We start from the raw sequence: 72,089 nt of genomic DNA on the forward strand, positions 1-72,089 counted from the left end.
GCGGTAAGTTACCATAATTTACCGAAAATTTGCGGCATTTGACCGTAAAGTGCAGATTTACTGCAAAATTACGGCATTTTACCGTAAAGTATTTTACTTTTACGGTAAAAATGCCACAATCTGCGGTAAGTTCCCGTAATTTGCCGAAAATTACCGTAAATCTGTGGCAATCTTGCGGTCTTTGACCGTAAATGTGCATATTTACTGCAAAACTATGGCATTTTACTGTAGAGTATTTTACTGTTACGTAAATTGCCACGAACTGCGGTAAGTTACCATAATTTACCGAAAATTGCCGTAAATCTGCGGTATTTGACCATAAATGTGCAGATCTACTGCATTTTACGGTAAAGTATTTTACTGTTACGGTAAAAATGCCAAAAACTGCGATAAGTTACCATAATTTACCGAAAATTTGCGGAATTTGGCCGTAAACGTGCAGATTTACTGCAAAATTACGGCATTTTACCGTAAATTTGTCTTTCTTACGGTAAAAATGCCACAAACTGCAGAAAGTTACCTTAATTTACCGAAAATTACGGTAAATCTGCGGCAATCTTGTGGTATTTGACCGTAGGCGTGCAGATTTACTGTAAAATTACGATATTTTACTGCTAAGTATTTTGCTATTGCGGTAAAAATGCCACAAACTGCGAGAAGCTACCGTAATTTGCCGAAAAATACCGTAAATTGCGGTAGTTTACTGTAATTTGGATCCGCTAGGGTTACAATCAACCAATAATTTCTCCCCGACCCCCACTTCTCGACCCATTAACCAATCCTAGAGCCCCGCCCCACTTAACCAAATTCTCAGCCATCTTAATGATCTCTTATTTGTATTTTTCTAGATGAAGTACGCACTGGAACTTACCGTCAGCTATTCCATCCCGAGCAATTAATAACCGGTAAAGAAGACGCGGCCAACAATTACGCTCGCGGGCATTACACAATTGGAAAGGAAATAGTTGATCTCGTGTTAGACAGAATCCGCAAATTAGCTGACCAATGTACCGGTTTACAAGGATTTTTAATATTCCACTCCTTTGGCGGCGGTACCGGTTCTGGTTTCACGTCCTTATTAATGGAACGTCTTTCAGTCGATTATGGTAAAAAATCAAAACTTGAATTCGCAATTTATCCAGCGCCTCAAGTATCGACTGCCGTTGTCGAACCATATAATTCAATTCTGACAACCCATACAACATTAGAACATTCCGATTGCGCATTTATGGTTGACAACGAGGCTATTTATGACATTTGCCGACGTAATTTGGACATAGAACGCCCGACTTACACTAATTTGAATCGTCTTATTGGGCAGATCGTGTCCTCAATTACGGCATCATTGCGTTTTGACGGAGCATTGAACGTCGATTTGACTGAATTCCAAACAAATTTAGTACCGTACCCGCGTATTCATTTCCCATTGGTCACTTACGCGCCGGTTATTTCTGCAGAGAAGGCCTACCATGAGCAATTGTCGGTCGCTGAAATAACAAACGCCTGCTTTGAACCCGCAAACCAGATGGTAAAATGCGACCCAAGACGCGGTAAATACATGGCCTGTTGTATGTTGTATCGTGGCGACGTTGTACCTAAGGACGTAAATGCTGCCATTGCGACAATTAAAACAAAGCGGACGATCCAATTCGTCGATTGGTGTCCCACTGGATTTAAGGTTGGCATCAACTACCAGCCGCCGACGGTGGTACCTGGCGGCGATTTGGCCAAAGTGCAACGCGCGGTCTGCATGTTGTCCAACACGACGGCCATTGCTGAGGCATGGGCGCGACTTGACCACAAATTCGATCTTATGTACGCAAAGAGGGCTTTCGTTCACTGGTACGTCGGCGAGGGTATGGAAGAAGGAGAATTTTCAGAAGCAAGAGAAGATTTGGCGGCTTTAGAAAAAGATTACGAAGAAGTTGGCACTGATTCTGTTGAAGGTGAAGCTGAGGGCGCTGAAGAATATTAAATTTATGAAAATTTTTTTTTATTTATTTGTTATTATTATTTTGAGGCTTGATCATTTTTGTTAACTTGATGCGAACTTCATTTTTTATCGCTTTAAATAAAAGCATTTAAAAATTTTATATATTTATTTATATGAATATTAATATCACGAGCAGTTAAAAATGGCGCCGCGAGAGCGGATAATTTTTAACTGCAAGTTCGTGGTTCGAATCCCACTGTAGGCATTTTTTTTTTTTTAAATTAAAATGTCGGGGATAAAAATTATTTTTAATCGCATCAATAAAACAGAACTAAAATGCACTAAAAAAATTTATATGACTTTGAACTTTTGTACGATTTCTGAATGCAATAAAAAATTTATCAAAAAAAAAGAATAAATAAATATGAATTAAAACCAATATCCTCATGCGTTTTTTTATTTATTTTAACTTGCAAACAACACACTTGCACATATTATTAATAAATTAATAAATTCAATTATTTAATACTATAAAAATTATATATATATGTATATATATTATATATATTAAATATATACATACTTTGAAAGACATTGTGAAATTTTAATGACAAATTGCCCGAAAATGTACGCAATAGTGACATATATATATATACATATATTTGTATGTAAATATATATGTATATATATTTTTGAAATTTGAAAACTAAAGGCATTACTTAATTCAAAAGACAATTTACATGGATTGTATTGCTATATACACACTTTAATAACGAAAAACAAACATTACAATAATTAACTAAAATTAATATATAATTTAATAATTAATAATTAATAATATTATAAATATAATATGCATATATCAATCGTTAAATCCTATAAATTATTTTCTCTTCCTCACATTTTTTTATTTATCTTTTAATGAATAAGTTAATTAATGGCGATTAATCAATGCCATTAATCAGTTATTAATAGATAAGTAATTAATCAATTTTTTATTTTAAATCTCGCGGCATTTCGTTTTGAACCCTGTGATTATTTAAATAATAAACGATCGCCGCGATTTGAATTCATTTATTTATTTATTTATTCATTAATTAATTAATTACTTTGTTTTAATTAATGGGTTAATAGGTTAGGTAAGGAAAGATATGAAGAAGAAAAAATGCATGATTATAATTACAATAATTAATCTATACGATTGTTTTTTTGTATTATTTCCTTACAATGATAATCATAATTAATTAATTAATTAATTATTATTAATAATAATATAATTAAATATTATATAGTGCAATATCTAAAAAAATTTGTCTTTTTTTATGCATCTTACAGTAGTCAAATACACTTTACTCAAAAATTTACAATATTATTTTTATTATTGCCCTTACAAACTTATCGAGCGTTAATTAGTATTTTATTAATTAATTATTTATTTTAAAATAAATACGTGAATTATTTAATTATAAATAATAAGTATTTTTTTAATTCAAACAAAAGTTTAGTTTTAAATTTTTGTTTGTTCCCGCGCTTAGTGATCGGGTACTCCCGTATTTTTAACACGTACTGTAATTCTATTGGTTAACGTGTACGCATTATTTTTTTTCGATTAATTGCTTTAACAAATTATTAAATAATAAAAATATATATAAATGTATGATTATATACAATCAAAACGATTAATAATTAAGTAGATAAAAATATTAATGATAATTTTAAAAACTAATAGTAATGACTAATTAAAAATTGAACTCTAGGTTATGTTTTAATAAAAAAAAAAAAAAAAAAAAAAACTGGAGCGAATTATTAGCGGGCTGTTTATGTATTATTACTAATTATTAAAAGCTCGATTTAATCTACTAATTTTAATTTTTATATATTTATATATTTATAGATGTATACATTTGTATATATTTATATAATTAAACTTTTCATTTTACAGTCCCTCTTTTTTTTATTGTTTGTATTTAAGACTAAAAAATTTATCAGTTTCGCTCATATTTATAATAACAATAATGATAATAATAATAATAATAATAATAATAATAATAATAATAATAATAATAAACACAAAATAAATATAAATTTTAAATAGAATTAAAAAAAAATTAATGTCTTTAAATAATTTTGAGCAAATAAAAAAAAAAATAAACAATGTTTATTTTTTACTAATAATAAATTAACATTAATTAAAAATATGAAAAATAATTAAAAATTAGCCAACAACTATAATAATAATTTATTATTATCATTAAAAAATAAAATTTCATTATTTTTATCTTGTCCTCTTGTTCATTTTTTTAAAATTATTATTATTATTATTAATTGCATATATTAATTGCAAATATAAAATATATATGAGTAGTTCGAGGATATTGGACCCCGATTTTTCATATTAATCAGATCTTTATATTACGTTTGTGTATTAACGTTAACGTTAATTATTAATTTATAAATAAATCAAATTCTATATTTATCACAATATATATATATACTTTTTTTATTAATTCAAACATTTATTAAACTTGATTTTTAGAAATACTCTGGTTTGTTCACTGAAACAATACCGTTTATTTTATAAACAATAATTTGAATACGCTAACAGTTTTCGAAACAAAATTAAGAGGACAGATAAATTTTTTGTTTATAATTATTTTGTATAAGCGATTATAATTGTTTGTGTTTTAATAAACAAAGAATTACTATAATTAATAAACTTCAACAATTTGTATCAAAACAATAATTACAAATGCTTAATTTAAATTAACCTCGCAAACAAAACAAAATAATAAATAACCTAAAGTTTGCCTCCAATTAATTAATATCAGCAATTATAGTTCTAATTACTTTCATAACAAAATTAACAAAATATTCCTTTAAGAAATAAAATAATCAACACTTTGTTCTAAAACAAACATAACAAATGCATAATTTCGATTAACCTCAATAATTTAATTAAAAACAATAAACGAGAGCAAACTTTTCGGCCCTTAATTAATTAACACAAATTTTGTTAATTGATATGTCAATAATTTAATTTAAAACTATAAGATATGTGTGTGTGTTTGTGTCTTAATGTCGTGTATGATAATTTAAGATTTCTCTTTTTTTTTTCTTTTTGTTAATTAATTAATCAATTAATTATTTATCGAATACAATTTTTAAATATGAGATAAAGCACTCGTTCAGCCAAATAATCACGTTTACAATTGCAAGCTTTTAATTTATTTATTTATTTAGATTTCTTACTATTTAACAGTAATTACTTTTATTTAATAAAGCTGTTTTTTTTTATTAATCATAAATATTTATTTATTTTTTTACTGTTATAATTGTTATTTAAATATTTTGTTAATATATTTATTTATTAGTAATGATTTCCGCTTAATTACGATACAATTGCAAATAAAATCTCACTTTACGATTCTATTAATTAATTTATTAATTAAATTTATTTAACGATTTTATTATTTTAAAATCATTCATACGTATAATTAAATGATTTTTAGTTCATTAACGCTTTAATACATTGCTAGCTTTTTACCTTTTATCATTCTCGCATTTATATTTTTTTGTTATCAATTAATCATTCAAGTGATTAATCAATTTTTTTTTTTTTTTTTTTTTTTTTTTTTTTACATAAATATTGCGTTTACGAGACAATTTTACAAAAAATTATTTTACCCTGGAATAATGTACTTTATTTATTTAAATTTAAACTGCGACAATATTATTTGAGTTAATGCGTCGCGTGACACGAGATTTATAAATTAATTAATTCAATTAATTAATTAGTCAAATTTTAGTACTTTTATTTTCATTTAAAATTTCAAGTTTTTTTTTTAAGTCAATTAATTTAATTTTTAATTGTAGCTGGTTAATATTCTGTGTAAATTCGTTAATTATTTTTTTTTTAATCGAATTTCTCATGGGAGGATTTAATTAAAATTTAATTAACCCTGTATTTTAAAGGCATTAAAAATAATTTTGCTAATTGCAATTATTATGACAATTAATAATGAAGGACAAGTATGAGATTAATCAAAAAATTTTAACCTATTAATCATTTTTTAACTAATTAATTAAGGAAACTTTTATAGGTTAAAATCAACATACAGTTGAATTTTTTTAAATTGACGAAAAATCGAGAATATTGATTGGTTTAAAAGCAATTATGAATAATATGATATATGAATCCTCAAATAATCGGCTTAAAGTCTTTAGGCAAGTCCAGGTGTTGATTATCGCGAGCTTACAGTGGACTGCCCGAAACAAAAACTTTTGTTTAGCCGCGAAATTCTATTTGAATTTAAATCTGTGACAATGTTATCTTTGCGCGACAGCAATTATTATTAGACAATAGCCAAAGAATTGAGTGCCCACTCGTATTTCAAAAAGTCTCCGCCCAATAGAAAGGAATAAAAAAAAATTTCAAAATTTTTTCCTTCTCTTTTTCTATTCATTCATAGCTTCGAAATTAGGTCAGACTGATAAAATTCACGAGCGATTAAGCACGAATTTCTTTTATCCAAATCATTGCGAATACTCTTTTAATTCGTAAAAAAATTTGCTTTGGCACACAGGTTGGCACATTTTATTGAGCCTACAATTTTATGCATATTTAAAAACTACCGTTTTTTTTTTAATTTCCTCCCTATGAGATTTCGTTAATATTTAACTTATTCCACTTTTGGCACTAAATCCACATTATTTTGTAAATATATATGCATATATATATATATATATGAATATGAATGTATATATACATATATATAGTTTTTCTGTTCTTAAGCGATGCTATATATTTAAATATATTTAAAAAAAGTAAATAGCGCGAACCCGCATAAAATTTAAAAATTTTTATTGAAAAATTATAAAATTACGAATTAATAAATTTTTTTTTCGAATTTTACAGTCGCGCGACGCTACCCAATATCCTATAAAAACTAAGTTTATTTCTTAGCTGATTGCCTTGCATTACAATATAAGTTGTGAAACTGACAAGGTCATTGTAAAAGAAATCAGAGTAATTAATAACTTTTTTTTTTAATTTTAACACAGCCATAAATTAAGTTTATTAATAGAAATTTTTTTAATAAATTAAAATCAGCTGTTAAAATTATTGAGTTAATTAATGAGGTTCATTATTAACCTTTGCTGTGTTAACCACAAAAATTTCATACATTAATCGGTTAATGGAAATTTATTAATAAATGATTAATTTTTTTTTCTAATTAATCAACGGAAATTAACGGGTAAGATTTTTTTTTAAACATATAGTGAGTATTAACTTTTAATTATGATTATTAATGAAAATGACGTTGATTAATTGATTAATTAGTTAATTAATTAATTAAAATAATTAAGACCTTGACAGAATCGCACGCAGTAAGGATAAGGCCCCTGCACTAAATTACTCTACGCCACGACAAATCCATTAATTTTTTTTTATTAATCGAGACGCCAAAATAATGAATTCAATAATGAAAATTAATTCTGATTTAAGACACCGGAAAAAATAAATTTCGAGTGGAATTGCAGTAATTAAAAAATTCTGATTAATCAAATAATTAATTAATGATCTGAAAATTAATTTTAATTAACGAAAAAAAATTTAGTGCCACGTTTCTGACGTCTGTAGAGATTGAAAATAAAAATTACAATTATTATTTATATAATTATTTAATTTTCGGCACATCTTGAATACATTAATCGCGATTAATTTAAATCGTGGCACACGCGAAGCGTACAATTACATCGTTAATTCATTAACTCATTAATTATTTTTATTTATTTATTTTCTGTATATAATATTTATAAGTATTATATTTATTATTTAATTAATTAATTATTAATTAATTACAATTTATAATGATAACATACGGCGGCTTACAATCAGCCTGAATTATTTAAACGACACACGATCGACGACGCGTGGAATTAATTACTTTTGTTAATCTATCGTATATTGTTAATTAATTAATTATTTTTTAAAATTTATTCCTTACTTAAGTCCTTTATCTTTTTCTTTCATTCCTATTTCATTTACTAAAGATACTGTTTTAGTTACGTAATTAAAATTTGACGTTAATTAATAAAAATTAAAATTGCTTATATTTTTTAATTAATATGTTTTTTTACGAGATATGTTAATATTAAAAATTGGCCATCAATTATTTTTTGAATTAATGAGTTTGCTGTCTAATTAAAATAAATTTGATTGCCAATTATGTAATTTTATTATTAGTTTTAATAAATTCGTGATGTCCTTTCGTTAATTAATGAAATTTAAAATGATAATAATAATTAATTAAGTCGCGGATAAATCGCGTATGCGCTCTACCTTAATATTAATTATTAAAAAGCCCTGTGATGTGTATCTTTCATTCGTAATAATTTTAAATTGGTTTAAATTGCCCCTTAACTACTTACTAATAAACCGATACCGATTCTAATCACAGCAATATTTATTGTTGATACACAATCATTTCTCACTAAATTCATTCTCCTTAACAACAAAAATTTATATTTTAATTTTTTTTTGGGAAGGGCTTATATATTTTTTTATTAAATATCAATTAATTCAAATTATTAACTAATCTTTTTTTTTTAATTAAATTTTACTGTCTAATTGCCTACAATTAATATTATTATTAACCAATTAAATTTTTAAATATCAATTAATTAAAAAAAAACAATAATTTTGTATGGAATTAGTAGTAAAAATATTTTATATTAATTTGAAATTATTAACGTAATTAATGAAAATTTAATTAGCGAATTTTGGAAAAGAAAACAGAATTTTAGGTTAATTGTATTTTAATTTTGAAAATAAATTGTAGGCAGAACAGTAATAATTAATTTGTCGGAGGTTATGTGATGATAACATTCATTAGATGCCGCCATATTGTTAACCAATGGCAGAAAAAATAGTAAATAACCTTTTCCGAAGTGATATTTAATAAAATTTTATTGTTTTTATGGTAGAGGCTGCATTTCTATAGATTTGATTGCAATACAAACGAATGTTAAATAAATTACTGAAGTAATAATTTTAAAAATGAGTTTTTTCTACCGAAAAAACGGAAGATGTAGGATTTTAAATAATTTTTTTGGTTAATTAAAAATTAATAGGAAGAATTTCGTGTAAATTTTTTTAAAATCATTCGCCTCAGCTTCAATTTTATTTTCAATTTTAATTAAAATTCGCACTAAAAATTATTCTAATTAACGATTTTTCAATTTATTAAACACTAATTAAAATTTATCAACAATAAATAAATAAATAAACAATAAATAATTTAATTTAATTTTTCGTAAAAAAAAATTTATAAATAGAAGTATGAAAAAACAAACAATTATTTACAATTAATTTAATTAACGAAATTAATTTTAAGCCTCAATAAAATCACAGATTAATTATTTTATTTATTAATTACTTTTGAAACCGAGGCGATTTATTTTTATAAGGAAGCTCTGATAATACTTTTGAATAAATAATTTTGGTATTGGCACGATTTCAATATAATTTTCAAAATTAATTAATTATAAATTAAATTTTGTAATTAATGTAAGAGAATATATATAGATATAGTATTTAGATATGTATTTCTATGTCTGCATTGAAAGCTACTCGGATATGGATTAGCAATAATAATAGTAAATATAAATACTTTATATATAAATGTATATATATAAAAAAAAAGACTTAATTGCTTATCAAGAATATCAGTCGTATTTAAATATGCAATAATAATAATAATTAAAACGATCAATGATAAATAAATTTATCAAAGATTTAAGGAGAATGAAGTTTAAAATCGGAGGGGGGATTTAAGTTTAAAATTTTCCTCGCTTACTTTTTCTTAGTCAAGTCTCCTAATGAGAGAACGCACTTTGAACTTTTACCTCTCGTATAGCGCTAATTATTTTTACTAATTTTTAATTATTATTTTTTTCTTTTATTGTATAATAAATATATTTATATATTTGTATGTATATATTTATATTGATATTTTAATATTTCACTTATTTGTTTTCTTTTATATTTTATTTAAAATTTATTTATTTTCATTAAACCAAAATTTGAGAAAAATAAATAATTAATTTTTGAAAAGTATTGCAATTAATTAATTAATTGTTATTTAAGTTAATCTCTATTAACTCGGAACTTCCCTTTAATCGTATGGTATACATTTGTATGTGTGTATATATTTATATATACATTAATCATGTACACGTAAGAGCGCATGCGTGAGTTTACTTTTGAGAGAGGGGGCATCCGTTAACTGAATAGTTACAAGAAATTTCCAATTAACCGTCCGAGTTAATATCATTCGACTGTAGATTTTACTTAATTTGTATAAAAAAAAAAAAAAAAAAAAAAAAATGATTATTCTCCGGTATGAATTTTTACGAGTTCAAAATTATGACTATTACATTAATTAACTTTTATTAACAGTACGATTAATTATTTATTAAGCTCGTTATTATTATCATTTTCCGGAGAAAATAAAACGAAAATAGCTTGATATTTTTTTTTTATACATGAGTCCTTATATTAATTTCAAATTAATTTAATTAATTAATCATCAATTTCTAATCATTTCTATCATAATTATTATTAATTAATTAATAAATATCCGCCCCTCCTATATAATTTAATGAATAAATAATTTTGAATGATGTCTGCATGCAAAAGCTACGCATCTACATTAATAACCACCCAGATACCATGTAATTAATTATATTAATTACATTAATATAAGCACACCATTAATTTAATTTGTTTATTTAATTATTATCAACTATACCCATTAATAAATATTTCTTTTTTATTCAATTAATTAATTATCATTATTATTAATATTTCATATTCTTTTATATATATATATTTTTTTTTTATTTTCTACGTAAATCGTTTTAACGAGACGCGTGAACGAGAGTAATTATCAAATTAATTAACAGAAAATAACAATAATAATAAATAATTTATTAATTATTTTATAATTACGAGGATAAAATAGTCTAGTGTTATTTAAAAAGCGTCAATTACACCGATAACACATTTTATATGTATCATTTAATATTTATTAATAATTAATTAATTAATTAATATATTATTAATCATAATGTTATCGGTTAACCCTGTCTGTCCGAATTATTATTTTTTTTTCTAATTCTCATTTTTTATTTTATTTTAATAACAATAAAATATAAATCCCCAATTTAATTAAATAATAATATTAATAATAATAATAAACTTTATATATTACTCGTGTAAAAAAAATTACTACTCATATGAAATTCAGATCTAAATTTTCATCACGAATCTAAATCGCGATATTACTCATCATTAATTTTCCTCAACAATTTTACCCCCCCCCCCCCCCCCTCATGTCACATCTGTAATAAACCGAAAGATCTTATGGTCCGAGCAAGAAATTGTCTAGTTAAGTCTGCAAACAAACGGAATTTTTTCCTACTACTTGACTATAATGAAGTCTATGAATTTGCACTAACGCGCATGCGCAATGACTTAATTGTAGAAAAATGGTGGGAGAAAAGATCATTCTTTTACGGACTTAACTATACTTTTGGTTTTTACTCCCACTTTAGATGTTATATAGACTAATTCTCCCACTTTTCTCTGCGCATGCGCAGATTAGAAGTCTCTGGTAGTGGGAGAGACTTCGCGTTCATTCTCTCTCAGGGAGAAGTTCATACAACACCTACAGACCCTATTTATTTAAACTGTATCGTTACTACTTCATACCTTATTATCGAAATTAGTTTTATAATCGATACTGACTTGCCATAGATAAGCCTACAAAAAATTAGTTTTTCTCCCATTACTTTGCTATAGTCACGTCCATGAATATGCACTAATGCGCATGCGCAGTAATGACTTAACTGTAGAAAAATTACGGGAGAAAAGATCTTTTTTTTTACGGACTTTTTACTTTAATAGACAGAAAGAAATTTGACTAAACGCATCGTGGTCAAAATTAGGTTAAGTTTTCCTAAAAATCATTCCGTCCATTTCAAATACGTAATAAATGGATACGGATTTACTATACGAAATGTTGGAGTAAATTAATGATAAAAGTCATGTTTGCATCATGATCTGAGTTTCGTAATGAACTTAAGACCTAAATTAATTATGAACAAATTTTTTTTTTACGGGTAATTATAATAATTAATAATTATTATTAACGTTCACTCGTCTCTTAATATCCAGTCGACCGGATTCGCAGACAATATAGAAAATACTAACGTCCGGTTTAATATTTTTTTTTTAATTATTATTTTTAATCCCGCATTTGTATTCCCATTTAATTAATTAATATATTTTTAGTCTTCCCCATTTTTTATTAATTATTAATTAATTATTTTATTTATTTATTTTTTTTTAAATATAAAAATGAAAACTAACGTATCTTTGGCTTGTTCCCTTTACCAATCGGCAGTTTGTTAACTGCGATGTCCATATTATTTATTATTATTATTATTTTTAATTAATTAATCATTAATTAATATTTTATGTATTTTGTTCACCCTAATAATCGTGATCCTCCATCTTTGTTTTAAATTAACCATTTAATAGTTTCCTGTACAATTTTTCGGCGCCTTCATTTTACTACGATATTTTAAATTCAAATTTTTTTTTGTGTCGTGTTGGATTGTTTTAGTGTTTAATTAGTTTATAATAATTAAGCAATCGGTTACTTAATTATCGACTATGTCTTGATTGTTTCATTTTTTTCTATTTGTTTCTTTTTCCACGCGTGGTTATATATATGTATTTTTTTTTTTTTTTTTATATATATTTTTTTTTCTTGAGAAACGTATAGTACGATACGAACAATAAAATACTTTAAATGTAATTAAATTACATTTATTTAATGAATTGGTGACTTGACGATGTGATTCGGTGCAATGTAGTGATATGCGGGAATAGCCATTCCTGCAGTCTCCATTGATATCCTGTAACAAAATATATATTTATTAAAAATTAATTAATTTAAAAATTTTAATTTTTATAAAATCACAAAAAAAGAAAATTATCTACAAGTCACGAGGTTGAATTTTATTTTTTTCTTAAATTATCTTCAATTTTTTTTCCTTTTAAAGTTTTCTATTAAAAAAAAAAAAAAAAAAAAAAAAATCAAATTTTTTTAGAATAAAAAAAATTAAAGAAATTTTTCCAATTGAAAAGAAAAAAAAACTTTTGAATTTTCTTCTACAAAATTTGAAAAAAAAAAAAAAAAAAAAAAAAATCTACATAACGAAGTTGACTTATTTTTTAAAAATCATCTCCAATTTTTTTTAATCAAAAAATAGGGAATTAAAAAATTGAAGAAAATCTTTCAATTAAAAAGAAAAAAAAAATTCATTTAAATTTTCTTTAAAAAAATGATAATTTTAAAAAATGATTAATCGACTCTTGTTCAAAGTAAAAACTTATGTGAACATATATAAAAGGTATTAAAAGGAAATAATTAATATGAAGGAAGGTAAGAGTCGATATAATTAAAATATTAAAATGCAAACAATGTTTGTATATGTATATTGTTTATCACAATGTAGAGAAGGTATGAATCGTATAATAAAACGGTTAAAAGGACAAGTAGATTAAAAGGACTACAGAGGAGTGGATGGTGCTTACCGAAGATATGGGCAGGAGCCTGGGTCATAGTTGGTTGAAATTGAATGTATTGAATTCAATTGACACATCCTCTCTTTTTCTCTCAATACAAAATAAATATTTCTCTCTCTTATTTCTTTCTCTATACACTGAATTTCTCTCGCTCGCTCACTTAAAAAAATTCTTGCAAAAAAAAAAAAAAAAAAAAAAAAAAAAAAAAAAAATAGTAAACACTGTTTTTTAAATTTATCATTATCAAATTAATTAGCACTCTATCATTTTGTTTACGTCCTTACAGCCTTGTACAATGGACTATAAATACAAAAACAAAATAATATACTTATGTTTTAATTGATAATTAATATTAACTATTACGTAGAGCTGAAAATAATTTATTTACTATTCGCTTAATTACTAACAATTTTTAATTCATTCTTTCATTTTCTCATTTATGCAGTCCAGAAGCTGAGCTCAATTATATGCTGTCATATATTTACAAATTTTTATAATAAAAATTTCAAATTTCGTTTATTGAAATAAAAATTTTATTTAAAATTTTGCGCGGGAAAATAAAAAATTTTTCCTATGGCGCCCAAGCCGGGAATCGAACCCAGACTCACTTGGTATCGCGCAAGTGTTTTTTGAGCTGTGCTACGGAGCTTTTATTAATCTCTACTAAAATTATATATTTTTTTAATTCATTGTCACACTCAATTAATTTGGTTAATTTTTAACAATTAATTAATTCGATGAATTAATAAGCAATAAAAATTATGATTTTTTTTTTTTTTAATTAAGTGTCAAATTTAAATCAGCTTGAGGACTAGCTCATATAAAATTCTTGTCAAAATTAAATTAAAAATTGTTAGTTAATTTTAAAAGGTAAACTAAAATGAAATATTTAAAAAAATCAAAATAATAATAAATGATAATATTTTTTTAAATATTTTATTATTTTGTATTAAACACGCCTAGCTTTATTCAACAAAGTGATACAATTTAGCCAAGTGCTTGCTAAGCACACAATGCGATACCATCTTTTACCTAAATTACCTCATTTACTTATCAATTCTTACAATTAATTATTATTATTATTTTACTCCATAGTTATAATCATAATAATATAAAGAATCAATTAATGATAAGGAAAAAAAAATTAATCAATGTCTTAATCGACTTAATGCTAAGACTGATGTACATTACAATTATTATAATTATTAATTAAAATCTAAGGTCTCATTAAATTGGGTAAAAATTTCATCTTTTATTTAAACTCTTTCCATAAATTACCATCCTCACTTACTTATTTTATTTTATTTTAACTTTCTAATCACTTTCGCGTACAATAACATCAAACTGTAGTAAAACCCAGACTACGATAAATTTAAAATAAAAATCCTATAAAAAGATTTAAAAGTTTATTCGACGGTCCCTGGTTTATTTAAACCGTTTTCAGAACAACTACTAACTAAGATTGAGCACGCAATTTATTTATATTAATATTATTATTATTTTTAATTTAGTATTCAATCGAGATTTTTATTTTAAACACTTTACATTTTTTATAAACAATTATTTTTTTTAAAATTCATCTCGATTAAATTATCTACGGACTAAATTTAAAGTGGAAATTTTCGTAATCGGTGATTGTTACAATTACGTGCCAAACAAATAAAAGTATGGACAAAAAAAAATAATTACTATTAATTTAATTGAAAATGCGCTTAGACTAAATTTTTTTAAAAACCATAATATACATACTATACATACTTTTATATAAGTTTATTATAGAAACTTAATTAGTTATTAATAAAACACTCACTGGAGTCGCACTTGTCTTTGTTATTTTTTTTTTTTTTTTTTTGTAATTATAAGCTCGCTAATTTATAGTTGTGACGAATTGTTTTTAAATAAATAAAGGTTGGAGTTGAATGTCAAGTTGAACATGATTGTAAAATTTTTTTTAAACACGTCAGTGTGTAAAAAAATTTACTTGGGTAATGAGATTTTTTTTTTAACTGTTTGCTGTTAAAAATGTGAAAAAATTTTTAAGCTATAATTTGATAAAAAAAATTTATGTGATTCTTATATAAATTTTATCTGATTCATATGATGATATATATGACTTTCAAAGTTTAAAGTTAGTCATAAGATATATGAAGTCATATAAGACTCAGATATTGATATTATACTATAGTTAAACAATATATGATGCTTATCTGATTCATATAATAATATATATGACTTTTGAATTTTTAAGTCATTTATAAGATATACGAAGTCATATAAAACTCAGATATTGATATTGTGCTATAGTTAAACAATATATAATACTTATCTGATTCATATAATAATATATATGACTTTCAAATTTAAGTCATTTATAAGATATATGAACGTCATATAGAACACAAATATTGGTATTGTGCTATAGTTAAACAATATGTGATTTTTATCTGATTCATATAATAATATATATAATTTTCAAATTTAAAAGTCATTTATAAGATATATGAAGTCATATAAGACTCAGATATTGATAATATGGTATATTTAAGCAATATATGATCATATATGAATTATATGGTTATATTAACATCTTAAAAAAATTATTAAGCATATTAATTTTTCATATTGATATTAGAGAATATTCAAACTTTATATGACTCAGATACAGTTCATACTTAACCATACAAATTATATGATTCAGATATGATCTATATATAATTTATGACTATAATTTGCGTATAAACTATATTTTTTTCATACAAATTCTATATATCGAAACTACACTTGAACAATATATGATTCATATATCAATCAGATATATGTAATATAGTTTATAGCAAATTTACAATCATATATCATGTATATGATTCATATAAAAAATCGTATATTGACTTCATTCTAACCTCAAACAACATATGAATCAGATATAGTTTCTAAACAATTTATGATCACATATCACATATATGATTTATATAAAAAATCGTATATTGACTTCATTCTAACCTCAAACAATATATGACATATATGAATCAGATATAGTTTCTACACAATTTTTAGTCATATATCACATGTATGATTCATATAAAAATCGTATATTGACATCATTCTAACCTCAAACAATATATGACTTATATATGAATCGGATACAGTTTCTAAACAAGTTATAATCATATATCACATAATATGATTCATATAAAAAATCGTATATTGACATCATTCTAACCTCAAACAATATATGATTCATATATGAATCAGATATAGTTCAAGTTTATAAATTTTTTTAAATTTCCCGCCAAAACCTGTTTTTAAAAAATATTCAAATTATTTAAATTTCAAACAATTCGTCACAGATTTTCTTTTTTTCTTACAGCAGTCCAATTAATAATAATAATATTAATCATATTTAATTATTTATTTTATTTAGTAATTACATGACTTTGTTTTGAATACACAGAATTTAATAAAGAAAATAATTCCAATAGCTTACTATGAACTTTATTATTACCGACAAAAAATACACATTTTTATCCTTCATGATTGATAACAATAACAAATAATTTAATGTACCTTTAATATTAACTGAAAAATTGTTCATTCAGACTAAAAAAAAATAAAATTAATTGGAATTAATTATAGTAAAAAAAAAAGTTTTTAAAGACAACAAACAATTTTTAATTTGTACACAAATTAATTGTTAAATAAATTAATTTATTAATTCGTCAGAACGTGATTTACTTTATTGTTTAAAATTCAATTCGCGCTTTATTTCTATTACAGAGCTCATACTACTGAAACTTTTGCTGGCTCTATTATTCATTAATTCAGTAATTAATTTTACTTTTTTCAATCGCAATTAAAAATTACAATTTACAGTAGACTAATTAATATAAAAAGACAAAAAAATTAATTACTCGTTTCACGTGGACACGAGCTCCGAGTATGAGAAAAAAATTAATAAAAAATAAAGAAATATAAAAAGTCAAAAACCACTCACATTATAATTAAATTTTTATCACTAAAAAAAATAATTATAATAATATTACTAGCAAATATAAACTTATCATAAAAAAAAATTAGAAAAAAAAAACGTCTTGCGCTTTTCTAGTCGTGGTAAAAATTTTTATAAATCATTATTTTTTCTTCTTCCAACAATAATTGGCACACGAGCTTGATTAATAAAACAACATTCAAAAATTACTGTACTCGGAGTACGTTTTCAAAATTCTCATTTTTTTTTTCACTAGACAAAAAAAATTTATCCCTGTTCATTTTATTAATTCTAAGCGTGTTACCGTAATTACTACGAATTATTATCATTATTACCCATTTAAATTCACACTGATAATTTTTTTTTTTTTTTTTTTCATATTTAGAAGAATAATTATCATAATTTATATTAAATAATTTTTAATTTATCAAATTAAAATTTCTTATAATTAATCGATAAAAAAATAGCTAATTTTTTTTTAAACGAAACATAATCAAGTCTATTTTTTTTTGGTCACAAATGATTTTTCAAAATTTTTTTTTTTCGCGCGCATCACGAATTACGGAATTTTTTTTTCAAATATTGCAAATTGCTATTAAAAAAAAAGACAAAAAATTCCTCGTATATGAACATATATGATCATATATGATACTCGTTGATATATGTTCTTATATGTACATATACATATATATATTTCAAATTTATATGCTCATTAATGGTAAAAAATAAATATATGATGATATATGACTACAACTCATAATCATATATGATCATATCTGATCTCATAATTAATGGAAATTTTGTAATTAAAAAAAATTCTTATATATGGTATTTGTTCATATATATATATTTCAAAATTTAAGGCTCATTTGTAGTCAAACATAAATATATATGATAATATATGATGACATTATTTCTGGTCATATATTCATGGGCATAATCTTGCATATTTATATATGGTCATATATATGTCAAATATCTGAAGAAATAACATATATTATCATATATGATCATATCTGATAAAGTTTCAATTTTTCGGAACTGTGATTAGAAAAACTTATATATGACTATATATGATAATATATTTATTCATATACGTTCTCATATATCGATGGAGAAAATATATGAACAAATACCATATATGATGATATATGACATTTTCCATTAATTTCAAGTCATATATTCACAGATATAATTCTGCATAGTCATATATAATCATATCTGATAAAGTTCAAATTTTCAGGAACTGTAATAAAAAAAAACTTATATATGACTATATATGATAATATATTTATTCATATACGTTCTCATATATCTATAGAGAAAATATATAAACAAATACCATATATGATCATATATGACATTTTCTATTAATTTCAAGTCATATAATCACAGATATAATTCTGCATAGTCATATATAATCATATCTGATAAAGTTCAAATTTTCAGGAACTATAATAAAAAAAACTTATATATGACTTATATGACAATGATATTTATTCATATACTTCCCTATATATCTATGGGAAAATATATGAACAAATACCATATATGATCATATTTGACATTTTCCATTAATTTCAAGTCATATATTCACAGATATAATTCTACATAGTCATATATAATCATATCTGATAAAGTTTAAATTTTCGGGAACTGTAATAAAAAAAAACTTATATATGACTTATATGAAAATGATATTTATTTATATACTTCCCTGTATATCTATGGGAAAATATATGAACAAATACCATATATGATCATATATGATATATTCTTATATTTTCTAGTCATATATGTGCATACATGATCCCGCATAATATATGATAATATCTGATCAAGTTCAAATTTCTATATGATAATATATGAAATATCATAAAAAATAAAAAATTTCAAAAAATCATTCGTTGCCGCGAAAAAAAGCAGCTGTCACTTCTTTTTGAAGAATCGCCAATTTCTAATTAATAATTACGAATAAAAAAAAAATTATCAATATCTAATAGTGTAATATAAGTAATATATAATAATATTATTATAATTATTATTAAAAGTGTAAATAATAAATCATACGGATGATAATATTCAATAAGGATTGTACTTGGTCCTTTCAGATTTAAATTTTCCGCTGTCAGTTGGTCCAGGTGCACCTGGACTTCTAAGACGTGGCGTAAATGTCTTGTGTGAGCGATGGACCCCAGTTGTTTGGACAGGTAATGTCGCAGTTGCTGCACCAGCAGCACCGCCAAGTAATTCCGTTAACCCGCCAAGGGCTGTCAGGCTAGAGAGGGCGTTGAGGGCTCCTGGCTTGCTTAGCAGCTGAGCCAAGGGGATTGCGCTGGCCAAAGGAGAGGCAGTGGTAGTAGTATTAGAAGGGGAAGCACTGGACCCGGACGCCCCGGGAGTGGTACCGCTGCCAGGGTTTTGGGTATTTTGGGCCTCTAGGTTAGCTTTCTGCAGTTCGACACTGGGGAAAAGACACAAATGTATATAAAAGGTGAGGGTGGGATCATATTTTTTTTTTTTTAATTTTTAAATTATTCTATGATAGACCAGAAAATAATTAATTTTTTATAAGAAAGAATATATTTTATAATTAAGAGATTTTTAATAATAATAATAATTAAGAAAAATTTTACGAGGAAAATAAAATTTTTTTTTCCGTAATTTCGATTTAATTACAATTTTTTTTTTATTTATTGCTGGAGTGAAAGTATTCCAAATTAATTTTTTAAGCTTTGAAATATTTTTAAATTTAAAAAAAAAAGCGCGAAAATTTGAATTTAAAAAAAAGTAATAATTTCGTTATTGTTAATCCAGCAATAATTAAATGAAGTATTGCATTAAATAAAAAAAAATTTCGTGCATTTTGAAATCTCGACTTGTATTTTTTTTTTTTTTTTTTTTTTTTCCCAATAAATCTTGAATTTTTTTTTTAGTTGTAATTGTAATTGAATTTTTTTTATTTTCTGAATTTAATTGTAAAGCTGACTGTCGAGACGACAAAGTGTGAGTTATCCACAGCGCAACGAGACACCGAGTTGCTGATAGTAATTAGAGGCCTCTTGATGCGCGATGGAGTTAAAAAAAAAAAAAAAAAAAAAAAAAAGAAAAAAGAAAAAGAGGAAATGCCTCGCCAATTGATTGCAACGAGTTGAGCGAGGACCCTAGTATTCGGATGTGATTAATTGATGAATTTTACTTCATACATACATATATATGTGTATATACATATATATAAAAATATATTATAAATAGCATCCTCGTAAAACTCAGTATAAATATTAAAATAATTATCACATGTGCACTTTGTTTATTAAAAAAAATTGATTTTTTAATTTATTAATTATTTATTATTATTAATTAAATAAATTGAATGTTTATTTTTAAAAAAACTGAGTGCAAATCATGCGAAAAGTGCAATTCATTAAATTAATTAATTTATTTTGATTAAAAAAAAAGTGTATAAATATTAAAGGCGGGAAATTTTTAAACTAGGATTAAAAGATACTGTAAAAAAATAAAAATATTTTTTTTAGCAGTACAACCGTAAAAAAAAATATTTTTATTTTTTTTTGCACCGGAAGGTGTCGATTAAATGCCTGACAATCTGGAATAAAATATATATTTTATGGATTACAAGATAATAAGAAAAGAACTAAATAAATTTAGAGTGAATTGTAGCGAGTGTTTTAGATAAGAGTTATTTAAAAAAAATGAAGATTTTATTATATTTATTTTTTAATCGAAATTTATAAACGGTGATTTATATACGGAACTTTATTTCAAACTCATGAATTTTGTTTTTGTTTTTGTTTGCCATTTTATCCTTTGTGTCGCGAAGAGAAATTTGCAAGTCAATGGGTTTAATAGACAAAAAAAATTACTTTGTTTAATAAAAATTGCTATAGAGTTTCGTTTCTAATTTTTGTACCGATACCGAAATTTGAAAGTTTTTATTTTCCGCTAAAAAATTCTTTGTTTTTTTGTATGAATTTCTGTGATTTTTAAATTATTTGGCGCCAAAGTAATTTATTTTTTTTTAGGTTATAATTCATACAATTTATGAAATTTGAAATTTATATTTTTTTTATACCAACGAAAAAGAAAATCACGAAATCAAGAATGAAAGTAGGGGAGAGGTGCTGCAATTGTAACACTCAATAAAAAACTATTAAAAAAACTAAAAATTATTATTATTCTTTTTTTAACTTATTCAAAATAGTAAGTCATTGATTAGATCAAAGTTTCAGTTATTAATTTTGTTCCGACATCAAAATATCGAGAATTGTTGAAAATACGCGTGAAAACTTCTTTTGTACGCTTCACAATTTTTTTAATAACAAATTTGTTTTCTAATGTTATGATGTGAGACTTGTATTAATACTTTAAGAGACATATTAAGAGTATTGTATAATCTAATTTCATATAAATTTACTGATTTTTGTTATTGTAATTAGATTTTTATTAACAATTCGCGTGAGCATAAATTGTAACCCTTGAACGAGTAGTAATTGTAACACTCAGAGTCGTGTATGGGATCTGCGCAAACTGGATGCGCCACAAATCTACTCTGGGTTAGTGTAATTTTTTGATTGTTTCAATATTTATAAATGTTTAATAATTTATATTACAGATCCCAATATATGTGATACTATAAGTTTAAATACTTGACTTTAAGAGAGTAAAGTATAATAGTATGTATTAAGACTGAATAATAAAAGCAATTTCATGAAAAATATCTATTTCGTTCCGTGTTACAATTGCAACTCGTGCGCCGCCATCTTGGTCCCCGACTTTAGTTAAATAAATTGATTTGTTAATAAGTTAACATTGACTTTTTACTAATTAATTAAGTCAGTCACATAAAAGATACTATCAGCTAACTTTCTGACAGTTTTTAACTTTACTACCTTAAAAAAAACAAATGAAATAGAAAAAATAAAATTTTTGTTACAATTGCAGCACCTCTCCCCTACTCTAATTCTAATGGAGCAGACATCAGAAAAATTTTAAATTATTAATGAATAGAGTAAATAATTAATTAAATACGAGCAACCTGCAATCACTACGTGACTGCCCATTAATAAATTTTTTATAAATATTTTTTTTTTAATTATTTCCTCTACTTATTTATAACTTTATATTTCTTGATGTCTGCTACATTCACACGTGTATTCTAATTACTAATAATTACAATTCAAATAATTAATTTTGCAAATACATTCAAAATTTATTTAATTTAGTTCTAGCGGTACCGAAATTCAATCAAAATTTTCTGCGTAACCTCAAAATAGTCAACATTTAAAAAAAACAAAGTCTATATTCACGATACGGCGGACACATAAAAGCGTAAAAACAATAAATTGATTAATTAATTAATCAAAAACTATCGCTACGTTAAAAAAAAAATAAAAGCATTAAAAGCTTCTTGGCGAAAAATTTACACGAAAAAAAAAGAATTTCTTGGCGCGAAAAATTTAAACCTCAAGAAAATTTTCGCATTGCGAATTGAAACCGAAAATTTTCTTAGGGAGAGAAAATTTCTCCCAAGAAATTCTTTTTTTTGCGCAGGATAAAATTGTCTGCAAAAAGGTAAAAAAATCGCGTTTCGCGACTAAACTAAAGGAGAAATTTAAGGATAATTGACCGTAATTGCTAATGTAAGAAAAAATCTAATTCGAGTTTAATTAATTAATCTAAAAAAAATAATAAATATAATAGTTATAATAATTATAATAATAACAGGACAGCCAGCGGTTAAAGGAACAAATATTGAGAAAGAGAATTGAATAAGAGAAAGAGCGGAGTTGAATATCTGCAGGATACTCAGGAAACTGGACCTGGAAAACAGGACCTGGAAACAAAGGATTATGAATTGATTTTGTTCTTGGTCTCGTCGTTATTTTCTTGAAACTGGTACTCCTTGAAGGCACGTACTATACTCCAGTCGTTGATGTGAAGAACCGTCTTGTTTGTTTCCGCATCATTGTTTGTTTTTGTTTGTTTTGTAATACATTATCAAAAGAGGAACTTGTGTTTTCCTCTTTTGAATTATACGTTTATATAACTAGCTCACCTGCGTTCTTATTTATTTTATGCTACTGTGCTGGTCTTAACGACTAGATGGATCAATTTATTTTATGATAAATATTTATAATTATTTAAGCCGGTTACTGTAAGGCCAATGTTTATCAAGCGAACTCAAGCTCATACTAAGGGGAGTCTATTTTATTGCGTATATTTAGTTTTATGTTTACGGATATTGTGTACGAACAAATAAACGGACTAATAAATAATGATAATACTGTGATTAAAAATAAACGGATTCATTGTTTTAATAATTTTAGATCAATTAAAAAAATTTTAGTCGTGTATTTGAAATTTTATACTTTTTCAATTATTTGTATATTTATTTTTATACTTATTCAATTATTAAAGAAAAATGCACACCATTTGCGTTCAAGGTGTGCATTAAAAATAAATCGATTATTAATTGATGTGATGGAGTTATTTTTAGAATTTTATGCATTTTTTATACAAAAGTATAATTCAATTTTATTCTTAAAAGAATATTCAAATAGAGAATCGTTAAATTTGTGAAATAATTTTATTGCACACCATCGGTATTTAAGGTGTGAATTCAAAATTAATACATTATGGTAAGAAGTAATGAAGTTATTTAGAGTTTTTTTTTGCATACAAAAGTAGAATTCAATTCGCTTTCTAAAAGAATATTCAAGTAGAAAATCGTTAAATTTGTAAAATAATTGTATTGCACACCAGTGGCATTTAAGGTGTGCATTCAAAATTAATAGATTATTGTATGAAGTGATGAAATTATTTTTAGAATTTTATGTAACGTCAATACAAAGGTAAAATTCAAATTGATTTTTAATAGAATATTCAAGTAGAGAATCGTTGAAATTTTTTCAATTATTGTCCTGCACACCATTTGCATCAAAAATAAATGGACTATTAATTGACATAATAAAGTTTTCGTTAAAAATTTATGTTGTATACAGACAAAAATATGACTCAGTGATTTTTAAAAGAATATTCCAGTAAAAAATTGATACATTTTTTAAATAATTGTATTGCACACCATTGGTATTTAAGGTGTGCATTCAAAATCAATGGACTATTAATTGATGTAATGAAGTATATTTTAGGATTTTATGTTGTTTACATACAATAGTATAAATAAATTGACTTTTCAAAGGAATATTTAAGTAGAAAATTGTTGAATTTTGAAAATAATTATAATGCACACCACCTGCATTTTAGGTGTGCATTTAAAATAAAAAGTGAAGTATTGTTTAGGAATTTACGTTGTTTGCAAACAAAATTATAGTCTAATTTGCTTTTTAAAAGAATATTCAAGTAGAGAATCGTTAAAATTATATAATTATTGTCCTGCACACCATTCGCATTAAAGGTGTGCATTAAAAATAAATGGACTATTAATTGACGTAATGAAGTATTTATTAGAAATTTATGTTGTTCACAGACAAAAGTATAACTCAATGATTTTTAAAAGAATATTTAAGTAAAAAATTGCTAAGTTTTTAAAATAATTGTATTGCACACCATACGCATTGAAGGTGTGCATTACAAATGAATAGATGATTATATGAAGTAATGAAATTATTTTTAGAATTTTATGTCGTCAATGTAAAAGTAGAATTCACTTCGATTTTTAAAAGAATATTAAAGTAGAAAATTGTTGAATTTTTAAAATAATTATAATGCACACCATCTGCATTTTAGGAGTGCGATAAAATAAATAGTGAAGTATTGTTTAGAAATTTATGTTGTTTACACACAAAAGTATAGTAAAATTTGTTTTTTAAGAGAATATTCTAGTAGAACATCGTTAAATTGTCAATTTAATTATATTGCACACCATTGGTATTTAAGGTGTGCATTCAAAATGAATAAATTATTGTATGGAGTAATGAAGTTATTTTTAGAATTTTATGTCGTCAATATAAAAGTAGAATTCACTTCGATTTTTAAAAGAATATTTAAGTAGAAAATTGTTGAATTTTTAAAATGATTACAGTGCACACCATTCGTACTAAAGATGTGCCAACATTTTTTTTATTGATCACCGTAATTAAGTGGTTTAATAAAAAAAAATAATGAAATTGTATAAAACATCTTTGGAATTGTATTAGATTAAATGTTAACCTAGAATTACGATCTAAAGTACTCTCGAGCTGATATTAGACGTTCCAGAATCTCGGAATTCACATCTATATAGACACTAAACAGTCGAGGTCTGGATAACTCGAGATACCTCCAGGGCTTGCGTAATTAGTTGCCAGATATTAAAGAGACTTTTACGCGACATTAATTACCAAGTATTATATAACATAAAAATTACTATCATTATTAACACAACTATATTATTTCTATTATCATTCAAATTAATCCTCCATAATCCTCACAACTCCTCATAATTTACTATCATCTAAAATTAATTATCCATCTGTCGTTATGACGCACAACAAAAATAACTAATCATTATCATCTTATATTGTTGTGCTCTTTACCAATCCACCAATCAATCAATTAGAAATAAAATTTTCTATTAGATATTTTACAAAAAAACTAAACAAAATAAGATGATTCAGATATTTAAGACATAAATAATACACATGTAATTTTTCTTTATCGAAAAAATGATAAACTTTAAAGTTTTTTTTTTCCAGAGTATGTCTACATTTTATCATCCGATTGCTTAACAGAACACGTTTTTTCACGTTACCGTCTATGAATTCACAATGAGCAACAATAAGAACATATATATGTATTTATATATACATATATATATTCCTTATAAATAAAATACCATTGAAATAAAAATACTTAAATAATTATAAATTTCTTGGTAATTAAAAATTAATGTTCGATCCCTTAGAAAAATTTTGATTTTTTTTGCACACCAAAATTTTTTTATATAAAATATTATTTTGAACTCCCCTTTGTCTCAGTCAAAAAATGTATTTTTATATTGAGATATTTCTCTGATATATTTTTACTGAGATGTAAAGAGGGGTCACCATTATTTTGGTTTTTTTTGTGGACCTCAGAAATTTATAATTAAAAAATTAATGTCGGGTTAATTAGAAGTAAGACGAGGGGTGTAATGATAAATAATAATAAAAAAAAAAATGAATAATAGAGCTCACCTCATGTTGATGAGATACTGCGCGAGTGCAACTGCATCCGGATTACCAGTGATAGTAATAGTGCGATCAGTAGCACCGCCCTCACGCTCTTCACAATTACTGATTCTGATCATAGCACCAGATATCTGACGTATTTCAGCAATTTTAGTACCACCTTTACCGATAATACACCCAATTAATTCATTTGGTACAGTCATCTCGTGTGTCTGGTTATTAGCTGCCGGTTGTTGCCGATTTGTATGATTTGTACGTAATTGACTTCCAGCTAATGCCGCTAATGCTGATAGTTTATGAATAATACCTAGATTAGTTTATTTATTTAATACTTTCGGTTTATTTTTATTTTTAACTTACCAGCTGGGTTTAATCCCCCGGTATTGGCTGGCGCTGCCAGTCCGCCAAGACCTAGGGCTGCTAGACCAGCCAATGGATTACTACCTAGTTTTCCCATCTGTAACAATTTAATCCGATTATTTTACTTTTTGGACCTTTCGCTCTTTTGCGTGAGTGATTAATTCTTTTTTTTTGTTTTTATAAGCTATCAAATTAATTGGGGGAGGAGAACTGGCAAAACATCGATTTGGAGAAAAACATTTTTTTTATTAATAATTTTTGAATGTTTAATTAAAGTGAAATTTTTTTTTGTGTGGTGTGCAAAAAATTATTTTTTTGTGGTGAGTCAAAAAAGTGGTAACAAGTTGAATAAAAATTTAAGATAAATAATTTTGTTTTTTTGGTTTTGACGAAAAGCAAGAGACGGAAAATTAATTGAATTAAAAATGAAAATTTTAAAAAGCTGACTGTTTTGTAGATAAAAATTTAATCTTTCAAATGAGACCGTTTGACAAAACTGAAAATTTTATAAATTTTTTTTATGACACAATTTTTTGGGAAAAGGGTCTGAGATACAAAAAAAGAGCAAATTTGTGATTTTTTTTTTCAGAGTACGGTCGTTATTAAAATTCTCAAAATTTGTGAATCGATTAAGCATCACTTCAAGAAGATTCTCCTAAATTTTCATAAAAAAATATTGAAAAATAAGCCGGTGGTAGCGGGGAGAGACGAGTCACTTTAAAAACAGTCTCCATGCCGTAGGCAGGAAAACTCATGACTGCCTCATCTGAAATAAAAAAAAACAAAAAGATTTCTTTATTGCATAAGTTTATCTTAGATTTGAAAGAAGGATTTTTTTTTTCAATAACTACTTATTTTTTTAATTCAATAAAAGCAGCAATTTTTGGTAAAAATTCGAATTTTTTTATGGCACCTTTATCAAAAATTCAAAAATGAATATTTTGTTTATTCCTTCGGTCAAATCTAAAATTAACTTATGCACTAAAGAAATCTTTTTGGTTTTTTGATTTCAGATGAGACAGTCGTAAGTTATCCTGCCTACCGCTTGGAGACTTTTTTTTAATGACTCGTCTCTCCCCGCTACCACTGGCTTATTTTTCAATATTTTTTTATGAAAATTTAGGAGAACATTCTTGAAGTGATGCTTAAGAATGTCACAAATTTTGAGAATTTTAATATAGAAGGTACTCTAAAAAAAAACAAAAATTTGCTTTTTTTTTTGTATCTCAGACCCTATTCCCTCTTAAACAAAAGTTGAAAAATTTTATGCTAAAAAAATGTAAGATGTTTTAAAAAAAAAAATTCTATAAATTTGAATGAAAATCATTTTGTATTTGTTGCCATTAATGTAAAATTTATTTTTAAAAAATTCACCCGCAGAATACCCAAGAGTAATTTTATTTTATTTTAAAACGGAAAATAACGATCGGCATAACGAAAAACCGTCTGGTGTCTGAGATTTAATTCGTCTTATTCTCCCGGGTACGATTTTTCTTGTCGCTCCGACTCTTAAATATTTGTGAAGAGGAAAATAATTTGTTTTCTCTTTTGACTTGAGAACGCCACGGAGACTAATAATAAATAAAACAAAAAAAAAATTTATATATATATGAGATGATATGAAATGAAAGATTTAATTTTGTCTCGAAATGAAAATTTATTATTATATTTTATAATAAATAATAAAAAAATAGTAAATAATTCTCCTAATGATTTGCCAAAATTTCTCTCTCTTAAAAAAAAAATTTTTTTTATTGTGCGATTTTCTAATCTAATAAATCACCAGCAAAATACAATAAACGAACTAATTTGTGTACATTTCTCACTGTCCATTGTAATTTTAAATAGTAATGTATCATTAATTATTATAAATATAAAACGTGTAACTTAAAACATAAAAAAAATTTTTTTTTTCAATTAAATTAACACATTGTCATAAAAACAACACTGTAAGGGCAGCCCACCCTCGCGCAAACTCTTACTAAATTTATAACTTTATTTTTCAAAAATAAATTACGTTTATTTTCCAACTAACTAATTTATTTATTTTATTGTTTTATTAATTAGAAATTTTTATTTTTTTTTTTTAACTTTTAGTCAAGTGCCGAGTAAGCCATGCTGTTTATTTCATCTAATAAGAGCCACTAGAGAACAATAATAATAATAATAGTAATTTCCAAGTGACGCTGCGAGGATCAGAAATAAGAAAAAAATTTAAGTTTAAATGAAAAATACTTTGAAATAAAAGATTTTTTTTAGTGAAAGAGAAATAGAAAAAAAATTTATTGATTAAATTTTTTGTTGCCGAAAAATAAAATTTGAATTTTTTAATCAATAATTTATTTTCATTTTTTTATGATACTAAAGTTAGCCGACTAATAATTTTTGAAATTTATTTAAATCAATAATTTACAAAAAAAAAAATATTTGAAAAAATTGCACGTGTAGTTTTTTAAATTTTTTACATGTGTATTTTTTTAGATTTTTTTTTTTTGTAATTTATTTGTTAAAAAAAAAAATCCGGAAATTTTTAATTGTCTGCTAACTTCAGAATTATAAGTTAGCCGAGATCTAATAATTTTCAAATTTTTTTTAAATCGATAATTTACAAAAAAAAAAATATTTGAAAAAATTGCACGTGTAGTTTTTTTAATTTTCTACATGTGTATTTTTTTAGATTTTTTTTTTTGTAATTTATTTTTCAAAAAAAAAAATCCGGAAATTTTTAATTGTCTGCTCATTTCAGGATCATAAGTTAGCCGACATCTAATAATTTTTGAATTTTTTTTAAAGCGATAAATTTAAAAAAAAAAAATATTTGAAAAAATTGCACCGGTAGTTTTTTTAATTTTCTACATGTGCATTTTTTTAGATTTTTTTTTTTTAATTTATTTGTTGAAAAAAAAAATCCGAAAATTTTTGTTTACTAACTTTAGGATGATACTGAAGTTAACAGACGATTTAAAATTTTTGGATTTGTTTTTGAACAATTAAATTTGAAGAAAAAAAAAAAATAAAAATATGCACATGTAGAAAATTTAAAGGACCACAAGTGCATTTTTTTTAAATATTTTTTTTTTTGCAATTTATCGTTTTTTTTAAATTCAAAAATTATTAGACTTCGACTAACTTTAGGATCATTATTTGCATTAGAATTAGAAAATTAATAAATTTTTCCCAAAGTCCAATTAATTAAATAGAAAAAAAAATTTTGTAAGTGTAAAAAAAAATTAAATCGAAGTCGAATTTTATAAAAATGAAATTAAAAAATAAATTGAAATTACAAATTTATTTTGACGTCAATTGAAAGACAATTAAAATTTTTTCAATGAAAAAATTGAATAAAAAATTTAACGAAGTGTAAAAAAAATAAAAGTTAAATAAAAAAGCTAAAGCAATAAAAATAAGCAAATAAAAAATATATATATGTATATAAACATATATATAATAGGATCCTAGATCTTCATTCTCATGCATCCTTGGACAGTTTCTAAATTCAAATATTCTGTTATAAATTTTTCTACCAGTCCGCAAAATATATATATGTACATATGTGTTAGTATACGACATATATGACATATATACAAAGTATAATATCCGTTCAATATAATAGACTAGAGTCCAGACCACTATAGCATCTTACAAATCCTCAAACTCATTTTACATGCAGTCGTCTTAAAATATATAACATATCTATGTATTATATATGTAGTCAATGGAAATAACAGATAAAGATAATAAAAAATTTCTACGCAGTTGTATTTTATTCGCGAACAATGAAGTAGTCAATAAAAGATGAATTGCGGAGAAAAAAAAATTCAATAGGATGCAATGAGTGATTCCATTGCGTTTCGCAAGTCAAATTTATTCGGTAAATAGAATAAAAAATTTTTTCAATATCTCTCTGTATATATCAACGTAATACCAATGAAACATTGAAGCAGTAGACAAAAGCCGCGCTAATTAAAAATAATTATACGATATTATAATTTACTGTCAGTGGATGTAATTATTTTTTACTTATGTCTCATTTTACACAAAAAAATTATTTTTGAAATGTTCTATTTAATTTTGAAATTATTTTATAATTTTTACGACAATTGAGAGTAAAAAAAAAAATTGTCAATTAATTGCAACATTAAATTTTGCAGGAATTTATATTTATAATTTGTGTGAAAAAATTTATAAATGTTTATTTTTAAATTATTTATCTTTACAGATTTAAAAAACTTGTACCCAGTAACCCGACTCTATCCCGTAGTAACGTAACCGGAAAATTGCTTTATATTTTTTAAAATCAATGGCAATTTTTATAGATACGATTAATATTTAAATTACCGACGGCCATTTTGTCGCAATTGAAGCAGTAGATGCTTAACTTATTGTGTGAAGTAAAAGACCTAGTACTCGATCACTTCATACATTTGTATATTAAAATTTAGCAAAATTTATCATCTTGAAGTTAGCAGACAATTAAAAATTTTTGATTTTTTTTTTCTACTTATTAATTACAAAAAAAAAAAAATAAAAAAATGCACATGTAGAAAATTTAAAAAACTACAAGTGCAATTTTTTCAAATATTTTTTTTTTATAATTTACCGTTTTTAAAAGGATCAAAAAATTATTAAAAGTCGGCCGACTTCAGTATCATCAAAATTAATTAAATATAGATATACAAATATATGAGTGATTGGATACTGGGTCTCTTACTTTACTAATAAAAAAAATTCCCGCGTTTGCTCCACTCGCCTTAGGCTCGCGCCGACTTGTTACCGCGACATCTATCGTATTTTTACCCAACCATTCAGTGATTTGTATAAAAAATTTTATGTGTAAAAATTAAAAATAAAATTATGATACTAAAGTTAGCTGACGTCTAATAATTTTTGGATTTTATTTTAGAGAGTAAATTGTAAAAAAAAAAAAAAAAAATTTGAAAAAATTGCACCTGTAGTTTTTTAAATTTTCTACATGTGCATATTTTTAGTTTTTTTATTTTTTATAATTTACTCTCTAAAATAAAATCCAAAAATTATTAGACGTCTGCTAACTTCACTATCATATAAAATTTTAATATTTTGAGCGCGAGTTTTTAAATTTAAATTTAAAAAAAAATTATAAGATACAAATAGTAAATTTAATCAAAGCAATTTAATACCAAGACACAAGACAAGCAAAAGATTTATCATTTCCAAAGGATTTCATTCAAGTGCATGCATAAATAAATTAATAAAGTAGAATAATTTTGGATTTTTAAAATTATTTTTTCAGTTTGCAAAAAGTTGTTATTTATAAAAAATCCAAAATTATGAATTATCGCTTTTCAAAGTTCTCTCGCAGTTAAAATTTATAGAAAAAGAGAAACAAAGAGAGAGAGAACTTATCGAGCTTAAGTTTACAAGCAACAAGCGAGGATTATTAGCGTCAGTCTGTAATTGCAAGGCACGTGGAAAAGTGATGTTGGTTTTTTGTTATTGTTATTTATAAATAGTCAAATTTATTAGTATTAGTAACAATTGTTTGGAGTAAGTGTGTGGTAGCTTAGTAGAGGTCCTAGGTCCTGATAACATTCAGTTACACGCCAGGTTGTTATCTAATTGCAATTATATCGACACGATTCTGGGATTTTATTCATTTATTTTATGTTTAATTAAATCTGGTCAATTATATTTTACTGAGCCATTAAAGTTATTGTGTAATCAGTACTAATGACGTCATTTTATGCTTCCAGATACTTTATGTCAAACTAGTAATTTTAATTAATTTTATTTTACTATTATTTTACTACGATCCTAAAGTTACCGACAATTAATAATTTTCGGATTTTTTTTCAACAAATAAATTGCAAAAAAAAAAAAACTAAAAAAATGCACACGTAGAAAATTAAAAAATCTATATGTGCAATTTTTTAAAATATTTTTTTTTTAATAATTTACCCTTTTTAAAAACATCCAAAAATTATTATAATGAATTTGAAAAATTTCCGTCCAAAATTTATTTTAAAAATTGAGCTTTCGAAATTTACATAAAAAAATCCCATCATCGCATCAAATAAAAAAAGGTCTAAAAAAACATGTCCGGTACCGTCGGTCTAATAAATAAAAATAAAAAAAAAATAGAGTTTTTATTGAAGGGGTAGGGGGCAAGCGTCGTTAAGTAAAAGGCAAAAAAAAAATAAAAATAAAAATAATAATTACGTTGGTTGTCAAAGGTAGTGGGGGGTCGGGGTTGGGGGTGGGTGGGGGGTTGGATCACGAAAAACAAAAGACTTACGGCGTCTGCCAAGAGTGCGGGCGGGAGGGCTGCCTGCAAGTGTCCACTCTTCAGCAGGGGGTCGGCGAGGCCTGCCACGCTGGCGTGTAGGGAACTCGGGTGTAGCGGATGATGGTGGTGGTGGTGGTGATGGGGTGGTGGTCCGGCAGTGAGATGAGCCGGAAGTAGCGGATGATGACCGTGTGAAGCAAAAGGTGAGGAGGGGTGGGCAGCCGCGAAATGCGATGGGGTAAGAGTTTGGTTCAGCGAGGGGGGGGCAGGCCCGGCAGCGGATGCCTGCAATGGCAATACTGTACTTACGTCCGAGTGGGCGGGCACCGCGTAATTACCCTGGATGGTGTAAGCTTGCCCACCAGCCAGGATCACTGGCCCACCGACTTGGGGTTTAGGGCGATAAGGAATCGTGGCACCTTTGGGAGGGGACTGCAACAGATAAAAAAAAACAAACAAACAGTTGCGCGTTTTCGTGCGCATTATTAGTATTTTTTTTTTATTACGTCACTTCATTATTTTTTTTTTTTGTGACGCTTTAAGTGATTGACTTAATTAGACTAAATACCGTCAAGAGATTTCTTCATTTTTTAATTATTTTATATGATACTCAAGTTAGCCGACGTCTAATAATTTTTGGATATTTTTCGAAACGATAAATAATAAAAAAAAAAATATTTGAAAAAATTGCACCTGTAGCTTTTTGAATTTTCTACCTGTGCATTTTTTTACTTTTTTTTTTTTTTATCATTAATTCGTTAAAAAAAAAGTCCAAAAATTTCAAATTGTCTGCTAACTTTATGATACTTTATTTTATTATCACATATGTAAAATATTTTTTCGAAAAATTTATTTGTACTGAACATTAACAAGAAAATTATTTAAAAATTTTTTTTGTAATCAAGAAATCTCTACAGTAAATTTGTTACAATTTTTAACATCAATTTAAATTCTAAATATATATCGAGTATTTAATTTTTTAAATTCAAAAAATTGTGATACTGAAGTTAGTGACTAATAATTTTTGAATTTTTTTAAAAACCATAAATTACAAAATAAAAATATTTTTAAAAATTGCACTTGTTGTTTTTTTCAAATTTCTACACGTGCATTTTTTTTAATTTTTTTTTTTTTTTTTGAAATTAAATGATCGAAAATTATAAAGTTTATTTTTATTCTATTCAAAATTTTTTTTTTGAGGCCTAGAAATTTTTAGTTAAAAATTGTAACATTAATTATTTAAAAAAAAAAAAAATATAATTTTTTTGAATGTCTAATTATGAATATGATGGTTGTTATCTCACCTCTAACATGACGCAGCAAATGTGATATATGCACTGAGTAATAGACTCGCTGGTACCGGAGATAGTTACTGTACGTTCTGTGGAGCTGGGAAGCATCTCAGACGCGACTTGAATGAGCGCACCAGTAACTTCCCTTATTTCTTTGATCTTGGAACCGCCTTTGCCGATTAAAGATCCGCACTGAGACGCGGGAACGATGAGCCGTAGGGTGATTGGAGTACGTGGTGTATTACCGCCACCTCCAGCGCCTCCGCCCGAGACATCGTGGAATTGCGAGCACCATTCCTCGAATTTCTTACATATCAGGGTAAAAGCTTTGAAGATTGAGTTGGTTGGTCCAGTTACTGTTACTATTCGCTCAGGACACGAACCATCTGATATGTTTATCTTTGCACCGGACTGAAAAGTTCATTAAAAAAAAAAAAATAAACTTGCGATCCGACTAATCACTCAAAAGTTTGCTTTTCTTACTATTCAAATTTTTAAAATTTCCCGCCTTTTTCTAAGATGTCGCTTTTACTTTTTCAATACTATCGACTAGTGCTGCCACCAGTAGGTGGAGAAAAAAATAAAAAATGGCAGCCAAATTTCCATTAATCACCGGTTTTAACTTTTTTTTGTTAATTACAATTAAACAAAGAGGATTTGAATCGCGATTTTCAAAAGTGTCTTTGCCACTAATAGTACGAAGTTAATAAAAAAAAAATTATGCCGACTTAACATATTTTTCTAGAGTTATCGTGCTTCCGGATTCTTACAAGACAGTCGACAGCACAGATTTCCCGTATGAAAAAACCATATACTGTCGATAATATATAAAAAAATATATGGTAAATAACTGAACATATATGGCGGCAAAATTATTAATATTGATTAATGTATGATTTATCATATATAATAATGTATACGTTTAATATTATAATAATCCATATCATTTATAATATATGTGATTATATACATGTGATATTGTATCAATAATTATATGACCGCTTTATATATTAATTTATAACGTAAAATATATGTTTCATCTTATAAATTAATTTATAATTTCAGTATTATTATAATCCATATAATTAATAATATATGTAATTGTATACATATGATATTACATCTCAAATTATATTCTCGTTTTATATATAAACTTATAATTTCAATATTATAAAAATTTCGATATTATTATACACAAATAATTTAAAAAATACACTCATACCAAAAATTAAAGGAAAAAAAAAAATTTAGAAATTTTTTAGTGATTTTTGCAAGACTGTAACTTCATGAAAAATAATCGTATTGAGATTTAAAAAAAAAGCATTTTATAGCATGAAATCTTTAGTTTTATATTTGTAAAAATATATATAAACATATATCTATATAAATATATATTAACATACATTTATACAAATATATGTGAACATATATTTATATAATTATATATTTACATGTATAAATATTATACTTCAGTCATATAATTAAATCATATATCTTATCATATAACTTAAAGTATAGTATAAAATATTATAAGCAATACTTATAAGTTAGCATGTAAAAAAAATATATTACCGATATATATGTTGCAGATTATAAAATCATATAATATTTCGGCAAAATTTCGTATATGGCTCCATATATGACTTCTTATAATTCCATATAATTTATCATATATTTTTAATTATACTGAAACTCATATATTGCATTTTCATACGGGAATTAATTTATTTAAAGTCCATAAAATAATTAATCGATTTAACACCCCGTCGAAATTATGCCTAAATTGTACGTGTCTAATTAAACCCAATTTCGTGTAATAAAAATCGATGATTTAATATGAAAGTCGAGAAAAAAATTTCGATCGCAAACCAGACGGCGAAGTATGAAAAAAATGGCCACTTACTTCTTCACGGAACCTCGTGACAATTTCACCTTTTTTACCAATGATGCTTCCAACTTCCTGTAAGCAAAAAAAAAAAATAAAATTAAGATATAAAAATCTAAATACAGAGAATTAAGAAATGATCGATGAGACATCAGGGAGCGCAAAGTGTTAATGCTATTATTAGATAAATTAAACATTTCCAGGCTAAGAGCCAGGTCATGTAGCTTTAGTTAGTTGGTCCTAACATGCTTTGACCCCGACGATAATGTCAGCATTAGCTTACCAGTGAATAACAAACAGCATTTAAGTTGGATAAAATACCAGCAAGTAACTCAGCCAGTCGATAAATAAAACAAGAGTATAAACAACTATGCGATCTGTCTGTATATTTAGCTCTCAGCTATAGACAATGAGATCAAAAATAGCGGCAGGTTGTACTAGTGTTAATGACTACGCCCGACAACAGCGACAATTATGATAATGATTGTCTAAGTATTCTTAAAACAAAGTGCCAGCATTTAAAGACATTTTATCGAAATTATCTGCGTTCATGTCTCGCATTTAGCGAATGTTCGTCGGTTATATTCACTTCGTCGAAATTTGGATCAAGGTCTCATTGAGTATGATAATGGTGATGATGGTGTTTAGCGGTGGTTTACCCATTTGATAATGGGTTTATTATGCCCGAGAACTACTCGTCTTATCTTTTAAAATCAATCGTTTAAATTTTGATGGAGTCGATATCGAGCAGTTGGTTCCTGTGCTTACTTGCTCTAGTTCTACCGGTGAATTGAGAGTTTGATGGTAATTTTGTGGTCTATGCTCAGGATATTAAGGAAAATCCAGTGGGATATCATGCAAATTGCTCGTTCAATCACCGACGTTCGAGCTTTCCAATGTGTATATTTAAGCCCCAATTAGAGTACACCCAGGGGAATTACAAGTGCTTTAAAACTTACTACCGAAATCATGAATTTTTACTGTTTATTTTACTAATGGCTTTTTTTTTTTTTTATTACTATTGTTATTAAATTTTTATTGTTTTTTTATCGGCAATAAAATCATTGATTTTTTTATTTTAAAAAATAAATTTTATGATAAATTCGTTACGGTGAATATTTATTAAATTTTCTTCATCAAAGTCGACTTGATTAAAAATAAATTTGAGAGGAATTTAATAAACTACAAGATGAATTTATCAGTTTTGTAAAAAAAAAAATTTTTTGTACGAAATAAAATTCAATTTCGCATTGAAATAATTTTATCAAAGGCTTTTTATGACGAAAGTTCATTTTACTCTCGGTCATTTCACGGGGAATTAAATAAATTAAAAAATTCATTAATCAGGTGGGAAATAAAATTGAAATTTTAATTAAATTTTTTTTATCATCTTGATAATTATAAAAATAAATAATTATGATTCGTAATAAATAAAATTTAATTGTATACTGAATATTTTATTGGAAAATTAATTTAATTAAAACACATAATTTAATATTAATATAATATATTTTGGTTCAAACGCAATTATCCAAGTGTTTGATGTCAAACGAATCTATAAAACCGTTCGTTCACCTCATAAACCGCAAAACTATTTCGCAATAATTTTAAACTAAATAGCCAAATCGTAAATCATTACGGTAATTAAAAGGCAGTTTTAAGAATCAGTGCAATATAACGAAGAAAAATAATTACTTCAAGTAGTTTTAATAAATATATGAACATATATATGGGCCACTGAGTATTAACTCCCTGTATAAATAGATCCTTGGACAAAATAGAGTACAGGTACCGTTTTTGGCCACTAAGGCCAATTTTGGACACTAGAGCTAATTTTGGACACTAGAGCTAATTTTGGACACGCAAAATTTAAATCAGTTTTTTTTATACTTTTTCATTCAGGGAAATTTGCACGTTTTTTTATGTCGGCAGAGTTGCCAGATTGAGGTTCCATGCGTGTTACCGCAATTTGGGCGAATTTCAGACGAGCAAGAATTTTTATTGGGCAATTTTCCAAAATTTGGGCTATTTTGAAATTCGTCTGTATGATTACTAATCATCTAAGAATGAAAAAACAAATTTTTTGAATTTTTTACTCCGTTCTCGGCTTCATCCCACGTCTTCATAATTTACTATAATTCCCAATAACCAAATTTGGTCACCAAAAAGTTGGTATCTGTGAATTGCGATCAACTTGTGGACAACTTGACTAATATACAGTGTTAAAAATAATTTGAAAATTACAATACAAAAGGAATTGAATTTTCATAACTAGATATTTGAATTGTATTTTCAATTAAAAAAGCTTTAAATTTAATATACGTAATTTAATAATCAAGCTGGTATTCAAAATTAAGAAAAAAAATATGAATTTTAATAAACGTACTTAAAATTTATACTTGATTTAAAAATTTTCAAAGCAAGTATTGAAAATACTCAAACATATATTGAATTTTAAAAATTATATTTGAAATTTCATAATACTTATTTGAAAATTAAAAAAAAAGTATTTGAAAATCCAAAGTGTTAATTTTAAAATTCAAAAACGTGTATTTTAAATTCTATATGAAATTAGTAATTAAATTTCGAGCACAAATGTATGTGTTTATTGCGTTATATACAATCTTTGAAAATTCAAACAATTTTTTTTACCGTGTATAATATTAGTCATTTATTATTTATCAATATATTTTCAAAAATAAACTATTTAAAAGTAAAAATGTCTTCTTATTTAAAATTATTAACATTGGGCGGTTTTTATTGTTAGTGTGAACGTAACTTCCCTTAGTGCACTAGTACAGTAAATTTTTCTCTCACCGAATGGAAATTTTCAAAAAATAAGACGAAGAATCGCTGGATTACAGAGTAACGCATCGAGTCTTTCTATGTATGGTAATAAGAGTTTTCATTGAGGAGAAAACTTGGAAAATTTTTTGAAAATTCTTCTTAATTGAAACAAAGTATCAAGTGTCCAAAAATAGAGCAGTGACCAAAAATGGTACTTCTGCATGATACTAAACTAATTTTTTGAACAAGGGGCAGAATATTATTTTACGAGTATCAAATTCTACAGGGGGTATTTTTTCTGATCAATAATTACGAAGCCATATATATGTATATATGAAGAAATGAAACAAAACAAATTAAACTTGTAATTTTGAAAATTCAAAAAATGTATAAACTACAGGCTATAGTATCATAAAATGAAATTGGTTAGAAAATATATATATGTATGTATATATGTCGTTATATCTATGATTATCGAATAAAAATGCTCAGATAGTCTAACGACAGCAATTGAGTCTCGGATTGTATGTATGTATATATGTATATATATATAAGTTGGCTTTTTTATCGTATTCTTAGGATCCTTTCAAGCAAGTAGTTGAAGGCAATGACGCGATTTACAAAACGAATATAGCTGGTATATAACATGAAGAAAATTTTATGAGAGAGAAGAAAAGAAACAACTTGGATTGATGCCAATTATCGGTCTAACTGTATATATGTTTTATTCTAAGAAAATTATATGTGACATGAGTAATAAAAAATATTCATTTTAATTCATAACTCATTTAAATTTGTGTCCAAAAAAAACCAATTAACCGCAATTTTGTTTTTTGAATTCGCCAAAATTGAATTCGAATACAAAATCAAAATTTTTGTTTACTGTTTCAAAAATGAGTTTGAAGTTTCGCGCCTCCGTACACAAACTTAAGAATGTCCAAATTTACAGATTCAAAATTTGATCGCCATACAGAAGTGAACCAAATTTCGACAGCTTCATTTACTGAACTCATTTACACGGAAATTAATGAAGACTTATAAATAATCAAAAGTAATGACGAAATAAATCAAAATTTTTATTTCTTAAACAGCAATTGCACCTGTGATTAACGTCTCTCTTCAATAATACAGAAAAAAAAACTCGAGATTGGCCAGTAGCCCTGGCATTAGTCCAGTCGGCTGGAATGAACCTTCAGAGATATCGTTCCTTTCAGCGACCCCCAGACCAAGACAGTGAATAAGAATAAATAAAAAAATATCAGTGGTACGAATAGAGCCAAAAGTAACTAGAATAATGGCAAGAGATAAAAAAATAAAACGGGTATATATCTATCGGTTAAATTTGTCCATGAGTGCACCCAGATACTTTGAATATCGGACGGAATCGATATCTCCAGTAATGTAAGATTACAATTGTCGGGTTGCATTGGACTCAAGTGAATATCTACTGCATAAAAAATATCCAATGAATTTTTAAGACACTGGCGAGCTGAAGTACCGATAAAGTTAAGAAGAAGGAGATGAAAAATACAAGTTCAAATATATGTATATACATAATTATAAGTTGAAGTCGATTAGTCCTTTGGTACTTGGGTTAAGTTATTCCTCCAGAGTGCTGGCATGAATTAATGCACTTAATGCCTGATAAAATCGTCTGCCAGTTGGCAACCCAGTGAACACATCAACGAGATCATGCTCACCAGATTGTCTACGAGATTTAACGATCGCTCGATATCAGACCAGACTTAACTCCCGGTGTTATATAAATATATATAGCAGTGCAATGCAATTTAACGTAACGTTATTTAATGTAATGCAATGCAATGCAAAAGTCTAAAGACTTGTCTTTGAATGTAAAATGGCTTGGAACGGCAGCAGTTGGATATGTAGCAAAAAAAACTACTTCGCCGTTTGTTAGCTATAAGTCTCCAGGAGACATTCCGACGACTTTTTTTTCATTCGGGGTAAAATGTTGGAGATAAAACCATATGCGCTTTGACGTATTTTTTTTTTTTTTTAGATTAAATTACTGCGAACTTATGGCGGGAATTTTTGTAAATTTCAAAATTTATTGCGGTAATTTATTATGGAGAGTAAAATATAAATTTTGTTTTAAAACTTTGGAAAACAGTGCGATTGGTTCTTTATCGTATTTATTGGGAAATAGATAAAAAGAATTACTTTGTTCTACTTAACAGTAATTCCAAAGTTAAATAGCTTTGCTCTGAAAAATAGTTTTAGTTATTGTGTGGAGGATTTTTTTGGTCATTATTTTTTTTCCGGGCGGAAATCAACGATTTTGATTTAAACGGGATATTTTTTTTTAGGCGACAGAAAAATAATTAGATGTTGAGTTGAAAGTTTCAAACCCAAAGTAATTATTTGAGAATTTCGATGCCGCAATCGGCTCGAAATTAGGTCTATAATTAATCTCGTTTATTTGAATAATAGTCAGTGCATGATGTAAAGGAAACATTCCGATAAAAATTGAAGGAATTTTATTGATGTCAATTAGTCTGTTTGTACATCAACTGGATAAATTCAAAAACCCTAAAAAATATTTGAATAAATTCCAAAATTATGTGGAACACTTGAAAAAATTTGGAAAACTTGAAAATTGGATCAGAAAATTCTAAAAATTTTTTACAGAAAAAGGATTTTTTGGCGCGAAAAATTTTTACTCGTCACAAGAAATTTTTTGCATCACGAATTGAAAAGAAAAAATTTTTACCCGTCACAAGAAATTTTTTGCATCACGAATTGAAAATAAAAAATTTTTACCCGTCACAAGAAATTTTTTGCATCACGAATTGAAAACAAAAAATTTTTACCCGTCACAAGATATTTTTTGCATCACGAATTGAAAACAAAAAATTTTTACCCGTCACAAGAAATTTTTTGCATCACGAATTAAAAACAAAAAATTTTTACCCGTCACAAGAAATTTTTTGCATCACGAATTGAAAACAAAAAATTTTTACCCGTCACAAGAAATTTTTTGCATCACGAATTGAAAACAAAAAATTTCTTGCGGTAAGAAAAAATTTTTTGCACCAAGAAATTTTTTTTTCTGTGCAGACTTTAAAAAAATACTGAGTCAAAATAAATAAAAGATTTTTATTGCGTAATTAAAAAAAAAGTTTATAAATTATTTCAACACAAACACATGGAGCCAACAAATGATTAAAAGTGAATGAAATATTTAAGTTCGTCGAAAGTTTGTTATTTATTATTATTATGACTATTTATTTTTTTATCTCTTTTCTTGTCATGAGACGCTGCCAAAGATCTCGAGACGAGATGATACTCAATGTAATACAATAGAATTTTAAGATCCCCAAGCAGTGAGTAGTCTACGGTACGGCAGATCTGGCTGAAAGTATTGGCTGTGGTCCAGCCTACTGCCAAGCTCAGTAGAGTACCGAGTACACAGTAGTAAAGTAGAGTAAAAAATAAATAAAAAGTAGAAACAGAAACACAAAAAAAATTTAACAAAACGAGTAAAAGAGTTTAGAGAGTAAGCCGATGGTAAAAAACTAGAGCTCATACATCAGGAGCCGGAAAAATGCCACTAGACTATTAATCGGGGCATCGATTATTATGCTAAAATATGTATTCGAGAATAAAAATGACATACTCTATTTTTTTTATCAATTGTTTGCATTCTGCTCATAAAAAAAAAAAAGAATAGTAAGAAGAGGCGAAGATTAAGTGCTTAACAATTAAAGTAATACGAGTAAATTTTTTTTATGTTAATTAAACTCGTGAAGACAAACCAGGTCTTTCACCATCACCATCACTATCACTGGAATACACCTACAACTATATTATGTATCACGTAATACTTGTGTTCATTTAAGAAGAAGAAGAAGAAGTAGAGTAAATTAACTTGAGAGAGTAGAACGATTTAATAAATGTCCAACCTACCACTTGTTTTATTTAAAAGGCTACAGTACATAAGACAAATAGATGTAATTTTAAAATCATGTTTAAGCAGCTAATGACAATGCATTTGTGATTTATTTATTTACTTATAAGATAAATTGAGCTATTAATTTATCTACGAAAATTGCGAATTTTTTTTTGACTCCCGTACATGAAAAAAAATATCTGATTTATAGACGAAAGTAATAAAAGAAAATTTTTTTGTCAACGGTTATTTTTTAAAAATATGTATATTAGAGTGTATCAAAAAAATCGACTAATTTTTTTTCAAATGCAGAGGATGCAAAAATAGTTCCTGTAGAATACGAGCTCTTAATATCGATATTTAGAGGCCACGAATCATAAGTTTCTATTTTCCATTTAAATAACATGGGAAAAAAATAATTTTAAGTTTGGAATTTTGTACTTCAGCTATGGGTCATTGTATAGATAAGCTAAGGATACAGTTTGTAGGAAATTGAATGCTCTATAAAAAAGATCTCTTATCATTTTTTGATAAAGCCTTCTGTTCAAAAGTTATTGGAGTTAGAAGTCAAATTTTTATGTACCTGAAGATCGGAACGTTTTACGCGCAACGAAAATGAAAAATTTATGTAATTTGACTGCTTAAGGGGTAGTTGGGGGTGGCCTGCAATTTTCGGCTGACATACTAACGCGTGTACGAAACATTCCAAAACTCTAGTTCCAGTAGACTTCTTACTTGTCATTTTGTTTTCTGATTTTCGTTTCGCGGAAAACGTTCCGATCTTCAGGTACATAAATTTTTAGTAAATTTATAAATATATATATTAGGGGTGTGCGAATACTTTGAACTAAAGAATTATTCGACATTAAAATATTTCAATTTTTCAAATTATTCGAAAGTTTTTTTAGAACGGCTTAAAATATTGATATTTTTTCTAATGATTCAAATTTTTTCAGAGGCAAATAGATCTCAGATAAAAATCTGCAAAAAAAATTAATTTTGGATACTTGGAAAAGTTACAAATAATTCGAAAATTTACGAATAATTCAACCATTCGCACGCCCCTAATATATATGTATATATAAAGTAACATTATGCGCGATATAGAGCTCGATTATATATAAAGATGTCGCGGCAAGTGTTAAAAACAAGCTGAAAAAAAAACGTCACACTGCCTGAGACTAACGGGAAGAATGAAAAAATGAGTAAGTAAAATAAAAAGTAAAAAAAAAATGATGAAAAGCAACTCGAGCAGTAGAGAGTGCAGTATAAGGATAAAGGAGGCTAGGGAGTAGAGTGCGAGGAAAAAAAAGAAGCCCCTCGTCTCCCCGGCGTTGTCGTTGTCGTCGTCGTGGTCGTCGGTGCGAAAAAACGAGGGTGTAATGAGATTTGACGTGGAAGCTCTTGGAGTCTCGAAGCTACAAGCTTCATGCATCGTGGGAACCAGAGAGCCAGAGAACGTGAGACGGGGTAAAGGAAACCCTTAGCAGAGAACCGGCTGTCTCATCTCCTCTATATTACTCACAAAGGGTCATGATATTCTGTATATATGTATATATGTATATACAGGCTTACTTGTACATACATTTTCACTTGCTCTATACAAATTTAATGCATATATGTATGCAACTGCACCTATACATGTGTGGGTATGGGTATGAGTATGAGTGTGTAAAAGAAGTAGTGGATTTATGACGCGAAGAGGATCGTTCAGATATGCAGAAACGTGCAATAATTTTCATGTCGCACTTTAGCACGCCTGTCCTGATGGTGGTTGTGTTTTAGAGTCGATCGTGGCTGTTGCGACGTGTCTGTCTCTACTCTGCCCTACACTCAGAAACACACGTGAGAGCTGAGAGCGTGTTCGATCGTGATAAAAATAACGGTGGGAGTTGCGAGCAAGAGGGACGAGAGGAGGACAAGGGGGTGAAATTTGATAAACAAAATGTGAGGATAATAAAAAAAATTTATGAAATCAATACGGGAATATGATATTTTTTTAAATCTTGAAGCATAAATTACCACGGAATTTTTTTTTTTTAATTGAGACCTAGGGTGCTGGGGCAAAATGGGACGTAAATTTTTTTTAAATTAATTTTGAGATTTTTAAAGAATTGATTTTTTAATGGGAAGTTTAAATTTTTATTGGCTGAATATAAATGAAAAATAGAAAATTTATCATATTTAAGATAAAAAAAAGTGGATTTTTTTTAGCGACCCCATTTTACCCGACGCTCTTTTTCATAAATGAAAGTGTGCTTTTAAAAATAATAATAGACTGGAAATTTTCCAGCAAACATAAAAAATTTATGTTTTAACCAATGAAATATAAATGGTAAAAAAAAAAAATTTGGTGACGCTGTATGTTCTTAAATAGTACGACATAAATGGAATATCGATCCTGTCCAAAAATATTTTTTTGCAACGAAATTTGATGAATTTTTTGTAATTAAATTAAAATTACTGTTAAAATTTTACGAGGACTCGAAATTCTAAACTGTCTGAATAATTATTTTATCTGCACATTTAAAAAAAATTTTTTTTTATCAAAAAAGTCGAGAGTCTGAGTCAATAAAATTAATTTTTTATCATAATTTTTATATGAAATTTTACTGAGAAAAAAAGATCAAGTTTTGAAAAATCAAATTTCAAATTTTCTAATGAATCAAAAATTTTTTTTTTCAAATGTAAATTAAAAAATTTATATAAAAAATAATTAATAACCAAAATTGAAATGAATTATTAAAATCCACCCTAAATAATTAATAATTAGTACGTAAGTAATTAACTATCGGTCAAATAAATATTATATTCGTATGAATAAACAATGAAATTAATTAGCTACTTATAATAAATAATTAATCCGAGGACTCCATGTGCTGTCCATGATAATAATAATAAAAGACCCGCATTAATAAAATAAAAATTAGCTCAGGTACCGGGCGAATATTAATATTAATATCCATAATAAAAAGTGAATATTGATTTTATAACGATACAAAGTAAACTAGGATAAGGTACGATAACAAAAGCTTTTAATATTTTTATCTTTTTCCTCCAGCTTTTAATAAATACTCATCCAAGTAACAGGACTGTCACATAAAACGCCTTTGATCATTGACAATTAAATCGCGACACCCCATTTAGCAGATGGATTTACAAAGGTCACAGCTACGAGATTAATACAAAAGATATTCAGAGGAGAGCAAGTGCTAGATTATTGTGTTTAAGTTAAATAGTGAGCTAGTATTGTCCCGCGATAATAATCTTTGCTATGAGATGTCTCTCCCTCGATTTCTGAAGCTACGGACTGAAGAATTAAATCTGAATAATAAAGATCTGAGTCGAGTTGTAATCAGTGACAGAGACGAGGGTGAATTGCGACAGGGATTTTTTTAAATATTGAATATTGAAGAGGAATAACGGAGGGTGAATTAAAATAAAGTCGAACTCCATTAACTCGGACAGTTATTCTACGGAGTGGAAATTTCTGGGAATTTTCGAGTTAACGGATGCCCCTTCTCCCTTAAAATTCAAACTGTGACGTATGCGCTCTTACCCATACAAAGTTTGGGAATTGGCCCTAGATTGGGCCATTACTAGGCCAAGAATGTCGATTAATGGCTCAGAAATGGAAATTTTCATTGGCCGATAAACGGCTTATAGTCGGGATGATAACCTCGGCCCATTAATGGCGCTCGACTATCGGCCGATTAACGGTAGCCAGCAATCAGCCAAGCAAGCAAATAGATTTAATTAATAAAAAATTTTTTTTTATTATCCTAGTAGAATTCATGATCATTAACGTTTAAACTATTTAATTGGGGTAGTAAATGATGTGAAAAAAACTTGGTGAAAATTCTGCTGGGCTCTGGGCGCGAACTGCCGTCCTTCTGATTGCTGGGTCTGAACACTGGCTACTGGACGAACCTACTAATGTTGAGCTGATACTTTAATATGATCTACTTATTCAGTCTACTTCAACAACAATCAATCATTGAACACTGATTCACCAACAGTAGCCCAACGTTGCGAACCGATAATCGGCCAGTCGTAAGCAGCCATTCATTGGCCAGCCATCGGCAGCGTCGTTCAAAAAATTAAACGGCTGCTGGTAATTAACTAGGTTTGGGTCATTACTAATTGCCAATGCTTGGCCGAGTGACTTTGTATGGGTACATCTGCGTGAATGATGACTGATGACATATAAATACACACATGCAAATGTATATCGTCAGTGAGGGTCAAGATTGAGGAGGTTCCGATTTATCGGAATCCGAGTTATTGGAGCTCGACTGTAATCAAAATGATAAAAATGATAGCAATGGAGTACTCACTTTGCCCTGCATAATAAGTCGGATGGTGAGGGTGACCGAGGGGTCATCGTTCAAAACTGGTTTGTTATCCATACCGTCGACAGATGGAATTCCCGTTTGTTTAGCCACTTCGCGGATTTGATGGCGCGATTTCGCGCCAGGGAAATAGGGACTGGAAGAGGATAAGGACAGGGGTGAGGTAAGGCGTGTGATTTTGGCTGGGGGGGTTTCGGGGGATGTGCTTCTTAATCGGTCCCAGGTAGGCTCGTTCTTCGCACTGTAACATAAATAAACAAGAAATTTATTATTTTTAATCATCAAGTGGGGTAATGAGTAATTATTGTTGATAATTGGACCATGTGATTGTCAAATTAATTGTTTATTCGTTTATTTATATAATTTTGGAAATTATTTATAATGACTTGCATTAGTTGCTGAAGAAGTCCCAATAAAGGGACGGAACTTATATTATAATTTTTGAATTACTGTTCACCTTCCTATGATTTTACCATTTTGTTGTTGATAATTTATATGAAAAAGTGTTTACTTGCTTCAGGAAAATTTTTAGTCTAATCAGGGGTTATCAGATATTTTCGGTTGGGTTTTATTCGGAAACAAAATCTCTCAATACAAAACACAGACCGCACTTTGATGCATTACTGTCTAATCTAACGAAGTGCGCTTTAATTGTTAGATAATATTAGTTTGTTTAAAAGAAAAATTCGGTCAGAGTTTCCATTTACTGTACAAGTACAACAAAGATAGTACCGTTCGTGGACTTGAGTGTAATAGAGAGAAAAGTGCGAACCCCTGTTATGAATTAAAATTTTCTTGGGGGGAAAAAAAAATTTCTTGCACCAAAAAATCCTTTTATATTTTCTGTACATATAAAAATGGAAGTAAATTTATAAAGTGATTTTTTTTCAAATATGTATGAGGGTAATTTTACTTTTAGGATTAAATTTAAAAATGTATGAGTAAGTTAAGGAATTATATTTTTTTAATTAATGTCGGTATCGTGTTTGTGTTACGGGCGGTCGGATAATTTGAGATTGCGGAAAAACAGTGGATTAGGTCATGATGAGGTGGGAATTTAAAAAATGAATGATAAATTTTTTTTAACGAGTTTCAGCATCGCGATATGGTAATTTATTTATTTGATGACGCGATATATTGGCGAGATGCTCGGGTGGGTGTTGATTTTAATGGATATTTTATTTATAGATGATAAGAAATTCGTATCAGTTTAAATGAATCTTCATTGATACGATTGTTTACGTTTGTTCGAACTGCTCAGTGTCTTTTATTTGAGTTTTTCCATTGGTTTCTGTTTTTTATTTTTATTTTAAATGATTTATGCAACAGAAACCGTTTGGTAAATTGATGAGAACAATTGTGATAAAAAAACGCCTATTTTTATGCTCAAATAAAGACGTATTGCAATAAATATCAAATAATATACAGAAAAAAAGTATCACGAATGTTTGCCCGCAGACATTAAATCCGCGACTTTATAATAATTTATTTACTTTATTTACTCATTTAATTTTTGCAATACTAATGCAAGCGTGAGTGTGTTAACATACTATTGTTATTACACACACAAAACTTTTGAAAAAATAGCACATTACCGATTTACAACTTCGCGAATTTAACGTCTGCGAATAAAACGTTAGGGACCCGAAAAAAAAAATTTTTTGGCGCGAAAAATATTTTGCATTACGAATTGAAGACAAATTTTTCTTAGGACTAGAAAAAATTTATTGGCACAAGAATTTTTTTCTCGCCGGAAAAAAAATTATGTATTCAATTTATAATACAAAAAATTTCTTAGGGCGCGACAAATATTTAGTCAAAATCTAAATTTTCTCGGGTAAAGTAAAATTCCTTTGGCTCAAGAAAATCTTAACCCAGTTCCCGAAAACGTTCGACCCAAAATATTTTCTTTCTGTTTAATAGTTGAGCTAATAAACAGGTCGCGTGAAATAGAATAAAAAATATGGCGATACGAGTAACGAAATTAACTGGTAGTAAATTAAAATCTATTGAAATGTGCGGCAGTTGAGTCATTTATTTTTCAAACATTCAACCGCGATCTTTAATTATTCAAACAATCAAAACATTATTTATTAAAATCAATCGCACAATCCCTCCGAAATGAACTAAAAAATAAATTTGTCATTACAATCACCTCGATATTTATCACAATTGACCGACATCAACAACAATATTTTTTCACCCATATATTTTTTGAAAAAAAAAATTAAATACTTTCTCAGTGATTACAAATCATTGCATCGTTTCATAAATTAAAATTTAACATTTCATCATTAATATAAAATCTCAGTGATTAATATATGAAATACAACCGCGTAATTCAGAAGCGTAATTTAAAGGAGCGATAATAAAAATTCAAATAACAAACAGATAAAAAAATAATAAAATACGGAGTAGTAATAGAACAGTTACAACTTGAACGCAATTAATTTTAATTTAATCAAACGCTCGTAAAAAATTTATTGTAGAGATGACAATAAATTATTTCTTACTATGAAAAAAAAAACGAGTGTGAATGTACCATCTATCAGACGAATTTTAAATTTTAAATATATAGAGTAAATAATTAATAAATAAAAATTTTAAAAAAATCCACTTATAATTTTCAAAATTTTCCAAGTGCGCATTTTTGCACACCTCAAGCGCGAAAGCGCTGGTGTGCTTTATGATCGCTTCAAATTTTTTGACTCATTCACTCACATTAAATTATCTCTAAACTTTTTCGATTACACTAAAATGGGTCAAATTTTATACCAACACAAAGACAATTTATTAAAGAATAACTTCGACCCAATATTAAGTCGATTAATTATTCCATTAATTAAATATAAATTATTTTAATCCCAGTGACACGAGTCGTCAATTGTCCTGTATGAAAACTTAGTAAACCAAATAACTATCGATAGACACAATTAATCGGCCTAACTTTTTTTTTATTATCTTTGTATTTTTGATTACAAGAACCCTATTGAAAATTACTGTCTAAATCCTTTTAGTTTAATTGTAATTAAATAAAATAATAAGACTGCCCGTGTAAAAAAAATTTGTTCTAAAAAGATTCCAAAAAAGTTCCGCATGCGGAACTTCTAAACATGAGACAGATTAGAACTTCGAACGGAACTTCTTTGGAATGTTGATAATTTTGATGTTAAAAAAGTTTTTATGAGCAAATTTAGAGTAAAAAAAGGACGTTTTTGGAATTTTATATAGACATTCCAAAAAAGTATCAGTTAAAAAATCACGACTTTTGAATTTTTTATAGACCAAAAAAAATTCCAAAAACGTCCTTTTTTTACTCTAAATTTGTTTATAAAAACTTTTTTTTACCATCAAAATTACTAACGTTACAAAGAAGTTCCATTCGAAGTTCTAATCTGTCTCATGTTTAGAAGTTCCGCATGCGGAACTTTTTTGGAATCTTTTTGGAACGAATTTTTTTTATACGGGTGATTATTCACGAAAAGATTCGTAGCCATTTTTATTTTTACTATTGTTATTATTACAAAAGTAAATTTTTTGCACACCTCAAGCGCGAAAGCGCTGGTGTGCTTTATGATCGCTCTAAATTTTTTGACTCGTTCACTCACATTAAATTATCTCTAGACTTTTTCGATTACACTAAAATGGGTCAAATTTTATACCAACACAAAGACAATTTATTAAAGAATAACTTCGACCCAATATTAAGTCGATTAATTATTCCATTGATTAAATATAAATTATTTTAATCCCAGTGACACGAGTCGTCAATTGTCCTGTATGAAAACTTAGTAAACCAAATAACTATCGATAGACACAATTAATCGGCCTAACTTTTTTTTTATTATCTTTGTATTTTTGATCACAAGAACCCTATTGAAAATTACTGTCTAAATCCTTTTAGTTTAATTGTAATTAAATAAAATAATAAGACTGCCCGTGTAAAAAAAATTCGTTCCAAAAAGATTCCAAAAAAGTTCCGCATGCGGAACTTCTAAACATGAGACAGATTAGAACTTCGAACGGAACTTCTTTGGAATGTTGATAATTTTGATGTTAAAAAAGTTTTTATGAGCAAATTTAGAGTAAAAAAAGGACGTTTTTGGAATTTTATATAGACATTCCAAAAAAGTATCAGTTAAAAAATCACGACTTTTGAATTTTTTATAGACCAAAAAAAAATTCCAAAAACGTCCTTTTTTTACTCTAAATTTGTTTATAAAAACTTTTTTTTACCATCAAAATTACTAACGTTACAAAGAAGTTCCATTCGAAGTTCTAATCTGTCTCATTTTTAGAAGTTCCGCATGCGGAACTTTTTTGGAATCTTTTTGGAACGAATTTTTTTTATACGGGTGATTATTCACGAAAAGATTCGTAGCCATTTTTATTTTTACTATTGTTATTATTACAAAAGTAAATTTTTTGCACACCTCAAGCGCGAAAGCGCTGGTGTGCTTTATGATCGCTCTAAATTTTTAGAAAAAAATTAAATAAAAGAAAAAAAAAATTAAACTGGAATGAAGAAATAAAAAAATCAAATTAATAATTCAAAAGTTGAATATAAAATTCATAAAAAAAAATAAAGGTATTGATTAAAAATAAAATGAGCGATTGAGGTGTGCAATTTTGGATTTTCCAAAATTTTTTTAAAATTTAATTTTATTAATTATTTACTCTATTTATTAATTATTTTACATTTGTCTGATGTCTGCTAAATTCATACTCATTAAAAAAAAAAAAATTATCTAAGAATTGAAATAAAAAATAATAATGAATAATTAGCAAGTTAATTACAGGTAATTAAAAAATATTGACATTATTTTAATTGCATTTACGAATCGAGTGGCTTTAAAAGAACGTTGTAAACTTAGAACACCTGGTCGCCTTTTTCTCTATATTTTTTATCCATTTTTTTAATGTCTATGTCTGCAAAGTGAAAATAAGAGACGAGAGAAAGAGAGGGAGAAGTAAAATTAAATGAGAGAAGGGAGGACAAGTTTTACCCGGTTAGACCGTTACAAACCGAGATATGCTTTTTCTTTTTAAACTTTTTCTTTATGCTTTTTTATTTTATTATACTTGTCGTTTTGTCTCGAATGCATGCGAATAAAATGCAATCTCAGGTTTAACTTGGATTGCTCCAATAAAACTTGAGGACGTTGATGAAATTGAAATCAAAGGCTTTCAATTCTCAATTCAATTTATATTGATTTTTATATTTATATATATATGCAATAGTTTATAAAGTTCACTGATTTTTTATTGCGTATAAATTTAAATAAATAAGGAAACAAATTTCGTTTTTTTAAATTCGATAGAAAATTATTTTTATTTTTTAATTAGGGTTTAATTAAAAATTTTATTAAAGTTTGACGTTTCTATTTGAGTAAATAAACTGTAAAGAATGTAAATAAATGCAATTGCTAATAAATATAAGTACCGTTAAAATAAAGTATAGAAAAAAATTTTCCACAGATCAATGACCGGATCATGGAATTTCTCGTGAATTAAAGAGTTGGTACTTGAAAATAAAAAAAAGTAAATAATTATAAGTGGGGATTATCTTTATGCCTTTCGATATATTAAACAACTCTTACTAACATATTTAATATCAGTATATATATTTATTAGACTAATAATTTAAAATTTTAAATCTATATGAATTATTAATAATAATAAAAATAATAATAATAATAATAAGTATTATTATTATTATTATTATTATTGTTATGGAGATATCGCACTAGAGATATATATCGCATATCCGACAATTATTTTATTTTTATAAACAAATTATCGATTGTAAAGTTAGTAGACAATAAATTATACTAAAGTTAGCCGTCTAATAATTTTTGGATCTGTTAAAAAAAGGTAAATTATAAAAAAAAAATATTTTTAAAAAATTGCACTTACAGTTTTTTAAATTTTTTACATGTGCATTTTTTTATTTTGTAATTTTATTGGTGTCAAAGAAATCCAAAAACTATTTATTGTAACTTCAGCATATTGACAATTAAGAATTTTAGGATTTTTGTTCTCAAATCAATTACAAAAAAAATTCTAAAAAATTGCACTTATAGAAAATTTAGAAAACTACAGGTGCAATTTTTTCAAATATTTATTTTAACTATTTGCTACACTCATAAAAATTTCTATGCTAAAAAATTAATTGGAAAATACACGCACAGATTTTTAAAATCACTGGTATGAATTTTTTTATGACTGAGTGAGCAGACATCAGACAAATTTAAAACTATAAATAAAAAGAGTAAATAATTAACAAAAAAAAATTTCTAAAAAATGCACTTATTATTTTTTTAATTTTTTAAATGCGCATTTTTTTTAAATTTTATTTTATTAATTATTTACTCCCTTTATTAATAATTAAAAATGTGTCTGATATCTGCTGCATTCACACTCATAATGTAGCAGCCATCAGATAAATTTTTAATCATTAATAAAAAGAGTAATTAATTAACAAAAAAAAATTTCTCAAAAATACACTTATCCGTTTCCAATTTTTTTAAATGTACATTTTTTTTAAATTTCATTTTTTTAATTATTTACTGTATTAATTAATAATTAAAAATTTGTCTCTCTGCTACATTCACACTCACATTTTTTTTATCAATAGAGAATTTACTAAAAAAAAAATGATACTGAAGTTAACCGACGTCTAATAATATTTGGACTTTTTTTTAAACGATAAATTATAAAAAAAAAATATTTGAAAAAATTGCACGTGTAGTTTTATTAATTTTCTACATCTGCACATTTTTAGTTTTTGTTTTTTTGTAATTTATTTGTTAAAAAAAAATCCGAAAATTATTAATTGTCTGCTCACTTCAGAATCATAAAAAAAAAACTAAAATAAAATCCGATACTGAAGTTAGCCGACGTCTAATAATTTTTGAATCGTTTTTTAAAACAGTAAATCATAAGAAAAAAAATTTGAAAAAATTACACCTATAGTTTTTTAAATTTTTTACATGTGCATATTTTTATTTTTTTGTTCTTCAAATTTAATTGTTCAAAAATAAAATCCGAAAATTTTAATTGTCTGCTAACTTCAGGATCGTAAGAAAATTGATAATACTGAAGTTAGCTGACTGCTAATAATTTTTGGATTTACTTTTAGACGGTAAATTATAAAAAAAAAAAATATTTGAAAAAATTGCATCTATAGTTTTTTAAATTTTCTACATGTGCATTTTTTTAGTTTTTAATTTTTTCGTAATTGATTTGTTGAAAAAAAAACCCAAAAATTTTTAATCGTCTGCAAACTTCAGGATCGTAATAAAATTGTATGCCTGGCTTCAGAATAAAAAAATCCCGGTCAAAATTAATAATGAATTTTGAAATAAATGAATGATAAAAATAATTAAATACAAAACCAATAATTGAAATAAATGAATTTAAATTAAATTTAATATTTGTATATAATTAAAATCAATCATGCTTCATAACCAGACATAACCAACATGTCACATGCACATTTACTCATTATCAACATACGACCACCATCATCATCATCATCATCACCCGGATATTCTTATCCACATCAATTTCATATATATACACACACACATATATATTTATATCAATACCGCATATTTATTCTGATAAAACTTATAATTTTATTTTAATGGGCGTTTACGCGTATCATATAAATATATATATACATATATACATACATATATATTTAATATATTACAGATGGCGGTTTCGCATTTCGACCAAAAATTTTGCAAAAAAAAATAAATAAAAATTTTTAAATAAATTTATAAAAATATGAATTATATATATCTATATATATATATATATATATATATATATATATAGTATATTAAATAGAGATGGCGGTTTTGGCATCAAACAATCGACGTAAAATTTTGTAACCAAAAAAAAAAAATAAAAAATTTTCAAATAAAAAATTAATAAAAATATGAATAAATATATATGTATATATTCATATATATAAATGAGTAATTAAAATAAAATAATAATGATGTTAAATAAAAATTGCACATGGACGAACGCCGGTTGAATGTAAACGCCGCAATGGCGATGGCGGTTCTTAATTTACACTTAACTCTACACTGATATTAATATATAATTAAATATATATCAAATAATAATAATAATTATGATAGTAATAATTAATATACACTATACCTAAATCCACTTATTGCTGATACGTAACACAAAACACATTTGGACACTCGTGGACACTTGAATTTTTATCCAATCCAATAAACGCACTTTTAATTATTTAAATTATTTAAATTATCGATGCACGACAATTAGTAATTTAAGTGATATTTAAAATTCACTACACTGATAATTAACGCAAGTGCACGAGTGAATTTAAAAATAATTTTATTTTGACTCGAGACGTCTGGAGTTCGGAGTCTGCTGGAGACCTGATGGATTTTGAATGTACGTTCAATGTGGAGGTTGACGAGACCGTTGTTGTTTGATTGAGTTTTTATGTGGAAGCGTGTAAAGGCACTGGACACACTGAACAGACGCTCAACTATGGGAGAGACACGAAAAGAAAAATATGAGATAAGAGTTTAAGGGAATATGACTGAGCACACGAACACGATAAGAGAACTGAAAGTAACAACCGCGTTGCTGTTAAGGCGTTTTTGCGTTACGTGTATTGTATTTAACTGAGTGATGCACAGTATTGGAGTATTGGATGTTGGTATAGTGACCGTGTTGTCGGGTGTCTTGCTCGCGACTGTAAGACTCACGAAACTCTGTCTTACTTCTGGTGCGTGGATGAGCTGCGCAGTAAATGCGCCACAGAGCAAGCGCGGATTCGAGGTTCTTTTTGGGGGTACAAGATGGCGCCAGGAGGGATTTATGGCCATTGGTTGAGGCTCGGGTGGTTTAGTTCGGAGGTCACGTAAGCGCGGGAAATATTTGAATATTTGAAATTTTTAATTTGTCTGAATGTGGAAATTTTAACGATCCTGAAGTTTACAGACCATAAAAAATTTTTGGATTTTTTTTTAAACAATTAAATTTGAAGAAAAAAAAAACTAAAAATATGCACATGTAGAAAATTTAAAAGACTACAAGTGCAATTTTTTTTTTCATAATTTATCGTTTTTTAAAAATTCAAAAAATTATTAGACGTCGGCTAATTTCAGTATCATAAATTTTATGGGAATGAAGCAGATGAATTTTAAATTATAAATGAATAGGAAAAATGAAAAAAAAAAATTTTGAAAAAATGCACTTTTTAATTTTGAAATTTTTTAAATGCGCATTTTTTTGAAATTTTATTTTTTTTATTGTTTACTCTATTTATTTAGAATTATAAATTTGTCTGATGTCTGCTACATTCACTTATGGAGTTTTTAAAATTTCAAATTTTGGCGGGAAATCAATAATTTTTGAAAAAGTAATAAATATGACTACTTGTTTTATGAGTGTGAATGTAGCAGACATCAGTCAAATCTAAAGTTATAAATAAATAGAGTAAATAATTAATAAAATAAAATTTTTAAAAAATGCGCATTTAAAAAATTTTAAAATTAATGAGTGGATTTTTTCAAAATATTTTTTTTTTAATTACTTACTCTATTTATTTATAATTTTAAATTTGTCTGATGTCTGCTAAATTCACACTCATATTATTTTTATATATTGAAAATTCTCAAAGTTTTTTTATGGGGAATTTTAATCAATGAAAAAAAAAAAAATTGAGGTTTTCCCGGTTCAAAAATTGATATTAGTAAAAAAAAAATAAATTATATTACTAGTAAATTTATATATTTATTTATATGACTTCATAAATATGTTTTTTATTTTATGAAAAATGATGAAAAAAAAAAGTTCTAAAAATTTGAGGGATTCGTTATTCGATTTATAAAATAAAATATAACTTCTAATGAGATTGGTAGTTAATTTTTTATTTCAGCGGCTTTGATAATTAAAATTATTTAGTTTAATTAATAAAATGGCAAGTCAAAGTTAATTATAATGAGTGGATTGACTGATGTATTAAATAGAAGGTGAATGTTTTTGGACAAACTACTAAGCGTATTTAACGGGTAATGCAAATAGGTATCGTAATTACGCGGACGCAGAGGACAAAATTACGGAGCGAGTATTAAATATATGAATGTGGAGTTGCCGTATGCACGTATGTGAGTTTTGTATGAATATATCTCATTATAAGCTTTTTATTCCTGCTTGAGGTCTAGTTTAGCAGAAGGGCCCAAACTCGATCTGCTCGTTCTACTAAACCTCATTTCCATTTTAACTTTTAATTTGTTCCTAGATTTTTTTCGCTCAAAGTTTTAGAAAAAAATTTAAACAGTATAGAAATCTGGTTCAATTCACTATCCAGTAAAATCAACACCCACACGAACATCCCGCCAATATATCGCGTCATCAAATAAATAAATTATCATACCTCTATTCTAAAACTCGTTAAAAAATAATTTTTATCAATCCCACACAAACTCCACGTCATCGCGACCTAACCCACGATTTTTCCGCAATTATCCAACCGCCCCTACATTAATTAAAAAAATAAAATACCTCAACTTACTCATTATCTCTCATACATTTTTCTATATTTAATTCTCATACATTTAGCAGCCTTTTAAATAACTACAACATCGCTGCCCGATATGTCCCATTTCAAATCACATATATCGTTTTCCTCTATACAGTTCATCAAATTTTTACCCATCCATCCTTCCATCCATCCATCCATCTATCCATCCGTACACACTCTCAAGCCAGTAAATGTTTGCAACACACATCATATAAAATACTATATATATATATATTTATATCTCGACTGAACGAATACAGTATATAGAAGCTGGGATTATACAAGGGATACTCGAATACGGGTGTACACATTGCCTAAGGGTTAACAGAAAATCTGTAACATGCGTCTTCTCTTTATATAACACACCCTTGCATACATCCATACATACCTACATACAACTCATCCGACCAAAATTCATAGGAAATCTATATATGCATACATCCAAGTGTATTATATAATATCAGAAGCACCAGCACTAACGTAAGCTCGCATCGCGTCTATATTACGGGAATAGATATGACGTCAAGGAGCCAGAGTTTGAAATCGATAAGCCGATGAGATGACTATATACCAATATCGGAGTATATATATATATATTCTCATTGCTGTTGGTCTGTTCGTCTGCATCTGTGTATACATATATGTTGGTCTTCGTCGCACTTATTCATATAAATATTTTCCCTTTCTGTCTATTCCTTTTCATCCCCTATACTGTTTCCTAGTACGACTGTATCCCTGTTCCTGGATGGGTTGCTATTGGTTTTGGTATCGGTCGGTGGTGTTGGTTGTTGGTTATTGTCTTTCTCTGTCTGCTGAGGAAAACTAGCCAACTAACAAACTGTCTCACTCTCTCGCTCAATGAGTGGAGATCCCTCGTTCATGTCCAAACTTCTATCTCCGGCTTTTCAAGTGTATCCTGTGAACGACGTCGAAACTCTAATGTTGAAACGAACCGAGTGAGGACGTGTCCGTTTTAAACCTGCCTATCCTTACATTACATGGCATTACGCTGGTTGACGCTCGCTTTCATGTTATAATCCATTATATTGAACTGATGCTGTTGTCACCAAACAACTCGACGCTTTTATGCTACGAGTTTATAAATAAACTTTTGTTTTAGTATTGAATTGAGAAAACGATTGGAATTAAGAGCGCAGAAGTGAAGATTTATTATTTATTTATAATACCTGTCAATTTAGTTTTTATATCAGGAGACACGGTAGTGTCTCGCGCCAAGTACGCGTTCAAACACATGTATATGTGTGAAGTGTCATGGCGCGGGGCTACCTTGTTTTTATACCGAAGACCAAACAGTATTTAGCTCCAATTTTTAAAAACTTTTTTAAAAAACAAAATTTCGAAAAAATTTCTTTTTCAGTCGAAAAATAATTTAAATTGACAGAAGATTTTTTTTGTGTAAAATCCACTGATAACATGTATGATAAGCTACTGAAAATAATTATGTATATTTTAATATGAAGTGTTACATAAAAAACATGATCCTGAAGTTAACAGCCAAGTTAACAACTTTCGGATTTTTTTTTCACCAGATCAATTACGAAAAAAAAAAAAAAAACTAAAAAAATCCACATGTAAAAAATCAAAAAAACTACACGTGCATTTTTTTTAAATATTTGTTTTTTTATAATTTATCGATTTGGAAAAATTTCAAATATTATTAGACGTCGGCTAACTTCAGTCATAAAAAAATAAGAAATTTTTGGCGCGAAAAATTTTTTTGAACTAAAAAAAAATTTTTCGGAACAAGAAATCCTTTTTTTTGGTGTGTACTTGACCCCCGTCAATTTGATCCAATTTGCTCATTAAATAATTGTTTATTTAGCAAACAGCCCACAAATTGCTTGTTATTACTCATATTAAACAAATATAAACAAAAGAAATGGCATATCAAACAAATACGTCCACAATCTACCCATCAATGAAAACAAAACCCCAGAATTCAATCATCAAACAATTCGGCCAAACATTCCAATCACGAGATGAAAATAAAAAAAAACAGTTATGATCAACAACAAAATTAACATTCCTCGTAACTATTTCCGGCAGGAGTATCAAAACAACCGAACAAAGGTATTTTACATCTAAAAAACGTTTATTGTTTATCTCGGATGGTTAACGAAAATAATCTGCGGCGGCAGTGAATTGCAGTGAAGTTGATGGGATGGATTGCCAGGCATTATATAAACAATGAAACTAGTGCAGTGGTTATATTGCATCTCTTTTTGTTCCTCCAGCGAACCGTCCATCTGCCGAGCATCCATTTGTCTTCCTCAATAGCTTCAGTATCGCCATTACTCGGTCTCTCTAACTATTCCGCGAAATTTAATTATCATTTTAGGCGACGCAGAAAGCAATTATCGGAAATTCAGTTTGCGATGGTCAGCGGAACCACTTGGTAGCTGCTCGGTAGAGGGTAGACGCTGGAGTCTGCACTCAGAGGCTGTATGTCTATATCTCTAGCATCTATACGGGACTACATTCGCTGAGTAACTGAAGCGACAGCAAGGAACGAGGTCTACATCAGAATGCATCAAGGAGTGGGGGAACGAAACTACGCTCCAACTGGTACATCTACAGTATAGTCAAGTATATAGAGCAGACTGTAGAGTAGTACGGGTACTATATAAGAGAAGACTGTTTAGGAATATCGTCTGTTCCTTTCAGTCTAGGCGACCACTCTAGTTCTCATTTCGGCTTCTCGCTCTATTCTATAACTCTCTGAACTCTTTGCCCTCTTTACTGGACTACATACTCTCAGCTCACTCTACTCTGCTCATACCGAACTGTGTACACTACTATACTATACCATACTAATAGAGTAAACTAGAAATTTTCGAGTAGAAAATTCTGACGGGAGTCAATCGGAAGTCTCGTAGAGGTCACATCTGCATGAGACAGCCGAGGGCGTGGGTTAAGAGGGCGTAACAACATCCAATATTGGTCAGGAATTTCATGAAACGAACTCTATTTTCCTGTCACCCAACACATTCATCAAATACTTTATATAGTTAATTGCTTTCTCAATTGTTTCCATTTAGATTTTTGTTTTTTGATACACAGGTCGCGTTTTCCAAGTATGGGCAAGTAATTTAATTGGATATTGCAACCTCAGTAATTTTATTGGTCATACAAAATTTATACTGACGTATGTGCATTAGGGTGGGCCGAAAATCCGCTTTTTTTAAATTTTCATTATTAATACCAAAAATATTTTTTCTTGTACAAAAAAAAAATTTTCGGAAATCAAAAAAAATTTTAGGTCGTTATCTTAGGCTCGCCAAATCCCGCTAAAGTTAGAAGTTGTTTAAATTTTTTTTCCAACACATCTTGATCGGAAATTTAATTTTCTACAAAAGATGAAATTTTTTAAGATATTATTACTTTTTCAGGGTAAAAAATAAATTTTATCATAAAAATTTCGTAGGGAATTCAATTTTCTACAAAAACAGACCTAATAAAAATTTATTCAAAATTGATAGTTACAAAGATAATAGCGATTCTTGGTGAAAGCCGCCAATTAACGAGAAATGTGACTATCTAAACATAAAACTGCCAGTTTCTGATTAACTATAAATTTTAAGTTTTTACCAAAAGGCCAATTTTGTAAGAAATTTTATTTTCCATGAAATTTATATGATAAAATTCATATTTTACCCTGAAAAAGTGATAATATCTTGAAAAATTATATTTTCTAGAACAAAATTGCAATTATCTCAGTAACTATCAACTTTACGTAATTTTACTATAGACCCTTTTTTGTAGAGAATTAAATTTCCGATCGAAATGTGTTGGAAAAAAATTTTAAACAACTTAATCGACCTAAAATTTTTTTTGTTTTCCGAAAAATTTTTTTTTTGTACAAAGAAAAATATTTTTGGTATTAATAATGAAAATAAAAAAAAAAGCGGATTTTCGGCCCACCCTAATGTGCATATTTGAGGGGTTAATAAATTGCAAGCTCATGAAAAAAAATGAAGAATTTTCATTCTTGAAATGGAATCGGGTGAGGGTTGATAGATAGGCTGGAAGGAAAATGTTAAATAAGCTTGCGGTTTAAATCTTTTTTCGACCGATAAATTATTGTTGATGTATAAACAGATTAAAGTTTGAATGAGCTTTAAATAGATTGAAACCTTTTGAGTACAACAGTTTTATTGCATAATAATAAGCGGCGAACTACTAACGGCTTATTACACGGTGAGCTTTTAAGCTCTGCGTAACTAAGGCTAAATCTCAGTGTATTTATTTTTTTTCATCTTTTCACAGAAAAATTGTGGAATATTTTAATTACTAGATTAACAGTGAATTTCTATAAAAATTTTTGCTTTACTGTATAAACTTTTCAGAATTAACGCAGATTAAATTCAGAGTAAATGCGGAGCCAATTACTTTTATTAATTTAATTCACTCCAGAGGAGAATTTTTTTATTTTTAAACTCTGGGTCAGAATGAATGCAGATTAAAATAAAATCTACATCACGTGGGAGTTTTTTTTTAAACTTCGAAACTTCAAGGAATGAAGTTGAGTTGGATTTAAATAAAATCTGTATTTAGTCCGAATTCACTCCCGATTTTTTTATTGTGTATTTATTAAACATAAAATAATAATAATAGTTTGAAGTATAATTCTTCTCAAATTATGACAGCAAACTTGGAATACCTCTCTTATAATTTTTTCTTAAGAGTAATAAGAAAGCCGCAATTTCAAAATGAATATTTTCGTAATTAACACAAATTTGAATCATTCATTATGAATCTTAATTTTGGAATCACGGCGAAAATATTGGTCGTATCAAAAAATCATAGGAGAGATTTTTTTTGAAAATTAAATTTCCCACAACTTTTGTTTCAAAACTTTTTTTATAAGACCAATATTTCCACCGTGATATCAAACATAGGAACTACTCGTTTCAAAATTAAGACAAAAATCTTGTCCCTACTAATCAACATTTAATAGAAGAAGGACAACTTTTTTATGAGTTCACTTCCCGAGTCGAAATATTAGACGTGAGTTGTACGTTCTTAACGTTTCGAACGTGAATTGAACGTTTTGAAAGTAAATTGAACGATTGTTTTGTATTTTGGTTCATAAAAAATTGGTAATTTCATGAGTTATGATTTTAGTTTAATGATAACATTAATTAATTTATTTCAATATTTGTAATCACAATTTTTATAACCTTGATATCATAATATATGAACAGGTATAAATATAGAGTGTTAAAGATAGAAGTATGAAACTGAAAAAAATTTTTTTTCAAAATACGAATTTTTTATTTAAGAACCAGAAAGGCGGAGGACAAAATCTTAGGGAATTGGCGTGATTATAATCCAAGAGTACAGAATCGATGAAAAAAATTTTTGATGTGCTTATGTTCTCTTATTGTAAGTCTAATTAGGTTTTAGTTACGTTTTCGATTTATGATACTCCAATCTACGTTTTGAATAAGTGGAAAGCTGTCAAATTGAGTTTATAATGTCCAAAACGTTCAATTTACGTTCCAAATGTTCAATTTACGTTCAAAACGTTCAATTTACGTTCAAAACGTTCAATTCACGTTCAAAACGTTCAATTTACGTTCAAAACGTTCAATTTACGTTCCAAACGTTCAATTTACGTTCCAAACGTTCAATTTACGTTCCAAACGTTCAATTTACGTTCAAAACGTTCAATTTACGTTCAAAACGTTCAATTTACGTTCAAAACGTTCAATTTACGTTCAAAACGTTCAATTTACGTTCCAAACGTTCAATTTACGTTCAAAACGTTCAATTTACGTTCAAAACGTTCAATTTACGTTTAAAACGTTAAGTACGTTCAATTTATGTCTAATATTTTGACTCGGGTTGACATTTTCCAAGGAGCTGAAGTCACTATTGAGGTATTGTGACCTTACGAAATTTGAAGTCTAATGAAACCGTCAATTAAGCAGATCAGTGAATCCGTAATTCCTTTCATAATAAATAAAATAACTCTGATCGTTTAAAAATAATAATAATAATAAAAATATATTATTTAATTATAATTAAATGAGCTAAGGCTATCCATTACAATTTATCCTTGTACTAGATAGATTAAACAAAAAAGGATTCACATAATATACTACACTGAAATCTCGTGTCGTGTGTTTTCGTCTGTGTGGCAGACAGCGTGAAATTGAATCTGCCGCGTCTCTACCAACAGAAAGAGACAGAGCTGAGGATATACCACACACAGAGACACCCACCCACCCACCTATATCCCGTCTCATATTGTCCCGCTTAACAAGATATACGATTAAAATCAATTCCCGGTTACAGTAATACAAATTATTATTTTTAAATCCTTTTTCCTTTACTATTATATTTTTTAACCCCTCATTTAATTATAATTATTAAGTAGATGTCATAAAAATATATTCTTTGGATTTGCATTCTGGCTGTAAACTTGCAGGACATAAAAAAAATTAGTAAATATAAAAGCTTAAATAAAAATAAAAATTTCATTTACGACGACAAAGTTAAGTATAATATAGAGATTAACGAAACGCTTGCGTTTACGTATAAAGTTAAAAAAATAAAAAAGCTTCCGCATACTTCCTACAACTTTTTTTTGCTCTGCCTCGTAAAATGCTTTATAGTAATTTTTTTTTTTTAATTATTATTATTTTTAATATTAAAATTTTTTTTTCTGTATCTCGATCTTGGCTCGAGGTGTTTTTTCATCCACATTAATTATAATATCTCATGCAAATAAAAATATGATACATTTTACGAAATATGTAATTAAAAAAAAAATATTAATGTTAATAATAAAATTTTTTTAATTGTTAACTCAATTTAATTTTGTCTAGTATCAATAATTTGAAAGAAAGTAAAGGCACAAATTTAAGTTGTATTTTGAAAAACCAAATTTTGATGAAAAAAAATTTTATAATAAAAATATGAATAAAAAAAAATAGAGCGATAGAGAAAAAAAAATTTGGGAACTGAAATGCAAAGTATTGTATTTTATTACACATTTTGTTGTGTAGGTGAATGTGTAGTATGAGTGTATAAGAGAAACCTGTCGACTGAATCCTTGGTAGAGATTTAAAAGCTAAATTCCAGTCGACTGGTTGCGGGCAGTCTAAGCATTTTATAGTTTATCGAAAATTTAAACGGCGACCCTGCAAGCTTGATGAACGCCCGGTTTATTTACCAACGATCTCTGTTTTTCTATACACATCCTGTTTTATTTTTTGCTCATACATTTTTTATATTTATTTTCTCCCTTTTAAAACCTTTAGTCGATGAGTTGAACTGCTCGTTAAATCGATATCAGTATATATGTGTCAAAAATTGAATTCCTCCATTTTTTTATGTCAGCCATACTTTCCTTTTTAACTTTCCGCGGGAAAATTTTAAATTTTCAAAAATAGGAGTGATCTATTCTTGTGATTATTTCAATGTTCAGTTTTTGAATGAATAAATTTTAAAAACAGATGTATAAAAATTTTGGGCAACTAATTTTGAGCCAACCCACACAGAAAAACCCATAAAAAAATTTTTATCTGCTCCAAGAAATTTTTTGCATTATGGATTGAAAACGAAAATTTTCTAAGACAATAGAAAATTTCTTACGTCAAGAATTTTTTCTTGTTCTAAGAAAATTTTTATCTGCTCCAAGAAATTTTTCGCATTATGAATTGAAGACGAAAATTTTCTAAGACAATAGAAAATTTCTTACGTCAATAATTTTTTCTCGTTCTAAGAAAATTTTTATCTTCTCCAAGAAATTTTTTGCATTTTGGATTGAAGACGAAAATTTTCTAAGACAATAGAAAATTTCTTACGTCAATAATTTTTTCTCGTTCTAAGAAAATTTTTATCTGCTCCAAGAAATTTTCTGCATTATGAATTGAAGACAAAAATTTTCCTACGAAGAAAAATTATCTTGCGCTAAGAAATTTTTTCCACAGTCCTAAGAAAATTCTTGTCTTCAATTCATAATGGGGGAAATTGATCGCGCCAAGAAATCCTTTTTGTTTTCTATGGACAAGATTCTGCAGTGAATGTGCGATATATCAATGAAGTAATTGATAACCACCTTGTTTATTAAATAATCCTGAGGAAGATGACATGTATTTTGTAAAATGTTGTATAAGCGACAAATCAAAATTACAGCATGAAGCAATTAGCTGCATATGTGGAGTGTAACTATTGCGCCTGAACTGGACATTGACTACCTGTGGAGCAATAATTCGCTTGCGGTAATAAACTTGACGTGCACTTGAATCTCAATGATTTAGCTTCAAAGCCTGCTGACCGAGCCACACACGTCCAGGCATGGAATTAAGCTCCAGAGCAAACGTCCGTTTGACGTCCAACTTCAAAGGACAATTGGATAATCTAAAGGGTTCCTACCGTGGGTTTATGTAATAAAAGACTATCCGATCGTCAATCTCGGCAAGTAATAAAGAATTAATTACTTTTTTTTTATTTTGTTTCGCTGTATTCAATTCGACTATTCTATTCTATTCTATTCTATTCTATTTATTTTTTTAAAAGTCGCATCCTCGTTTTGACTTTAGCAACTAATTCATGCATGAAAATAGGAGATAAAAGTCATTGCCTGAAGCTCAAGACTCCGCTCTATTCATTTCAAACTTGTGTTGTTGTCCTTTCAGTCTTATCCGTTTTTTTATTTGTACTCTTTTCACTTCTCTGTACTTTATATCTTTACTGTTTATTACTGTACTCATTTTAGATAAGATTTTTTTTCCCCTGTATTTGCTCTTTCAAAAAAATAAAAAATTTGAAAATATTTAATATAAAAATATTCAAAATTCTTAAAAAAAATTAATAATGAGTTTTATTAAAAGTATCCCGAGTCGAAATATTGAACTTACATTTAACTTATTAGGCTTGATTATAACTTGAATCGACTTAAATCAAAATATTGACTTAATTATAACTTATAAGGTATACCTGGAATGAAATTAACCCAAAGTGATCGGTATGTTTTTCGAAAACTTAGATGGTGGTCGATTTGTGAGATTGTTGGGTATATTTGTGCCAAAGTTCACGCCTGTAAGTCAAATAATGTCAAAACGGGAGTATTTTAATCTTTCATTCCAGTGAAACCCCCCTCGGAGTTAATTTTTGGAAAAAATACCGATGGTGGGTGATTCGTAGGATTGGTGGGAATATTTGTGCCAAAGTTCAAGTCTGTAAGCCGGATAATGCAAAAACGGGAGTATTTTTATCGTTCAACCCACTAAAATCCCCCACAGGAAAGCCGAAGGGAATTGATTTTGTCCATCTTTTTTAACATTGAATATCTAGATGCCGATTTTAACGTCCGATACTTCCAACTTACCATTCAAAATTTCGACTTAGGAGTAGATTCACTTTGGGTTACCCAGAGAGGAAAGTACCACGGGCCCAAGCTTGGCCCAGACTTGGCCCAACTTTGTAGAACCTTGGGCCAGGCTTGTAAGCCAGTCTTGGCCCAGCTTTGGTAGAAGCCTGGAATGATAATCTCGGGCCAAGCCTGGTTGCCAGACCTGGCCCATGCTTGGTTACCAGACCTGGCCCATGCTTGGTTGCCAGACCTGGCCCAGGCTTCTAGGAAACGAATAAATTTAATTAAAAAAAATTTATTATTATTAACCTCGTAGAATTCATGATCATTAACGTTTTAATTATTTAAGGGAGGTAAATGATGTGAAAAAAACTCGGTGGAAATTCTGCTGGACTCTGAGCGCGAACTGCCGTCCTTCTGATTACTGGGTCCGAACGGTAGCTACTGGACGAACCTACTAACGTTGAACTGGTACATTTATATGATCTACTTGTATAAACCATGGGTATATCCAAACTTGGGTAATCCTACCTTGGCCCAAGCCCGGGTAATCATTGTAACGGCCAAGGCTAGGTTACCCAGTCCTGGCCCAAGCCTGGCTTGCCATTGGATGGCCAAGGCTAGGTTACCCAGTCTTGGCTCAAGTCTGGGTAATCATTGTAACGGCCAAGGCTAGGTTACCCAGTCTTGGCCCAAGCCCGGGTAATCATTGTAACGGCCAAGGCTAGGTTACCCAGTCTTGGCCCAAGTCTGGGTTGCCATTGGACGGCCAAGGCTAGGTTACCCAGTCTTGGCCCAAGTCTGGGTTGCCATTGGACGGCCAAGGCTAGGTTACCCAGTCTTGGCCCAAGTCTGGGTTGCCATTGGACGGCCAAGGCTAGGTTACCCAGTCCTGACCCAAGCCTGGGCCAATATAGGTGTGCCAAAGCTAGGTTCCCCAGTGCTGGGCCAAGTAGGGGCCCGTTGTTCAACTCTGGCAGCTCCTGTATGGGTAATTTTATTCCAGGTAAGTTATAATTAAGTCAATATTTTTATTTAAGTCGATTCAAGTTATAATCAAACCTAATAAGTTATTTAAGTTAGATGTAAGTTCAAATTAAGCTTATGTAAGTTCTGTAAGTTAACGTAAGTTAAGTGTAAGTTAAATGTAAGTTCTGTAAGTTAACGTAAGTTAAATGTAAGTTAAATGTAAGTTCTGTAAGTTAACGTAAGTTAAATGTAAGTTAAATGTAAGTTCTGTAAGTTAACGTAAGTTAAATGTAAGTTAAATGTAAGTTCTGTAAGTTAACGTAAGTTAAATGTAAGTTCTGTAAGTTAAATGTAAGTTCTGTAAGTTAACGTAAGTTAAATGTAAGTTCTGTAAGTTAACGTAAGTTAAATGTAAGTTAACGTAAGTTAAATTTAAGTTAACGTAAGTTAAATGTAAGTTAACGTAAGTTAAATTTAAGTTAACGTAAGTTAAATGTAAGTTAACGTAAGTTAAATGTAAGTTCTGTAAGTTAAATGTAAGTTCTGTAAGTTAACGTAAGTTAAATGTAAGTTCTGTAAGTTAACGTAAGTTAAATGTAAGTTCTGTAAGTTAAATGTAAGTTCTGTAAGTTAACATAAGTTAACGTAAGTTAAATGTAAGTTCAATATTTCGACTCGGGTATCGACATAATAAAATAATTTTGAAAAATTTTTCTATTCACACGGATATTAATAAAAAATAAATGACAAGAATTTAAACACTAAATATTCAAATCTATTTTTTTTAATGAACTAGATCTCATAAAAAAGTAAATTATTCTCATATTTTGTGCGTTATCGTGTTTACGTAGATACGAATGGACGAACAGACCAACAAACTAAACGAAAATTAAAAATGTCATTTCATTTTTGAGCTCTTTTCGAAATATGTTTGCCTAAAACTTGTTTATTGCAACAGTTTCAGCTCCGATAGTTTTTTTTTTACGATTCCCAAAAATTAATTACCTAAAAAATTGTGTCCAAAGTAATTTAATGTCGATTAATCATTCGAAAATCCGGGTATTGAAAAAAAAATAAACTGGAGAAGGGTTAATTATGAATGACGAGTAATTTTAAATGGAATAGTTGTCAGGACAAATGACGTTGCAACGGCTATCTCTTAGAAATGGAAATCACATGTCGAATTAATCTGACGCATTGCTGCTAAATAATTTAATGTATTTTCTGTGTGTGCGTACAGTAATGGAGGTGTTATAGTAGGATTGATGAGCCATGATTAGAGAGCCTGAATAATATATATGTATATATATGCATATGTGTTGTGAAAGTCATATAATACCACCTACGGCAATTAATTGACGAGACTAATGAGATATAATTATTGAACGTTAACTAATTTTTTATTTGAATAATTTTATTTTGATTAATTAATCATAATTATTTAATTAATTAATCAGTCGTTAATTTGTTTACGATAAAATTTGGTCAGAGAAAGTACAAAAATATGAATAAGGATATTTTTGAAATTTTTTCCCCGGGAGCATTTTCACATGTAAAATTTTTTTCTATTTGAATTTAAATCGAATTTTTAAAAAACCGCGCGGAATTTGATGGCTGCTTTTAAAATGCACTGATTTTTTTTTTGTGAAATTTAAAAACTTCAGACTGAATTTATGGAATTTAAATAAAATTCGAATGTATGCTGTGTAACTAAAAAAATTTGTATACAGATTTGAATCAATAGAATTTTTTTAAGAGAATTTAGCGGGAAATTTGAAATAATTGATCAGCCTGAAAATTTTCGTTCTTTTTCTCAATATTTTAATTAACGTAATTTTTGATGTATAGAAAGAAAAAAATTCTTTACCAATACATGGATAATAAAATTAAGTTTTGTCTAAGTAAACCGAGTATAATATTATCCATAATTTGAAAAAAGTACCAGCGTATACGAGTAATAAATTTCCAGCATAGAATGGCGTTGAAACCAGTAGATTATGAAAGCACTGACTTATACTCTGTATTTTAAATTTCCTCCAAGATAAAAAATATAAATAATGGTCCATGTACAGACAACTTTATGTTCGAATAAAACTTGCAATACATAATTACATTCAACGCTACATCATGTTTAATTTAAAATATTTTTTTTTAAATTTATTATTTGATATTTAATGCAGAGTAAAATTGATTACCCGGGTCAAAAATAAAACTTGATTTAGGTTCGCTTCACCTTATTTGTCTTTGAAGATCGATTTGCCGACGATTTTTCGATAAGATCTCGACTTTTTCGACTTAAATCAAATATTTTTTCCATCTTAGTTTGAACTCATTTCAACTTATTCCCCCCATGAAAAAAATTTAAAAAAAAAATATATGTTAAAATATAAAAGAAATATATTTTTCATATAAAAAAAATATATAAAATATGTATAAAAAATATATTTTAAATAGCTGACTTTTGGCCAATTTTCGTATATATTTTATATATTAAAAATATATAAAAAATACATGTATAAAAATATACGAAAAATATATTTTTCTTATATTTAAAAATATAAAAAAAATATATTAGTAATATATTTTAAATCTATAAAAAATATAAAAAATATATTATTAAGTTAATTAACAACATAGAAAAAAAAATATAAAAAGTTTATATAATAAATATATTTTTTATATATTTTAAGATATATTTAAAATATACAAAATATATACGAAAATCGGCCAAAAGTTAGCTATTTAAAATATATTTTTTATACATATTTATATATTTTTGATATATTTTTTTTATATTTTAACATATTTTTTTATAAATTTTTTTCATGGGGGTCGCCTTATATTTTCAGTCGAATAAGTCTAAACCAAGTAAATTTCGACTTGATTTAAACTTTTTCGTCTTAAATCGTGACTAAGTAAGCCGGCTAAGTCTAAACTAAAGCGAAAACTCAATGTATTTCATATCTCCGTAAAAAAAGTCGAGTTTGTCTTGGTAAACTAAGTCTAAGTCAAGTTTCATTTATGACCCGTGTATCCATATCGAATTTTACTCAAAAATATTTTCAAGAAATTATTGATCTCAGAAAACTCGTTTGCTAAATTAATGTTTAATAAAATTTTAATTATCATTATTAATTTTTTATAAGCAAATAATAAGTTTATTATCAACAGATTAATCCGTAGGATCAAATATTAAGTTTATAATAATCTCACACATGGTATGAGAGACATAACATGAACATAAGCTTGTCAGCCTTCAGATTAAAGAGCTGGCATTCACACCAAAGTGACGGCAACTAATATTAACAACTAAGAGAGTTTAAATGTGTGAACAATAGTAACAAATGTATGCACGAACGCAAATACAAACACAAGAACACGAATAAAGTCGAGTCTATATATATATATACATATATATTTACTGCATCTGATGGTAATTAAAGTCAAGTTAATACTGTTGTCGAGTATTCCAAGATGATAGTAATTAGCATGAGCGTATTCGTTGTCTATACTGCAGATAAAAAAAAGCAGTAACTTATCTAAGTATGCACAATGATGCAGCACTAATTTGTTTCT

General features: G+C 27.4%; 2 protein-coding genes across 6 annotated transcripts in view; one reads left to right on the forward strand and one right to left on the reverse strand.

Moving 5' to 3' along the window:
* Nucleotides 1–2,372, forward strand: part of LOC130671862 (tubulin alpha-1 chain-like) — a 3,499-nt gene extending 1,127 nt beyond the window's left edge. Inside the window, exon 3 of the mRNA XM_057475970.1 lies at nucleotides 849–2,372. Coding sequence (XP_057331953.1) covers nucleotides 849–1,975 — 1,127 coding nt within the window. The 3' untranslated portion in view covers nucleotides 1,976–2,372. The remainder of the gene's footprint in view (nucleotides 1–848) is intronic.
* Nucleotides 2,373–10,280: 7,908 nt separating this feature from the next.
* On the reverse strand, nucleotides 10,281–56,364 carry LOC130671860 (poly(rC)-binding protein 3). 5 transcript variants are annotated; one of them, XM_057475964.1, is made up of 9 exons: nucleotides 55,795–56,364; nucleotides 47,602–47,857; nucleotides 36,586–36,642; nucleotides 34,695–35,093; nucleotides 33,700–33,822; nucleotides 27,126–27,222; nucleotides 26,772–27,072; nucleotides 13,602–13,763; nucleotides 10,281–12,919 (listed from the first exon to the last, which is right to left on the reverse strand). In XM_057475964.1, exons 2-9 carry the CDS (start codon nucleotides 47,671–47,673, stop codon nucleotides 12,835–12,837), a joined length of 1,296 nt encoding a protein of 431 aa, XP_057331947.1. In that variant the 5' UTR covers nucleotides 47,674–47,857; nucleotides 55,795–56,364; the 3' UTR covers nucleotides 10,281–12,834. The 5 variants fall into 5 exon arrangements, with proteins under 5 accessions (XP_057331947.1, XP_057331949.1, XP_057331948.1 ...); XM_057475966.1 differs by lacking the exon at nucleotides 13,602–13,763 and having other exon boundaries at nucleotides 26,772–27,051; XM_057475965.1 differs by lacking the exon at nucleotides 13,602–13,763.
* Nucleotides 56,365–72,089: the final 15,725 nt, after the last annotated feature.

Source organism: Microplitis mediator, chromosome 7, assembly GCF_029852145.1.
Source record: "Microplitis mediator isolate UGA2020A chromosome 7, iyMicMedi2.1, whole genome shotgun sequence".
In the NCBI taxonomy this organism is placed as follows: domain Eukaryota; kingdom Metazoa; phylum Arthropoda; class Insecta; order Hymenoptera; family Braconidae; genus Microplitis; species Microplitis mediator.

Bases quoted from the DNA above. Each gene is read 5' to 3' on its own strand.
- LOC130671860 (XM_057475961.1), bottom strand. From the start codon at position 47,673: ATGGATAACAAACCAGTTTTGAACGATGACCCCTCGGTCACCCTCACC. The intron at 36,643-47,601 runs GTGAGTACTCCA...TTTTGCTTACAG, and splicing joins GACTTATTATGCAGGGCAAA to GAAGTTGGAAGCATCATTGG. The intron at 27,073-27,125 runs GTAAGTTAAAAA...AAACTAATCTAG, and splicing joins CGGGGGATTAAACCCAGCTG to GTATTATTCATAAACTATCA.